The sequence below is a fragment of the Gastrolobium bilobum genome, unplaced genomic scaffold (genome assembly GCF_033153095.1).
Source record: "Gastrolobium bilobum isolate Gb01-03AN ecotype WA unplaced genomic scaffold, APGP_CSIRO_Gbil_v1 utg3209, whole genome shotgun sequence".
In the NCBI taxonomy this organism is placed as follows: domain Eukaryota; kingdom Viridiplantae; phylum Streptophyta; class Magnoliopsida; order Fabales; family Fabaceae; genus Gastrolobium; species Gastrolobium bilobum.
In genome coordinates, this window is record NW_026899772.1 from 85,171 (window position 1) to 157,259 (window position 72,089).

The window sequence follows — 72,089 nt, forward strand, 5'->3', positions numbered from 1 at the left end:
ATATATCTTAACACTTTTTGTCTCTACAACATAAGATTTCAATTCTCATGTAACTTTTGTCTTTCATGTTTTTTTGTCTCTACAACATAAGATTTCAATTGTTGTAACTTGAGAATTATAAAATCATATATATATATATATATATATATATATATATATATATATATATAGGGTCAGGATCATTTTACACCGGTGTAAGAATATCCTGCCCTATATATATATATATACCCACGGCAACGAGCGAGTAAATGTTATTTGAATTCTTGGAAGTCAACTAATTTGAAAATAAATGTGATGTGAACAAAAATAAAAATAAAAAATTATAAAATCATAAAAAAAAACCGCAAAGCCTTGCCCAAGTAGCAATGCATATGGCAGTAATGGCTGATATTAAAATTGTCTCAGTGGAGCAAACAAAGTATTTTGAATAAGAAAAAAAGACTGCCGCATGCGCAAATGCGTTCTGACAGTAAAGTCAGACGAAATATTATAATAAACTTTACCCTACAGAAATATTTTGTAACTAAAGGGCTTTTTTGTAATTAATGTTTTTCATGCACAAGAAGATAATTTTATTTCCTATACATCCATAACAATATGTGAAATTCATTTTAATCTGTGTTCATATGGAATGTTTAAATTAATTAATTTTTTATTGTCAGTACGCATTTGCGCATGCGGCAGTCTTTTTTTCTTATTCAAAATACTTTGTTTGCTCCACTGAGACAATTTCAATATCAGCCATTACTGCCATATGCATTGCTACTTGGGCAAGGCTTTGCGGTTTTTTTTATTTGATTTCCGCCGATCAATGGTTATTATTTTAGTAAATTAAACTCATTAATTAATTATTAATTCACAATAAATGATAACCGTTGATTGACGGAAATCAACGGTGATAAGATATGGTTGTAAGAGGTTGTAAAAAAAAAGTTGTAACTATAACCTTCCTCTAATTTAATACCTTTTAAATAGTTTTGGTTAACCACTAACCTAAATTAACGGAATGCTAAAGGATTTTATTGCAGTTTCTTGGAGGTGATTCTTGCATTCGCTGTCTACTCCTGATTGAAGTTATTAATTTTTATTATCATTCGTGTTTATTTCTTTGGATTTTTCATTTCTTTCTGAATCCACTCTCTTGGTTAATCATAAACTGTGCTTTCCAATTGATTTTACTACAAATTAGTTCAGTTTTGGAAAAGTTGCAGTTTTTGCCCTACAGTAAAACTAGCAGTATACTGACTACTGACAGTGTTAATTTAGAAATATTTTTTATATTTTTAAAAAAAAAATTAAACAATAAAAAATAAAGACTGACTTCAATATATGTAGTTTGCATCTAATCAATCCACTTGTCCATTTCACATAATATAATAAAGTCAGACGAAATATTATAATAAACTTTACCCTACAGAAATATTTTGTAATTAAAGGGCTTTTTTGTAATTAATATTTTTCATGCACAAGAGGATAATTTTATTTCCTATACATCTATAACAATATGTGAAATTTATATTTTTTTTTCTTTTCCTTCTCTTCACATGGATCCTATATACTTTTATGTGTATATAAGAAATAAAATTATCTCTATTATTCTTTTTCCTTTTTCTTTTTTTCATTTTTGCCAAATGTCTCGGCCATAATGACGTTGAGTAAAATAGAGGAAGTGGAAGTCGAAAGCGAGGTTGGACTAATTTTAAGTCCAATAAAGTGACCAATGTTGAGATGAGTAAGGACCGTTTTTAAATATGAGTTATATTTATCTTATATTTTTGAAAAATTGTTATATCGTGTTATAAAAATAAAATTATAAATGGGACTCACATATAAAAAAAGGAAAAAAAAATAGATGTGAGATCTACCTCTAATTTATATGTGTATGAAATTGTTTGTCTTATGCAACATTAGATATATCTTTTAATATTTACATGCAGCATGAATCATGTTGGAGATTACGCACATTGCATTTGTTCTTTTTATTGTAGCTGCTATTATTTGATATGTTTATGTGAAATATCAAGAAGCAGTGGATAGAACCCAGACTTGAGATATTCTTTTTCATTTTTCAGATTGCAACTGAGTGTAGAGATAAAATTCAAAATATGATTTGATAATTATATAATAATTGTTGTTAAATTTTCCTTTATTAAATTGTTAGTAGGTTGTATTTTGATGAATATTAATTATTGCATATAAATTTATATATATTTATTTGGTTCAATCGGTAACTCTTTGATTGAATCAGTAATCTATTGATTTGATATTCCGACAGAGTTGACGATGGATCCAAATCTAATAATATTGGGATAGCTTATGCCTTTTGATGGAAAATGGAAAATTCGTGAAGAGAAATGGAGTAATATTAATTATTAGATGATAATTTAATATTTATTTTGAAATTTAATGAATATTTACAAGAAACGTATATACAAAATTGATGAATATAAATTATAAATTCAGAATATAATATTATCATATCTCGGTTAATACTCTAATATAAATGACTTGCTTTTTTTTTACAGAAGTTGAAGATGTCATTCAAAAATTATAGTTTATATTAATTTTTTAATATCATACCAGAAGTGGTGAACGACATCCATTAATAAGAATAGCAGATTATGTGGTGACCAACGGCTTTAGTAAATGATGAGATTATTTTTGTTTTAAATTTTTTAAATATGTTTAATTATTATAAAATTATAATATAAAGGGAGTATCGATGTCCCAAATTGTTGTTCCCACAGGGAAAGTGTATAAAAGAGACAACAGAAGTTAGTGCATAGGAAGATTTGGAATGGTGTTCATGGATAGATCATGAGCAAATTTCTGTCAGAAATCTGAAGCAAAGATTAAAAATAAAGTGCAACAAATTAAATTGCAGAATATTAAATGTTTCTAAGTTTCTTTTGTTAACAAACACTTGAACAACTGAGATCAAGACCAACACAATTTAATTCAAATAGAATATAATAAAGAAAACTGGCTCGCACGTATGTTCCCCAAATCCAGAGTCTATGAGCTAACCAAGCACCTTAAAGCAATAATATATTGTTACTCAAGTTTGCTTATGACTTAGCACAGATTCCCCTTGTACTGATTTAATTTGCTCCCATGAATTCCATCTCATAGATTCCTCTCATAAGGTTGAATTGCAAGAGCGAATTGAAGATCAACAATCATTTAATGAGTATGTGTTATCTTCTATTTCTAGAGTGACTTGAGAGTAAAGTTAAAGTGGTAGTACTACAACACGTAACCTAAGATTGGGTTTCAAAAATTGCTCTTTTTTTAGAGCCAACTCTTAAAATGGCTGAGTGAGTTCAATCATTTCAACAAAACAAAATTAGAATCACATCCATAATCTATTACTAAAAGATGCTTGAATTAAAATATTAAAACTTTAAAACGTAGTTGAACATTCCAACTAGCCCATGTTATATAGCACCTCTAAGTTTAAAATAGAGAAACAATAGGAACATAACAAAAACATTAATAAACTTTTCCTATTACAATTCCTGAGTTGATGAAATGAAACGAAAACACAAACAAAAAATGTTCCATAAAAGTGTAGAAATGGAGCTTGTCAATAGTAGAATTATGGTGAAGGAAAAAGATGAAGAATGTGTATTCCTTTTCTGCTTACCCTTTCTCTCATTTATATCCTCTCCTATATATCTATTTAGCTATTCACGTTTTCCTTGATCAATGCTCCCCATGTCACCATATTTTCTTCTCTTTTTCTTATTTTTCCTTCTGCTCATTTTCTGTTTGTATATCCCCACTTGTAACCATTTTCCCTTTCCTCCAGGCTGGCAAAAATGCCACGAAAGTTTCCTTTTGTCTTTTCCTTATCACCTTTTTGTATGGTCCTTTTTTGTAGGTTTTTCCCTTATTTTTTTTAGTAGACTGATTTCCTTAGGCTTCTTCCTTGATTTTTAATTCATTCTTTTTGTATTTTTCTGTAAAATGTAAAAGTGAACAAATCATAAGCCCGAGTTAGCCTTTTGAGATTTAGCAATATTTTTCACCAACACAGCTCAATTCCTATAATGTTATTTGTTCCAACCTAGAATTGTTCAAAAGTGACATTTCAGCTTACATCAATACAAATTCAATTGAATAAAGATGTTAAACAAGGGAATTAATCAAAAATTAAACTAAGATAGATCTCCAAATTGAGATCTATCAAGTATTTTCATTCCAATAAACAAGAGGAACGAGTCCACATATGATGGAGCTGCACATTCTGGAGATTCAATTTCATATATTGAGCATGCAGGGCAGTTGATAAGAGTACTTATAACTGCATATGCTTGTTTGTAATTAAAATGATAAGCCTTTTTTATACTTAGAGTAATATATACTTATTGTTTTATGTTTCATATAACGCAATAAGCAGATGGGGTCATAGACCCATTCGCTCCGGCTTGGGTGGTGTACAAGCATACATACACATGTGAAGATGACCGTGAGAGATGGATAAATGAAAGGTCCAAGGCAATAGCTGTGAGTATTATTGAACATTTACAATTAATATTTATATACTTCGAAAGATGATTAGTTTTAATTCGATTGACTTTAACATCACATACTTTCTATGTAAATTGTAGGATGATTTTATCAGAAAGAGGGAAGAGAGAGATAGTCAGGTCACTCCAAGAAAGAATGCTAGTAGTGCAATGTTAGATAAATCGCAAAGGACAGATATACAGTTTAGGTACGCATGTAGGAGCGTACAAGCAATCTCAATTCTCCAACAGGCCACCACATGTATTGTCCTATCATGAGCATGATAGGATGTGCGACTTGGTTACGCAGTTGCAGGATACGATTACATAGCAAGAAAGTGAGATGTCATTGAAGCGAGGTACGTTGCACAACAAATAGTTTCATTTCAATGATGCAGAGGCGAATGGAACAGAAGGAGAAGATTATGCGAAGGATTCCTGGGGCATTATTAGATGTCGAGGATGATAATAAGACTCAATCCTCGTATCAAAACCTAGGTGATGACCATGATCATGAAGATCATCCAGCTGCATGAATTTTGTTAATACTGTTTAGATGTATTTAATTAGTATATGATATGAACTTTTGTAAAATTAATTGTATTAATTAAGAAAATTTGGTTTTAATATGTTGTTTACTTTGATTATATTTGTTTATCAGGTGCTATACAAAAATTGATATTAATTTTATAGAGAGAAAAATAAAAATAAAAAATCCTAAATTTTTTTACGGAATCCATTTTTCGTCGAAATTTTTTGAAGGAGTTTCATTGATTTTTCGTCAAAAAAGATTTTATGGAACTTTTCAACGGAAATATATTTCGTCGAAATTCATTAAATAAATCATATTTTATGGCTGTCATTTTTTGATGGAATAATCATAATTTTGACAAAAATTATTTTGTCGAAAAAATTGCTACTGACGAAGAAAAATACGACGGCCTGAATCCCGTCGATAAGCCAGTCAAAAACTTAATTTTCAGCAGAATTTTCACCATTTTTTATAGAATTTTTCCATAAAAAAAATTGACTTTTCTATTAGTGAACAATCATTCAATGAGTATGTGTTGTCCTCTACTCCTGGAGCGACTGGAGAGTAAAAGCTAAAGAGCTAGTGCTACAACACAAAACCCAAGATTGGCTTTCAAAAATTGCTCTTTTCTAGTAGCCAACTCTTAAAAGACTTAGCTCATGCTATAAAGCATATCTAAGTTCAAAATAGAGAAACGAGAAGAACATAACAAAAGCATTAATAAACTTTTCCTATTACTATTCTTGAACTGATGAAATGAAAATGAAAACACAAACAGAAATGTTCCATAAAAGTGTAGAAATAGAGCTTATCAATGGCAAGATTATGGTGAAGAAAAAAGATGAAGAATGTGTATTCCTTTTCGTCCTTCCTTTTCTCCCATTTATATCCTCTCCTCTTTATTTAGCTCCTCACGCCTTCCTTGATCAATGGTCCCTATGTCACCATTTTTTCTCTCTTTTTCTTACTTTTCCCCCACCTCACCTTACGTGTGTATATCCCACTTGTAACCATTTTCTCTTTCCTCCAAGCTAGCAAAAATGCCTCGAAAGATCCCTTTTGTCTTTTCCTTTTAACCCTTTTGCAGGGTATTTTTTTGTAGACTTTTTTTCTATTTTTTTAAGTAGCTGATTCACTTAGGGGGTGTTTGGTATGGGGAGAAATTTTTTTTTTATCCGAAAATCATGATTCCCGAGAATATGATGGAAATTTTTTTTCCCAAAAATATTACTAAAAAGTTGTTTGGTAAGGCAAAAAACTTCTTCGGAATATTAGGTTACTTTTTTGATATTGTGTTTGTTGATTGTAAAATATTGCTGGGAATTGGACCGAAATTACAAAATTACCCTTCATTATGAATATTGAATCTCTTTCAACCTTCATTTGACCTCAGCCATCTCTCTCTATTGGCTCCCGTTTTTCTTTGCCTTCATTTCCCCCCTTTCTGTCAAATCGATATCAGGGGTGCCGGAGAGCTATTCCACACCGCCATACCCTTTCTTTTTTTAATCCAAAGAAATGTTGTCGAAAAGAATGAGAATCAACTATTTGTAAACCATTCAACTCATGATTTTCTCCTTCAGATAACAGAAATGAAAATGTTCTCTATCTTGTAGATACAAGGTATGTTTTGATGATAACAAAGTGACAACAACAAAAAAGCAAGATCATTTGATCAAGAGCAAAAAACATCAACCATATGTGGATATTGAAGATGTATGATGTAGCCACATAAAAAGAGTGATGTCATATCAAAGTGGCAAGATCATTGGATCAAGAGCAACAAGGAATAATTAGAATAGCAATAAAAAGATCAAAGACAACTAACCATGGACAACATCTAAGAGAAGCTCAATATCATAACCATTGTGAAAAATGATCAAAACTAACAAAGTGTCAAGCATTGTCATATTCAACAAATCAAAGCATCAAGTTCAAGAAAAGATCCAAGACACAAGACATGAAGCTAAGTCTAAAATAATATTTAGAATATATCTTTAGGACTTAGAATATATGTGAGGGTATATGATAGATTGCATTGCATGAGCTCAAAGTTTTCTCAAAGTAAATGTGTTTTTCAAATTACATAATCATAACCTTTATATACTTGAAAGAAATTTGAAAAATTCATGGAAAAGATCCTTGACATATTTTATAACTTCAAAACATATTTATCAAGTCAAGATCTTTCACAAAAAGTAGTTGGAATCCAGTTAGAACACATTTGAACTTAAAATTTGTTGCTTAATCGCTTCTGTCTTCCACACAGTTTTTCGTATCTAATATGATGGATTTGGATCTTGTGTTCTGCATAAAAGTTGTAGATATCTCTTTTATCTTTCCAAAGAGACCAAGATCACATCAATCCGACAAGTATAACTCAAATTATAGCCAAAATACAAAACAGTGTTCTTGTTGTCAAGTTGGGAATCGATTACCACTGCAACATATCCCAACGGCTAGTTTTTCCAAAGTGGTCCCAACGGCTATAAACAGCTATAAAATGGCTATTTTTTCAAATGAGATCCCAACGGCTAGTTTTTCAACGGCTAGTTTTCAAATGAGATCCCAACGGCTATAAACGGCTAGTTTTCAATGAAAACACTATATATGCATTCCCAATGACTCAAAAACATTGGGCATCATTTCTACACATATTAAACATGCTTTGAAAGCTTCTACACTATCATTTGCATATTCTTTCATATCTTTCAAATATCAAACATATTTGAGCTCATATCTTGAATATTCATATACTCATAGTGCTTCGAGTTGTATATCCATACTTTGAGAGTGTATATTCATTTCTAAATATTTTCCTCCTTGTATTCTTGAGTTGAAAGAGTTGTGAGACCCATTGTTTGAGAGGTGGCCAAATACCTAAGTAAATTTGGAGTGAATTGTAAGATTACCAAGTATCCGTAAACTTGGAGATTGTAAGGTATCCAAGAACCTTGAAAGATTGTAAAGGCTTGTCAAGCACCCGTGAAGCTTGACCATTAGTGAAAGAGTTGATCGAGCGGCTTCAGTCTGGACATAGGTCACAAGTGGTGGTGATCGAACCAGGATATATTGTGTTTGCAATTCTCTAAACTCTTTATTTTTAGCACTTTAATTGCTTCTCTGATATCTTGTATGTGCTAGTATAAGTTCTATAATTGTGATATATTATATATTATGGATTGTCTGAATATATTGATTAGCTTTCTACATATCAAAACTTGCTTGAAATGATTATTTAGAAACTAGAAGGGGACTTTTGCGAAAATCTTGTAATACTCAATTCACCCCCCCCCCCCCCCCCTTGAGTATGGAAGCCACATTTCTAACATATCTGGCATTTGCAACTACATATATCATCACCCATCCCAATTTAATGTCTTACAGAAAATGAGACCCCAAGAAAAAAAAATATGAATCTGAAGTCTGAGTTTGAAGATGCAATACCCAACTGAAAATCCCACCAGGGAATTAAGAATTCCAGCTCATTGTTCTTCCTCTTGCAAGCTTGCCATTGTTTTAATCCTCAGATTGCTCACAACAGTCAATCGTGCCCTTCATGTTTAAGCAACGAAGTGCAAAACGACCCCAATGTCACAGAGTATTTTCGTTTGACAGGTTGTAAATCCTTTTCCATCGCGTGGGGAAAAAATATTACCATGGGTTGGATGTTATTCATAATTGGGAATGCGCCGTATTAATCAAAATGATGGGAAAATTGTTTTTCCCAGGATTATTTTTACTTTTTCCTCCTACCAAACATTGGGGGGCCTTCTATCAAACAGCACCTTAGGCTTCTTCCTTGATTTTTAATTAATTATGTTTGTATTTTCCTATAAAATGTAAAAGTGAACAAATCATAAGCCCAATTTAATTTTTTGAGATTTAGCAATATTTTTCATAAACATAACTCAATTCCTGTAGTGTTATTCGCTCCTACCCAAAATTGTTCAAAAGTAATATTTCAGCTTATATCAATACAAATTCAATTAAATAGAGATGTTAAATAAGGGAATTAATCAAAAATTAAACCAAGTTAGATCTCCAAATTGATATCTATCAAGTATTATCATACAAATCGTAAATGTAATAGTAAAATATTATTTTCAAAATAATTATATTATGAGACAAGTGATTCGAGAGCATATAAGAAAATATGAATCTCACTCATTCAATAACCACAAGTGAGACAAAAGTGTACGCACTTGAAGCAGAATATTCTTACTTGGTTCATATTAAATGACCTGATCATTTAACTTTATAAATTATACAGACAAGTCATGTAATGCCGACAACATTAAGTATCATGAAAATATGACATTTATATCGTCAAAACGTAATTTATTCTTCATTTTAGTATATTAAGTGCTTATTTGGATTTTTTTTTTTAAGCTGAAAATTACTTATAAGCATAAGTTAAGCCAAACAGGTTTTGGGAAAAATTCTGAAAGCTAAAAGCTATATAAGAAATTCTTTATTTTTATAATGAAAAAAAAAAAAGATGAAAGCTAAAAGCTCCTCTTTTTTTAAGCTCTTATCTATTTTTTCTTGAATTGTGTGCTTTTTTTTAAATGAAGAGTTATAAAGATAGAGAAAAATAATTTTGATGTGTTTTTAAGCTAAAAATTTTATGTAATTACCAAACAATTTTTAGTTTTTTTTTTCAGCTCTTTTTTTTTAACTTTACCTAATAAATAGCTTCTAACTTAGAAAAAGATGAGGATCCAAAAAGACTCTAAAACATATTATTACAACCTCAGTCTTTATTTCTGGTACATTGTTTGAACCTATATGCTTATGCAAATCATCCAAAACTAAATATATATATATATATATATATTTTTTTTTTTTTTTTTGTAACACAAACCTAAATCTTTATTTAAGCTAAACTTCGTTCACCACGTCATAAGTATTTAATACACGATAGTTACCTTGTAGAACTTATTAAGAGATGGATGCATAATTACTATTTGCAACCGTGGTAACCAAATCCAATTTTTCCACCTGCAACATCATACACTATCTCTAACGTTTTCTGTTGCACGTTTCCAAAAAGCACACCATCTACACCTCCCGGATATGGTGCAAATGGCAAACAAACAATGGTGGAGTTGATTGGGAATGCTATACCAATGTGCGGTAGATGTAAAACAATACCATCTTCAAACAAGAAGCTCATTTTCGGAATTTTAAGTTTACGGCGACTATCAACATGGTAACATGTGTCGAAAATTGAAAACGGTTTCGCCAACTGATAATGTGACATGGCTTTTCTGTATGCTTCTCGCAAAGTAATATAATCCTTGGTAGGTAACCTTGTAATAACTGTACCAGAATCAATGTTTGCAGTACCCTTCTTGAACGCAATTGGAAGTTTGGTGTTGCCAAGTTTTATTCCAACAAGATTAATGGCATAACTTGCTCCTAGATGCGTGAATTTCAAGGATTTCGAAACTCGTTTAGCCTTACCGAATTTGAGAAAACCAATCTTACTTGCTTTTGATGGGAGACAGTATGAGAAAACTCTCTGATATGTGTTGGCTGTTTGTTCCACAAATGATAAAAAACCCTGGTCGAGCCCAAGTATGCCATCAATGCCGACGACGCTGACATCAGCGAATTCAGCACACCCAAATATTGTGTCATCGAAAGTATCGGATCCTACACTTAACCTTTCTTTAGCAAGATATCCAGCGAGTGATGATCCATCTACATAAGCTGCCGCGTACTCGCATGTTGAGGTAGAAGAGCAAGTTGTAAATCCTGCATTGTTTTATGATAAGAATCAAATAACAGAGATGTTAGGTTGCAATGCAAGTCATATATAAAAGAAGCTTATATATATTTTAAAGTTACCCAGTAGGTTAACAGAATGTATTACAACATTGAAAAATTGGATTTGCAAAGAATATCTTGGATGGGCTTGTCAAGAGATCACAGCCTTATATTGCATGCATGACAGAGGGAGAAAAAAAATCTGCATAATCTATTATTGAATACATAGTTTACCTAAAGTGGTATTGGTCAGACTGCATGTGTGTGAGGGACATGTAATGTTGATGTAAGTTGAAGATTTTGATGGATCAAAGATTGGATCTGCTTGCTTGTAACAACCATGGGAACTTCCAAGCTTACACGGTTGGCATTGAGTCCATATGAGACTACTTCCTGTATCCATCAAAAGCGTCAAATCCTTTTTGGGTGTTCCCAGACCCACATTCACAACGTATTGAAGAGTATTGTTACTATCCCATTTTACTGTAACATTGTTCTTGCCATAGAGCTTGGACTGCAGCTTGAAGCTCAATCTTGTTTGGTCTCCTTCAAGGATTTGACGTACAGAAGGAGCATTTGCTTTGCCATGCTTGCTTGGAGAGCAGGGTCCATATTTGTGGAACAATTTCAGACCCTCCTCTTTGGATGAGACTACAGTTCAAACCAATCACAGCTTAATTAGTTAAAAAATTACTCTTGGAAAATAATTATGTAATAGAGCCTGAACTTAATTAGTTTCATGATGAAATAGGGATGTCGGGGATGAAAAATTGCATGCGGTTTAGTATTGTTGATTTTGATTTGGCAGAACATTGAATTGAAACTTGTTTTTGTAGTACGAGACAATAAAGCGAACCTGTGTTCAAAATGTTCAAAAAACCAAATCGATCCGTAATCAAATTTGCTCCGCATTTTAAAAATCGGTTTTATATGAAATTGCATTTTATTTTATAAACTAGTTATTTACCAAACTATAAAAATAATTGGTTATCCATGGTTATCCATAACCAAACTGCTATACATTTAAAGAACAAATAAGTATTATCTTTTATCATACCTATTATATATCAATTGACTCAAACTTTCAAACAATAAACTAGTAAAAAAAGTTAAGCATCTCATGTAGAAAATATTTATTTAAAAAAAATTACACATGAATCGAAAAGTTTCATCCTAAGAAAGCACTTCTTATGTAACGTAATAACTTTTTTTCCCAAAAACAAAATAACCACGTATAGGCCTCCGGGCAAACTCATAACTTGACAAGGCGAAGGCTTTGAAATAACAAAGAAGAAGTTAAAAAATAATCACGAAAAGGGCAATGAAATTAATCAATTGGCTTAACGTCTCTGAGAACGCCATTAAAAGGACAACTCACAATGAATTTACTTATTTGTTTTTTAATTATAGAGCAGTTTGGTTAAGGATAACCAATTATTTTTTTGGGTTGGTAAATAACTAATTTATAAAAATAAATTACAGTTACATATGAAATCGATTTTTAAAAATAACCAATTTTTAAAATATAGAGCAGTTTGGTTATGGATTGGTTTAGTTCTTTTGAACATTTTGAATACCCCTACCTATACCTTCCTCCATCAGTTTAAATGAAACTCTTAGTAACATAAATCTTGAGAGAACGAAGAGCAATTTTTTTTTTTATAATTTTAAAATAATTCAACTGTTCTTCTACCAATCACTCTCAAAACAACGTGAAGTAATTTCTATAAAAATCATTTCATTCGGAGAGTTCCAAAATAATGCAGATTCTTGCAAGAAATAGTTGGCCAACTATCTATTAACGGAAGAAACAAACGACTACTTATAAAAATAGCACAATCCATCAAAATCCGATTTTAAATTTGTTAAAAAACCGGTTTTGAACTTGATAACTGGTTTATGGTTCATAACCGGTTTTGATTTAAAACCAGTCTTGAATTAAAATCGGTTTTAAATCAAAAACCGGTTTTGGAACCGATTTCAAACTGGTTTAGAAAATTAAAAATCGGTTTTGAAAGAAAAAACCGGTTCAGTTTAAAAACCAAACTGTTTAAAACCGGTTCGGTTCAATTTTTGTTAAAACCAATTATGAACCGCTTGCACACCTGCGGCAGAATGGCTGCAATTTGAGGCTGTCAGTAAAGAGCTGATTTCAACAATGTGGAAATGATTGCTTTCTGTTGGTACCTCACTCTGAAAGGCACAACTTTGGTGTATAGAATTGAGAAGAAAATGCAGAGCAAGAAAGCGAATCAGAGAGAAAGAGAAGTTTTCCATTTTTCTTGTAATAGTCTTCTTCTAAAGTTCTGGTGCTAATAAGTACTATATATTCTTCTGAAGTTCTTGGAAGTCAGCTAATTAGAAAATTAACGTGTGTGAAAAAAAATTAAAATTAAAATAAAATAAAATCTCAAAGCCTTACCAAAGTAGCAATGCATATAGCAATGTCCGATATTAAAATAGTCTCAATGGAGTAAACAAAGTATTTTTTTAATAAGATAAAAGACTGCCGCCGGCGCAAATGCGTATTGACAATAAAAAAATAATTAATTTAAACACTCCACGTGAATACCGATTAATTTCAGACCTTCTGAGTAGTTTTGGATAACCACTAACGTAAATTAACGGAATACTAAAAGATTTTATTGAAAGGTTGTTGAATCCCAAATACATTTCGTGCATCGGTTGGTCGGTTTTTTATATCGTATATCAAGAATCGTATCGAATAGTAACATACAGAAATATAATATAAAAAATCAAAAATTATATAATATAATTAATATCATATAAATCTAAAGATCAAAAAAATCCAATCCGTAAAATACATAAGTTATTAAAGTGAAAACTAGTTATTCTCCTACTCATTAATTACCAGAACTAATATTATCACTACTATATAGTGTTTTAAAACTCTGCCCCACCCTGGGATCGACCCCGTCGAGTCACTGACCCTCTCTCTCTCTCTAAGGGTTGGGGTCAGCAGTTAGACCCTGCATGCATGTTGACCCCTGAAACCTCTCTGATTGAACCTGTGACTTCCGGGTCAGAGGGGCCACTGCATTTAAAAAAAAGAAATTTACACACGAAAAGACGTCGTTTGATTTGTAAAAAAATAAAAATAAAACAAAAACAAAACATAACAAAAATTCGCTGATGCCTAGAACTAGAACTAGATCCGAAATCTGAATCGTTCTTTTTCTTTTCTTCCGATCTTCTCTCTCAGACCCAGACCCAGTCTCCCTGATCCGGTGATATCCTTCGTCGTCGTCGTGGTTCCTCCTATCATCTTTGGTCTTCTCTCTCCCTCTCCTCTGCCTTGCTGGTTCTTCTCTCTCGCGTTGATTCATTATGTCGTAGGTGAGTGAGAAGGGCAATAAGGGCCTGAGTTTGATGATATAACTTTTCATTAACTTCATTAGAATGTCTTTTATACTTTGATAGTTTGATACTTTCATTAGCTTGTGTAATATTGACTTGTGGATTTAATTAGTTGAATTATATTAAGTATATTTTGAATCTTTGATGATTGATGGTTTGGTTTTTTTGAATTTTCGTATGGGATATATATTTGTATTTTTTAATGTATAAAATCGAGTTAGCGAAGTGACCCCATAACCCCTCGGTTGAACCCATGACCGTGTGACCTCTGACCTCGGCCGAGTCGATAGTCAGGCCGAGTTTTTAAACACTGCTACTATATCACTATCAGCATTTATTAGTGACATAACTAATCTATCATTCTCTTCATTAGTGTAGTTGTCTGACTCATCTCTCATTTCTTATTCAACAATCTGAGGTCCTTTGTCCTTATCATTCTTATTGGTATTATTGGTGTGGAAGTAACACCCTTGATAAAGGAAAGTGCATGTTGTCAACAAATAATACAAGATTGTGAGTCCAGATATCGTTCCCACTAAAATGATTTATAAAGCGTGATTACTCAAGTAAAGAAATTAGAAAATGAACAATCGTTATAGATGGTTTTGTAAAATAAGAGACAATTAAAGTAACTACTGACTAAATTGAAGAAAACAGCAAACTAAATTAATTGATTAAAGTGATGGATGTGAAATAGGTTAGGGTCAATTTCTCTGATACGGCAATACTGTAAAGATGCTACTACATGGACTCTATCAACTTCCAATTAATAACCGAACACTAATGTATGTAGGGACTCTCGCAAGCCTTATATATATATACCTAATAAATAAATCTCACATCTCTATGGCCAAATTAATTACTGAATTCATTAAATTCAAGTTCTAAGGCTATGTGGTGTGAATGATCTCCTTACTCACAATTTAATTAAATTAATTGTTTTTAACCTAATTAATCCACACCACTCAACAAGGGTTTGGATTCGGAAACCTCTTGACCCCAGCCTCCTCGTATCATATATATATATATATATATATATATATATATATATATATATATATATATATATATATATCGACTTGCACATATGAATGAAATAAGCATATTCATTGAATAACTAATTAAAAATTAACAAAAGTCTGCACTTAGACATCCGTTACAGCATTACAACATAGGTACTCTATCATCCAATCTAAAATCTATTTAGCTCATGATGGAAACAAAGAAAGAAAAGGAAAAGAAAACATTGAGACAGATTCTAAAACTAAATAATGATGCATCAAAACTCTGTTGCTACTAAGTTCCTCCTCAGCGATGCTATAGCAAGACACTACTCTGACTTCAACTTCTAAGGACTTCTCCCTCTCCCTAAACGTATATGTGGAACTACCTTCAGTCTTCTGAGGCATGCTTGAGTTCGTGGTGAAGTCCTCCTTAAAAAGGAAAAATGGGTGGTTATTTAGGTTTCAAGTTGAGTGAAATTCCTTAAGTTTTGCTGCTGCAACTTTATCTTATCCCTACTTTTTCTTCTTTTGGCTTAGGTTGTTATCTTATTTATTTAATCTGAAATGTAGTTTAATCTTCAAAAACGTATTTATCCCTTGCTTGATGGTGAGTTGTCCTTTGTTGGAAACTTTAACTAACTTTTAAAATTTGAATTTGAGATGTTCCTTCATCCTTGTTGTTGTGCCGTCCCTATTGCTATATCTTTATTTTTCTCTTCAACTTTTTTGCTACAGCACTCGAGCATCAACTTTTCATGTAAAGTAAAATCACTCAGTGAGTTATTTTTCTTACACAAAACCAAGGATATTTATCTTATTTTTCATACTTAGTCATCTCAAAGAACTTAATCATTAATATGCAATATTTTGCTCAAATATCATGCAAATAAGACAACAGACATGGGATTTATACAGCTAATTCATCGTTAAAATACCAAATTAACTCTATTTTAGGAGAGTTAACAGCAATATTATTTCATTTATTAGTAGAGATTTTTCAGATTGATTTTTGAATTTAAGTCACAAATCAAATCTTTATTTTTTTTCTTATTAGTAATATTTTTTTATTTTTCTGAATTTAAATTACAAATCAATTTTTTTTTTTTATTAAAAAATATAAATTTACGATACACTATCATATTATTCTATATAACTCCCTTTCCAATATGTGTAATTGCGCTTGTGAATCGTATCATGTCGTACGATACTCGTAACTATATTGTATTGAAGTTTCTTGGAGGTGATTCTTGCATTAGCTGCGTACTCCTGATTGAAGTTGTTAATTTTAATTATCACTCGTGTTTTTTTGTTAGGATTTTTCATTTGTTTCCGAATCCACTCTCTTGGTTAATCATAAATTTTGCTTTCCAATTGATTTTACTACAAATTAGTTTTGTTAAGTTTTGGAAGAGTTGATTTTTTTCCCTGCAGGAAAACTAGCAGTATACTGACTACCCGATCAATATACGTAGTTTGCATCTAATCAAGCCACTTTTCCATTTCATATATATAATAAAAGAAATAATAATCTCATGTTGTATGAGACTTGAAAGAAAAGGGTATTTGAAATATTATTGAATTGTAAATAATCTGTACAAAGGGTTCTCTATTTATAGAGAATACTTGACCTAATTTTGACCTAATGGGCTTGGCCCAATACAACAAATAAATGACTAAATAATTATTATTTACAACACTCCCCCTCAAGCTGAGAAATAGAAATTTATCATTCCCAGCTTGCTAGTAAGTTCTTGAAATCTGTCTGAAGGAAGCTCATTTGTTAATAGATCAGCTAATTGACGCCCAGTGGGAATGTATGGAGTGGTAATCAACCCGCTATCAAGTTTCTCTTTGATTAAATGGCGGTCGACCTCAATATGTTTAGTCCGATCATGTTGAACTGGATTATGAGCTATACAAATAGCGGACGTATTATCACATAGCAGCTTCATAGGTCCCTCACATTTTATTTTGAGATCATCAAGTACAATTTTCAGCCACAATAACTCACAAATGCCTTGAGCCATAGCTCGAAATTCAGCTTCTGCACTTGATCTGGCAACCACATCTTGTTTCTTACTTCTCCATGTCACCAAGTTACCGCAAAGAAACATGCAATAACCAGTGGTAGAACGACGGTCAGTCACGGATCCAGCATAATCAGCATCTGTGTAGACTTCTAAAGATAGATTGCCATCACGTCGGAATAACAATCCTTTACCAGGAGTACCTTTTTAAGATACTGAAGAATTCTCTCTACTGCCTGCATGTGTTTTTCCTTTGGATCGTGCATAAACTGACTGACAACACTAACAGCATAAGCTAGGTCTGGTCTAGTATGGGCCAGATATATCAATTTCCCAACTAGCCGTTGATATTGTCCTTTATCAACTGGAGGACTCTCTTCTTCATAGCCCATCTTGTGATTCTGCTCAATAGGAGTATTAGAGGGTTTACACCCGAGCTTTCCTGCTTCTTTGAGAAGATCCAAAACATATTTCCTCTAGCTGATAAAAATTCCTTTGCTTGAATGAGCTACTTCTATCCCTAGGAAATATCTCAGTTTCCCAAGGTCTTTGATTTCAAACTCAGAGGCAAGCCGCTTTTGCAGAATCTGTCTCTCCACAAAATCATCACCTGTGATAATAATATCATCAACATATACAAGGAGCACAGTAAGCTTCCCATTTTGGGAGTGCTTGAAGAAAAGAGTGTGATCTCCTTGACTCTGTCTGTATCCTAAGGTCATCATAACCTTAGTAAACCTTCCAAACCAAGAACGAGGTGACTGCTTCAATCCATACAAGGCCTTTTTTAATCTACAAACTTTATTTTCCCCCTTCACAGAATCAAAACCAGGCGGGATTTCCATGTAGACTTCTTCTTCTAACTCACCATTGAAGAAAGCATTTTTCACATCAAATTGATTTATATCCCAATTGTAATGGGCAGCAAGGGATAACAAGATTCTCACTGTATTCATCTTTGCAACTGGAGCAAAGGTTTCTTCATAATCAATGCCATAGGTTTGAGTGTAACCTTTGGCCACTAATCGAGCCTTGTATCTCTCAAGAGTGCCATCAGAATTATATTTCAGGGCATAAACCCATCTGCACCCTACTGCTTTCTTTCCGTTGGGTCTATCAATAACCTCCCATGTTTTATTTTTCTCCAAAGCATTCATCTCCTCTTGCATGGCTTGAGCCCAATCCCTATCTTTCAAGGCTTCATGTACTGATTTTGGGATTGCAATAGAGTCTAGTGCTGAAACAAAGCTTTTGTACTGCACAGAAAGATTAGCAGAGGAAACAAAATGGGAGATAGGGTATTGAGTACAAGAGGGACAGGAGGGACAAGATTTCTTGGGACAAGCTCTTTTTCCTTTTCTAAGAGCAATGGGTAAATCATCAGAATCAGTATTAATGGGTAAGTCATCAGAAGTATTAACATCTTGATCAGAAATATGAGATTCAGGACTTACCAGTGGTTCAGACGATTGAGGTTGCTGCTGAGACAATGTGGATTGTTTCCTTCTTTCAGGTGTCATAATCTTCTGTATCTCTGGTGTACTTGATGTATCAATCACAGGAGAATCAGTCACAGGAGGATTACTCACAGGAGGAACAGACACAGGAGGAACAGGACCAAGAGGAGGATACACTGACATAGGTAAAAGAGTAGACACTGAAGATTCAAACTCAAAGAAGGAAGGTGATGAGATTTCTGGTGAAGGATTCTCCCCCTGAAGATGAGGACCTTGGAAAAAGGACTCAGATTCCTGAAATGTAACATCCATAGAAACAAAAAATTTCCTACTACTAGAGTGATAGCACTTGTAGCCCTTCTTATCAGGAACATAACCAAGAAAAACACATTTAATAGCCCTAGGGTCCAACTTACTGCGATGATGTTTATGAACATGAACAAAAGCAACACACCCAAACACTCGTGGAGGAAGACTCATCATTGTTGGAATAGAAGGGAAAAAAGAAGTCATAGAGTGAATAGGACTTACATGGTCAAGTACCCGAGTGGGTAAACGGTTGATCAAGAATGCTGCAGTAAGAATAGCATCTCCCCAATAGTATTTGGGTACATGTGTCTGAAACATTAATGCACGAGCCACTTCAAGAAGGTGACGATTTTTTCTTTCAGCAACCTCATTCTGTTGGGGGGTGTCAACACAAGTAAGTTCATGAATCATACCGTTATTTCTTATAAATTGGGAAAAACTGTGATTAACATATTCAGTACCATTATATGTTCTTAGTCTCTTGATTTTTTTACCAAACCGGGTCTCAATCATTTTATAATATTGAAAGAACAGTTGTGGTACCTCAGACTTTTCACGCATTAAGTACACTCAAGTTACACGAGTGTAATCATCAATAAAAAAAACAAACCATCTATTTCCAGAAGCATGAGGGACTTTAGAGGGACCCCAAACATCAGAATGAATAAGATCAAAAGGTTCAACACTCTTAGTAATACTAGAAGGAAAAAACACACAATGATGCTTAGCAAATTCACAAACATCACAATGAAAAGACTTAACAGACTTAGACAAAAACAATGACGGAAATAAAGATTTGAGTAAACTAAATGGAGGATGACCTAAGTGCTTATGATGAAGCCAAATCAAAGAATCAGCAGTTGATTGCCCATGAGACATCAAGATGTGATCTGTTACTTTATTTGCAGGAGATTGTGACACCAGATAGTACAGCCCACCTTGCTCTTTAGCACTACCAATCGTCTTCCTCGTAGCGAGATCCTGAAAAACACAATGGGTAGGATAGAAGGTTACAGTACAATTCAAATCTTTTGTAATTTTATGAATAGAAAGAAGATTCGTGGAGAGTTTAGGAACATGAAGAACATCCTTAAGATGTAAGGACTGCTGTAAGTTTATGTCACCAAAACCCGCAACTGATGTATGAGAGCCATCAGCTACGGCTATTGTATGAGTTCCAATGGTAGGATGATAAGAAGTAAAGGAGTCAGCACAACAAGCCATATGATCAGTAGCACCAGAATCAACAACCCAAGAATGTTTAAAATCATTACATGAAGAAAGGAAAGAAGCAGTTTTGGAGCTCATACCAGTCATAGTCAAAGCACTAGTATCAGATGGCTTACTCATAGAATCAAGAATGGTTCGGAGTCGTTCCAACTCATCTGGACGAAATGCAGGTTGGGTCTTATTAGGTGCAGGAGTTATTTCAGAGGAAGTAAAATGCGCTTGACCATGCAACCTTGCCATCTTTTCTAAGACAGTTTGCTTTCCATGGAGGCGAAAGCATAGATCTTTGATATGACATGTTCTTTTACAATAAGAACACCATCGTTCATCTCTTCTAGAAGATGCACCATCAGAAAACTTGGTAAAGGAACTCCTTTGAGAAGAGGCCATACTGCACAAAACTTGTCAAAGAATAGCACCAAGTATCCAAAAAATACGGAAAAATACCAAACGACGTCCGATCTGAGAAAAAAACACAGATCCAGAAAGAGGATGAAGAGACGATCAGAACGCTGTTGACCGGAGCTGGAAAGAAGCAGTCACGCGCCTCCACGCGCCAGTGGAGGTGTCTGCGAGTGGGCCTCACTCGCCGGGAGTGTGGCAGCGCGTGCGGCGGCCGCCGGAGCTGGGATTTTCACTGTGAGGTCGTCCGGAAGTGGCGGTCCCTTCTGTGGCTGAGCGGAGTCCAAACGGTCACCAGAAAGTACTGTTCTAGTGATGAACAGTAGTGGGTTTGAGTCGTTCTTAAGAGATCCGGCCGTCAATTGATTGTAAAAGGTCCACAGACTGATAGATCAGAGAAAAAAAGGTTTGAAAACAAGTCTTCTCGGTCCAAAAAAGGTCCCCGAAAAAATTTTCCGATGGCGGCTGATTGGCGGCGAGAGAAGGAAAGGAGAAGCGGTAATTGCGGAAGCAGAGCCCTCAGGATCGAGAGCTCTGATACCAACTTGAAAGAAAAGGGTATTTGAAATATTATTGAATTGTAAATAATCTGTACAAAGGGTTCTCTATTTATAGAGAATACTTGACCTAATTTTGACCTAATGAGCTTGGCCCAATACAACAAATAAATGGCTAAATAATAACTAAATAATTATTATTTACAACAATGAGATTATTATTTCATGCATTAGATACAATTTGAATATGAGACTTACTTTAAAAAAAAATTCTCTCCCTTATTCTCTCTTCCATGTGTATATAAGAGATTGTTTTTCTCTTATGCAACTTGAGAAAAATAATTCCCATAGAATAAAGTAAGACAAAATATTCTAATAAAGTTTACCCGACTAAATATAGGGTCCGTCGCTTCTCATGTGACTGCTGATGAGAAAAGTTGCAGCAAATTTTTAACACTAGGATACACGTGCGGATCCTAGGATACACGTGCGGATTCTATCCAAAAAAAAAAAAAAAACAGGATTCAGACACGTATCCTGATAAAAGTAAGTGTTGTTGCACTTTTTCTCTTCTGCAGTCACATAAGAAGTACTTTCCCCCTAAATATATTGTAATTAAAGGGTTTTCTTTCCCCCATTATGCCAAATGTCTCAACCATAATGATGTTGAGTAAAATAGAGGAAGTGGACGTTGAAAGTCAAGGTTGGACTAATTTCAAGTCCGACAAAGTGACTAAGTGCGCCATGAAAGAATGCAAGGGGGCACACGGCAATATTGAGATCAGTAAGGACCGTTTTTAATATTTACATGCACCATTATTCCATGAATCAAGTTAGAGATCATGCGCATTTCATTTGTTATTTTTATTGCAGCTGCTATTATTTGATTTGTTACCTGAAATATCTTATGAATTATGCAATTAACCATTTATCAATCTAAATGAGTAAATGAATTATACTTTACTATAACAAAGAAAGGAAGAATGTCTTCAAAAGTTCCAACCCACTCAATATCTGATAAAGATAATATCAGAAGCCATCCTAATTTTCCACACTTCATCTTTCGATCTTTTCCGTTGTATCATATAATCATGGGGAAACTGCATAATTTACTGAAGTCTGCTCTGTGCCCGATCATACAAGGGACTCTAATGATTTTTCTCTTGCTAATCCAAATATGATAAATTGAATGAAAGTCATAAATACATACAAACATACATACATCATTGCAAAATGCTCTTACCGATGCACGAGTAGGATATATTATTAGACAAGGTAGTACTCAGACAGGAGAGCAGCTCCTATGACAGCTGACAAGCACAACAAACATATAATATCTGCCATCCCAAAAGATGATTCTGATAAGAAGTAAATTTTATGAGCATCACCGTCCCCTCTGAAACCTCTGACTATCATAGCCTGCAACATTTTATGTTAAACTATCAGAAGACAACCTATGAATTTCTAGGTTGACTGCGATGCCAACAGCAGATTGGCGCCAATTGGTCAGCATGTAATAGAGACCTATGTCCCAGGAAATTGAGTTTTGTAACATGTAGGGCCAATTTAATCAAAGTACATTTTTTTTAGAAACCATGCATTGTTAATGAAATCAACATATAGTTCAAACTAATTTCCAAAAAAAAAAAAAATTTCCAAAAAAAAAAACATATAGTTCAAACTATGCAATTAACACAAGGACAAATTTCTAACTATTTTTACTTTACATATATCAGAAATGAAAGTAAGGTGGTGTTTGGTTTGGTTTTTTTTTTTATTATTCAGTTAATGTTTTGGTTTATAATCAAAAAAAATGCCACGTTATTTTCACATTATTTACTTCTTTTTTTCAAGATGTTGTGAAGGAAATAGTGAAAACAAAATTTTATAATTTTCACCATTTCCTTTACAAATTCATAAAAACAGGAAACAAAGTGAATACAAGGTAGGACTTTTGTATTTATTGGAGAAATATATTAATTGAAAATGAAAAAAGATAATCCAAAACCACCTTAACATTTTGTCTAAGCAAGAATCTATAAAACCTTCAAAATATTAATGAATTTGAAACAAAATTATCGGGTTATTCAACAGTTCTAGAAGAAGTTGACAATAGGATAAAGGTGAAGAAACACCTTTGACAAAAGCAGATGGGAAATACATAGTAAAAATGTACATTTAAGACAAACCTCAGATATTTGCTCTGCATGGCTGAAAATATTTTTGAAGATGCGCCGGAAGTAGTTAAAGAAAACTGCAGACGCATATAAGGAAAAAAGAGAAGAATCATGAGGATGAAGAAATATCTTTATGTCTATCATAAATTCATTAAATATTAACCTAATTAAACATAGTTTTTCAATTCCCAAACTGAGTTTTTAATACAAACTACCTACCAAGAAATATCCTGATAAATCTACATGCTAAAGCTTAGTTATTCTGGAATTCTTGGTCATTTATACAGAAATACATGTATTATGTGTTAGTAGCAGTACAGGTGTAGTATTAAAAGTTCAGCAAGATAGCAACAAAAGACCACTCGATTTCTAAAAAGTGCTTTGAAAGAATTTACCACAATTCAAAAGAAACAGATAAACTTCCTCGGCTTCATTTATTTTGTTCAGGATCTAGACTGGCATAGATCATTATATTGACATGCCATAGAGGGTAACAATAGGCATATTATACGGTGTTAATATTCAGTTCTTGGTGCACTGATCATGTTAATGTAACAAAATATTGGGACAAATGTATTAGATAACTACATAGTATAAGGTTACACAACAAAAAAAAAATTATAATCATATGAGTGAATATGTAAGTGCTATAGTATCAAAACTAAGTGCTGCATCATCAATAGGCATATTATACGGTGTTAATTACCAGTTTCACTGACCTTATCATGGAAATCCTAGACAATTTGTGCAAATCAAATGTGAAGACGAGAGAATTTAAATGAGATTTTTGCACAATCTTTATCCAGATGATAACTAGATACTATTTTGTTAGAAAGTCAATACGTGGTTAGAAAACATAACAAATTTTTTGTCAATACGTGGAAAAAAACAGGAAGAGCTAGCAATATTTACTTACTATCAATTGTCTCCATAACAGTCAGCTGTTTCCAATTTACCCTACGAGACACAATCCCTAAAGCAATGTTCCGAACCTGCAACAAAACAGCATGGATATTCAACGTGTAAGGTTGATGGAGACAGTAAAGGAAAATGAAAAACTCAAGATTAATAGTGTAGGATAAACTGCAGAGTAACTATTGTTAGGGAAGTTTTATTGATTGTCATATTTATCACTATCAGAGTATCATCTAGTCATGTATTCCATTTAGATGCCAGGCATCACTTTGTGCATTTTAAAAACATTAGATCAGTACATAAATTAAGTTTAAGATTATAAGGAGGCAGTGCGACTTGGATGCATTTAAAGAATCTTAGCAGCCCTCGAGCTTCATGTCAGTCTAGTCATGCAAATTCATACATGATGCAGTCCCGTACAACCCACAGGATGATATCTAGGCTAACCTGCACATCATATTATGTTACTTAACACCCAGTCTTTTCTGAAAAATTACTTCATTTGTTGCCTTTGCTAAATCTAATCTGATAATCAATAACAACTAAAAACTTCATTAATGAAGATATTATCTTATTCTTGTTTGAATGTAACTCAAATTATTAAAAACAGCAAGCTATCATTTACAGCACTGTTTACAGCCCCATAATATCCATAAATTTGATCTCTTTGTCATCCTTAAGTTCTTAAATGAGCACCATCCTATTAACAAATATTATAATATATGCAAAACATTGAAAACCCTAAGTGCTTGCAACATGACACAGTTAGCGTTGGTTATTTAGATACCTTTAGAACACTGTTGACATCATAATATTAAGCATATGCCACTCATGCTAGTAAATAATCATCAATTAGAAGTAAAAGCTTCAAATTATCATTTGATTACAAACGAAAAAGACTTCTTTGGTGCTCAACCAAACGGATCGGAATCCCCACCCCTTAAAAAAGGAGGGAGAGGTTCATCTTATTTTCAACATGTGCCAGGCCCAAAAACCTCCTGCAATGCTTACTATAATTTTTTCCTTGTAATTTCGCATTTTTGTTCCCCAATTAATTTGGGATAAAGGTGTTGTTGATGTTGATGTTGAATTTCGCATTTTTGTTGTGGTAGTTTTAGTAGTCATAAAAGGTATATTTTTGGAACAATTAAACCAAGCTATCAATAGAAAAATAAACTGAGATGAAAACTATGGTTATAATATTCGCACATTTGTATGTATGTTAAACCCTTCACTCTTCTTACCTCATCAAAAACTAGACTGATAAACCTCAATGACAGTAAAAGGGTAAGCACAATTTCTGACACAGAGACACCTATGTATCTCAGAGGGAGCATAAACCATCGCAATGCAAATGCTAATTGTTCAGGGGTTGTAGTTGTGAGGCAGAGACTTGCACTTTGAAATACCTTCCAAAGAAATGCAGACCAAATTCGCAGGAGTCAGAATCATTGAAAAAATATGTCGTTTCAGAAAGCTTTCAAGACATGGCTTCTGCCAAATATCCAAAAACAACAGTAAATGAAAAGAAAAGGCAGAAATGCAGAGAGCAACTTACTGTAAAAGTCAAACATGCAGCAGTACTTGCTACAGATAAGCCTTTCCTTGTAAAGGTTAATGGACCCAACTTCGTGATTACATAGGAATAACCTGTTAAAGATACAGGAATACTAGGAAGCCCCATCATCGCAGGAGGTGGAGTTCTCAACTGAACAAGTGCGGGCACACCATCTGAACCCAGCCCTAATGTTATGAATAACAATCCTGATAGCAAATAAACTCTTCCCAATTGATCCTACGAGTAGAAATCAGCAAGAAATTCACCAAATTAATATGAAAACAACTCTAAATAAATAGCCAACCACCAAGTATCTTTGACTTGATATAAAGGAAACTCCAACTTATTTCTGAGAAGGTACAAGCAACTTCTAATCATCAATAAACATTAAGAATGAGAGATATCATCTTCTGAATTATGATAACAAAGGATTATTAAAAACCATAAAATAAAAAAAGTGAACATCAGATGAAACACAATGCAAACCTTAAATGACAGATATGACAACACCAGTGGACTAATAATAAAGCCCAACTTAAATTGATGATCAACTTATCAAATATAACTAAGCAAAGTGAACAATCCACATATATGAATATGATTCCACTCCCCAAGCTAGATAAGACAAGGATTAGCAATTACTCACCGTCCAAACATTTCTTGGTAGAACCCAAATTGAAAGCAAAGTTAAGTATATTACTAATCCAAATCGCATAATCATATGTGACCTTGCCGGTAGAACAACCAGAGCTAAAAGCCATACCTGTAAAATCAGACTGATAGATTACTGAAAATCACATACACACATAATCCAAGCAGCCAAAACAAATAATTCAAATATAACAGCTACACAAATGAATCTATAATTCCTGAGATTTCCATCATGATTTATGGTAAGAAATCTGATAGACTGATACCGATAGCCTTGATCGAAAGTAATCGAACGTGTATCAAAAACAACTTCACTACCAGTCAAATGGTTAGTTGTTGCATCACTGATCATTCTTTATCAAGGACTACTACAAAATATGACAGATATCACAAACTAAAATCAGAAGTGGCAACCAAAGTTTTGGGTCCATGAACATACTTAAATGTTCCCTTTGGTTTGCTAAAAATAAGGGACAGCATACCACAAAAAATGTGTACTTTATTTGAATTTTAAAATAATATAAGTATTGGACAAAAAATAGTTCAAGGGACAGCAAAATACTACAAATCCATAATACAGAGAGAGAGAGAGAGAGAGAGAGAGAGAGAGAGAGGAAAAGACCAATAACTCCTACCCCTTGTTTTTCCCAGCTCTATTGCGCGGGAAACTATATACAACCAAAAAGATATTATAATAAATTTTGCGTGATTCTATCCTATACTTATGCATATTAAACAAGGATTTAACAAAAATTTAAACTGCTGTACATTAATCATCAAACAACTAACAACACACAAAAAATATCCAGTGACTCTACAACTTGTTTTGTCGTATTCTGATTGTGTTGTACCTCAAAGTACATGAAATGCATTAAATAAACACTCTCACTTGTCTGTCTACTACACATCTCTGCGAAATCGTTGACAAGGAAGACATACAAGTTTATAAAAAAAAAAAAAAAAAAAAAAAAATTGTGATTGCTTAGTATAGTGAGATATAAAGTGACAAATTTTCACATTGTTACAATCATACAAAAATATAGCAAACTCGAAACTAAAGTCTAAAACACTCAACAACGGAATTATACTATAACACCTAATAATCAATTTGAGTTACCAATTTGACTCGAGGGTCAATAGAATGAAGAAAGGTGATGGGAGACGACACAAACTGGCCAATGGGACTAGCCGTGGCACCAGCAATCAATCTGAAAATTTTATCAGCAGCAACAGAGCTGGCAGGTATCCACCGTGACCAATTTGTTGATTGACCACTATCATCACCCTTTGAAGCTCTTACTCTAACTCTAAGGCTGCTAGCCTTCTTCCTCACCTTCACAGCCAAAAGGGTTTTCTTTGGCCGAAGGAATTCTCTTGAAAAAACCACACAATTTGTGGGCACAGACGATGATGGCAAAGCGACGGAGACGAATGTGGCATAGTTACAGATCATGGGTGAAATGTGACCCAAATTGATTCCAAAAGAGAAGGAGAAAAGATGGAGTAACCAAGGCGCGTCGCGTGGCTATACTCCAATTTCTGTGTGGCTTTAGTTTAGAGGGAATAGTATGATATTGATATCAAAGGCTTCAGAATCAGCGGCGTTTTCGTTTAACTACCAGCAAGATTAAGCGGCTCAACGGGTAGTGTTTCTACACGGGTTAAATATATTCATATTCTGTTATCAAAAAAAAAAATATATATATTCATATTCAAATCATACGAAACATTTATTTCAAGGGAAATCATACTGTTGCTCCAAAGAAAATTTTATCTTATCTCACTCGTTATAACAATATACTTTTTTTTGTTGGAGTTACCTAACCCTAATTATCTCTGTGAGATGAGTTGGCTCTTTTTTTTGGACAATGAGATATGAAGCTCTACATAGATAAAATTTTGTTAATGAGATGTGACTAGATTTTTTTCTTGGGTTTAGTTGATGGGTTAATGAGTCTTGGGTTTAGAAATTTTTGGACTATGATTGAGGAAAGACCCAAGTAGGTAGAGAAAAATTAATATATTAGATCGGTTTGGATTGGATCGGTTTTCATCTAAATCCCAAAACCGATCCAATCCAATTAAAATTTGCGCGTTTTTTTTTGTTTTCGATTTTTCGGTTTTCGGTTTATTCAGTTATCGGTTTTTCGGTTCGGTTACCGCGGTTTGAATCGGTTTGGATCGGTTGATGAACACCCCTATCCAAAATAACATCATTTTGGTAAATATTAAAAAAAATCTAGATAACATTAGAAAAAATGAACCAATAGTTTAAAAATATTATTTCCCCTCTCTTCAAGAGTTGTCGGTTGAAATGAAAAGAGAGAAAAAATAATTTTAATATTATAATTATATATTCGTCAGAGTACATAGTTATAATATGTGACATAAAATAATTTTTTTTCAATAATATAAGAAAAAATGGACCTTATTTTAACATGCAAGGAGTATAAAGACAAATACAAACGTTATATAATTTATAATAGAGATAGGTTATTATACCTATCTTTTTTCTATGTATGTCTTGTCTATCAATCTTCAACACTATTAGATTAAAATCTCAAAAGGAAAGAGAAATTATAAAGGTTAGTTGAGATTTCGATCAAATGGTATTGAAAAGTGATAGGCAAGATAAGTATAAAAAATATAGATAGAATAATCTATCCTTTTATAATATTTATTTTACACGTTGGGAAAAGCATACTAGAATGTGAAAAATTAATAAGTATATATTAAAAGGGATAGTTATATTTATAAATTTTTTGTTTACATAATATAATTTGAAGAAATTTGTAAAAAAAGTTTATAAACGAATTATTTTCCTATATTAAAATACAATTGTTTATTTTTTTTGGTATCCTACAATTGTTTATCTTAAAATAATAAACATTTAAATTTGAAGTTACTTATTGAATTGATCAATATGTGCAAATATCAGCTTTATCATATCCGGGCATTTGGTCTAGTGGTATGATTCTCGCTTTGGGTGCGAGAGGTCCCGAGTTCGATTCTCGGAATGCCCCTGCTCCCTCTTTTTGTCCACTAAATAGGCAATGAGGCTCACCCCATCGCTAGTAAAGTGAGTGTGTACTCATGTTAGTGAAGACATGGCTACTGTATGTGTGTGTAAGTTGGCGGCATTCCACCTTTCAAGCTCAAACACAAATGTAACATTAAACGACTTATCTAAGCCAAGATTTATTCTCCCCATTATTTTACCAGAAAATATCCACTAAAGGTAGTTCAGCAACATGGTTCTTTTTTGCCAACATTTGACGCGCGCACACACAAATGTTGCTTGTATTCTTTTCCAACATGATCCGATTTGCCTGTGAAGGGAGCAAGAATCTTTTCATTCATGGTTTGAACTAATATGCCATTGTTCTTTGTATGGTTTGAAGGTTCTCAATTTTATTAAATTGAGCTTAGTCCCAGCCCAAACAAAGAACTTGTAAGTGATTTTTTTTTCTTTTTTCTTTTTTTTTTTTTGGAAACTGATTCTAATTATCTCTCTGAGACGAATCAGAACCTCTGGTATCCCCACGGGTTCGACTCTTTGAACCACCTATGGGACTAATCCAGAGTTCGGGTGCGAGTCCAAAAATTACGGTACTTATACTCCTCTTCAGATGGTGTTGGTGGGATTCGAACCGAGGTTCTCTCCCACCACTCAGTCCATGCTATGGGTTGTAAGTGAAAATTTTAAGGAGGGGGGGGGGGGGGGGGGGGGGGGGGGGGTATACAAAGAAACATTGAATATAACCAAGCATCAATGTAATTTGTCCAGATGCAAATATAACCAACGAAATTTCTGATATACAATGTGCATTTCATCTGACAACCAATAAATGGGCATGCCAACCTCTTTCATCCAAACAAGATCTTTAGAATACAAATAATCTAAAAGGAAAGTGAAAGAGCTTTCCAGCTCCACACAAACTAATGACTCCATCCGGAATGACATCAATCAATAGATTTAGACCTTTAATGCTATCTTCTGAGCTGCAAGAGCTTCAGCCTCTAGAGTTGGTTCCCACAATAGTGTAGTCTCTGCCAGTAATGCTGTCACCACATATGGATCCATGTTTGAAGCCGGACGCCTATCTTCCAAGTAACCTATGATCAAGAGGTAAACAAAAAATAATATATGGTAACACTTGTAGATTTCAGAAATTAAATGGTCATGATATTAATTTGCTGGTATTAAAAATATGTTTGGAACAACAAAGAAATGAATGAAAAAATTGGAATGAGATCAGTGATAACAGAATACAATGACAATTTCCTCAAAACAACAAAATTAGGAAAGAAAGGCATGTGATTTTGCAACACATGAAGGAGAACACTGAAACAAAAAACACCAGTGTGCCATGGCAAGAGAGTGCGAATCCGTAAGCCTAATGATAAGCTGAATTTGTTATATTGGCAATTAGCAATCATCCAAGATAGATTGTTGGCGACTTACCTTTGCCATTCTTCTCTGTGTCTCTTCCCACACGGATTGAGCAACCACGGTTAGCCACTCCCTGCAAGTTCAATTTTATTAGGATGTTTCACACAAGAAGATTACCTTCATGCTTGATTACCCTGTCTTAAACAATAATAGGTATTGGCAATTTTGAAATAGTACCCAAGAAAATGTGTTAATGCTTGCTGTCTCGTGCTTTCCTGTCAACCTTCTCTCATTTCCTTCTCCATATGCACTAATGTGAACCTGGTGGCGAAGAGATAGATTCAAAATTGCCTTCTTTATCACCTCAAAGCCTCCTTCTTCCCTCATGCTCTTCGTACTAAAAAGTAAATGATATTTATCAACTAGTAATTTAGCAAGTCAATAAGACACATGCAATTATGATCAATAAGACACATGCAATTATGATTCATGACAAAGGCATGTACAAAAACCTGTAATTGGTGTGGCATCCTGCACCATTCCAGTCACCCTGTCAGGGTTAAAACCAAAACAATTAGTAAAATTATCATAGGATAAGAAATACTGTGAACTAAAGCATTATAGTACCTCAATTGGTTTTGGATCAAGGGAAAGAACAACACCAGCTTGTTCAGTAATTCTCTGTCAACAGACAAAAATGTAATATGTTTAATTAGAAGATACAAAACTGGACAGGGGAGAAAGAATAAGCACAAAATTATGTTTACACGAGAAAAACTATTTTCAGTATAAGCAATGGCATGAGCCTTTCACCTGTCTTCAAATTTGTTCTTATGAATGCTGAATTACCTTTCATGATCTTAAAACTCTAGACATACTTAAGAATTGAATAAAATAGACGAAAGAAAAAAAAATCTAATTTAGGGACATATCCGCCTGTGGAAAAAGAGGAAAGAGTTAAAAAGAAGATATACAGACAAAAATTTTCTGTTGATAATTATTAATGATGCATAACTAAAGGCAAATGGTGCAATTCTCAGGTAAACATACACAAATAACAATATATCTAGTTTAGCAAATAGCCAGTTCTTAAAATGTACCTGCACAAGAACAAGAAGTTCTTAACATAATATATTGAACCAGAAACCTCTACAGAATTAAGATACTGTGACATTTTTTCATAACTAATTCTATCGAAGGCTCAACATTTCTATCAAATGGTAGAACGGTATATATATATATATATATATATATATATATATATATATAAACCAGAAGTAGGTAAAAAAATGAATTACCTCAAGGAGGTACCTTGAAGCCCAGATATGATCACCAGCTTCAATACCTACACTAGGACCAACTTGATACTCCCACTGCAATATTCATAGAAGAAATTATGATAAAAATTGAGTTCATATGTTCGTAAGTCTTAAAACAAAGGGAACAGCGAGAGGTGTACCTGCCCAGGCATAACTTCCCCATTGGTACCGCTGATGTTTATTCCGGCATATAAGCAAGCCTTGTAATGAGCATCAGATATATCACGTCCGAATGACTTATCTGCCCCGGCACTACAGTAATAAGGGCCCTGGCATATGAAGGAATACCTAATTAAATCTGCAATATGAAATTCACAATTTCCTGTGAAATGTGAATAAAACACAAAAGAAACTACAAGTGACATTACCTGCGGACCAGGATAACCTCCAACCGGCCAACCCAAAGGCCATTTCACATTTGTTTGAAGTAAGGTGTACTCTTGTTCTATTCCATACCTTTGAACAGTCAACATACAACATCATAATTCAACACCAAAAGTTTAGTTATCTAATATTTCAGTGAGTGATAAAATGACAACGGAAAAATCTCATGTCTAATAGGTTAGGCATCACTAGATAAGAAAAACTGTTCATGCCAGAATATTAATTGGCATTATTAAGTCATCATATATCATTTTTTTGGCCACTAATCATCATATATCGAATAGGTTTGTGCATCATAGAGTGAAATACCGAGTTACAATTTCCCACCATCCAACAACAGTTGATAACATTAAACCATAAATAAATAAATAAATTCCAAAATCATGCAATTAATCATCACAAAATTGTATTTATCTTTGTAAAGATAACTGAGTATAATATATACCATGGAATTTCAGCCTGGACCTTTGGGTTACTGAAGATTTCAGCAGCTCTGTGCCGCTTGTTTGTAGGGATAGGCTCACCTGCTGGTGTGTAATTATCGCAAATGACCTTTGCAAAACAAAATAAATCAATTAACTTCATAATATCTGTATTTTAATTTCAATCAACATGCCGTGGGACCTCTTTCAAGTATAACAGCTCTTACCAAAATATTGTTGCCACCGCGGAAAGGATCTTTGAAAATTGCTTGAGGACTGGGGGGAAAAAATACTAGAATTAAAACTGCTATGGTGTGGAGTAAGTTAGTAACACTAATAGAAGTATTAGAACCAAAATTCTTACTATAGAATTACTTCACTATCTTCACCCGGTGCCTGTCCAGTGCTAGATCCGTCGTAGTTCCATTTAGGGAGCTCAGAGGGATGCTCAACTGGCCTTGCTATTGTCTGAAAATTGAAAATATATATACATAGGATTATCATAAATAGCATGAGATAAATCAAATGACTAAAATGGTAGGAATTATTTCTCTCAGCCTATTTACAACATTATAAATAACATACTCTTGATTTACTGCGAACATCAATTCCTGTCCCTCCAATCCTGTTTTCATAAAAAAAAAGTCAGAGTTTAAAACACCTTGCATCCTCATACAGAAGCAGGAAAAAGGAAATACTTATTCGTAATTTGATTGGCTACAATATGGGATACAAACAGAGACAGAGTAGAATGGAATACCAAATGTACTCAGCAATTATCTTGTCAGTATATGGAGTGACATCCAAATTAAGTAGACTCTCTAGCCTGTTGATGGTGCCATTTTCAGACTTGATTGCCAGAACTCTAAATTTAGCAGAACTGCTAGGAGCAACTTTCCTATTTTGTTTCAACAATAAAGAACTCCACATGTTCGATGTAATGGGACTTGCATTGGGAGAGGTTTTTGTGATTCTCATCTGCCATTGAGTAGAGGGTGCCAAAATCTGTGCCATGTTCTGCTTCTTACTACATAAAGTAGTCATGAGAACCCCCACCCAAAGAACAAAATCTAATTAGATCACATAATACAATTTCATGTTTAATATTAAGCAAGAAAAAACTAAACAGCATTAATAATTCAATGCATAATGCTTATCAGCTGTCATGCAACCACTCTTAAATGATGACTAATGAAGCCACACATAAAATCATTCTAAAGCAATCATCAAATCCTTCTTAAACCTAACTTAGCGTGTGAAAAGTGCAAAATCTGTGTTATTTTCTGATCCTTACACAACAAAATGTAGCTATGAAAACATACCCCTTCCCCTCCAAGAGAAAAGAATCAGTATTGACTAGATATCATCATTAAGTTAAAGCAAAAAGCATCATGATTTAGAAAATGACGTTTATCTTACATCAACCATGCTCAAATGACGACTACTTATGATCATACTAGTCGGGTCATCGCCACACTCTATAAGATGCACATTGCATAACATCATATTAGATGCAAAAAATCAACAGAGAAATAATCATTCAAGAAAATGTGCAAGAATGCTTTGATAGTCAAATCAAATATGTTTATCTAACCAATGAAGTGGAGAGTATAATTTACTAAAAATTTGATTGGAGTTCAGACTTAAGACAATATCTATGATCTATCCATAGTTACACACAATCAAACTTTGTCTTTAATCAGATCCACCCCCTCTGAACCATTACAGTGAGGCATTATTAACTGCTACTTTAGCTTTTCCTTGTAGTATATTTCAGTTTTTGTTCTCCTTCTTCACAGTAATATCTATCTGTGTAAATTTATATTAGGCATACAAAGAAACCATGATGATCCAGCACTATTAGCTTGCTAACCAGTAACCACAACATGGGATTTAAAACTTGTCTGGTCTGATTGTATATAAAATGAAATTTTAATTTGCTAGACTAGAAAGTGGGAACTTTTTTTAATCATTAGAAGCATATAATGATGAAAAAGTGAGTTATGTTTTACAATATGCAGATAAATAAAGTGACAAGTGTAAGGCTCAAAAGAGTTTACTTTTTGTTCATGATCATAAAACTACGACCTATTCCCTACCCCGTTTCATTAACATAATTGAAACAAGCTTCTTGTAAACCAGGTCTCTGAAAGCATCTCCAAATAACAAAATAAACCGCACCCCTTTTTTTTTTTTTTCCATTTACAACATCAGAAGCATTATTTGACCAAAAACAAATTTTGATATTTAATGGTAGAAGTGAAGATCATAATCTGCAGTTTAGCACTCAACAAGCCTGGCTTTTGAACCATCGAGCATTTTCATTAGCATCAGTCTTGAAATTTTTCCTTTAATGACATGGCCATGGGGATGAGTTACACTAGAAAGATACACTTACATACAAAGGGACTGTTTTTCAAAGCCAAAAACTTCTTACCAGTGTGTCAAAAAAAAAACAAATAGTAAGAATAAGCAGAGAATTCATACCAAGAGGAGAACAATGCAGTTACATGTCAAGTTTCCCCAATCACAGAAGAGTATGAATGAAATGGCACAAAGAAACTCACCAGAACACAGTGGAAAAACGGCTAAAGCTGCAAACTTGAAGTGGGTTCAACTGAAAATGCACCCAGTGTGTGTCTCTGTGTCACAGACCCTGAGACAGTATGGGAAGCGTAGTATGAGAGACTCGTGTAAAATAGGGGTTGATGGCCTATGACTCTCTTTCTTGGCTTTTCTAAATCAGATAGGGGTGTGTTACGAGTGGATGAAAATTGTTTTTGGTCCCTTAAAGAGCACCAAAGGAAAAAGCCTCCCTTTACTAATATTTTAGATAAGGTTCCTAAGGTTGTTCTTATTTTTTTCCTATCAAGTACCTTTTTCTTTTTTTTTGTTATATATATATATATCATAACATGTTGCCAAGGGCTATGAATTATTAGCTTAATTTATAATAACCATGCTGTTTAAGAACATATTTTTGTCGACAATCATTGTATTTGATAGCTTGTTTAGATCTTAGGTCTACTTTATGGTATGCCAATTTGAGTGTTGAAACTTGAAACAAGCATTTCAAGCATATTTCCTTGGACTTTCGAATTTTTATTATTAAGTATACTCTGAATTGTCCCATTACCGGCTATTATACTAATCAAAGTCAATTGTCATAATAAAGGAACATTTTTAGAGATTAGAACTAAAATAAAATAAAAGGAGCTTTTTTTTTTAATATGGGAGATAATTCTATTTGAAGCAGAAACATAACATCCACATCATAGCAAAGCTAACTCTTCGAAAAAGAATTTTTTATATTCACAAATAGTTGAACGCAAAAATTTACTTAAACGAAATCAAGTATGTATCACTTAAGTCAACTTTCTTTGGTATAAAAAAAATAAAATAATAGGAGCTTTTGTTTGGTAAGAGTTGTCTTGCTCTTGCAAACGCATGGCAGAGATCGACACATCTTCTTGAAACTTATATTAAGCTGTTAGCCTGTTACTTTCCTCTGTCTTGAGTGGAATAAAAGTTTTTATAAGATGGCGCAGCGTTTACTTATTCAAATTTGAGTTTAAAATTTAACTTAGTAGACTTTGTAATCAAATTTTGAAAGTTGAATTGAATCGCGAAAGCTCATTGAACCAGTCCATTGTCGTTCCTAAATACATGATATCGGTCTTACCATTACATGTGTACGTAATAATTTCAGAAGAAAAAAAAAATAACGGCACTCATATTTTATTTTTAAGTCTTTTTTTTTTCGTGTTGCTATAAAAACAAAAATTCTTATGATACCCATTATAACTATGTATTTTTGAAAGTATATATCTATAATAAAAAAAAATTCTTTCTCTCCACATGAACACATAACTCCTGAAGAGAAAGAATGTTAGTTGTGGTAATGTAAAAACCTGTGTTGTTAGTTATAGTGATATCAATAAAACACAAAATTACATGCAATCAAATAAAATCAAGCTGCAATATGCAAGGCATGAAAATCATATCCGAGCTCAGTATTAAATACTGTGTGTTTAAAGCAATTTTGTTCTCTCAATGGTGCCTAAGGTTCATGGACAAATGTCTCTCAAAATAAAACAGGTTACCTTTGTTTTGACGGTGGCACAACCAAAAAAAACAATACCGACGGACACAACAAACACAGATCAATCGCATATAAAGGCTATATGTGGGGATTGAAAGGATTCACGAAATTAATATTTGAATTCATTGAACACAGGTATTTATAGGAAATGAACGGTCACGAGCCGAAGAAATACGACTATTCGAAAACGAAAAGACATGATTGTTTGATCACGAAAAAGCATGACTGTTCGTTTTCGAAGAGGCGCCACTGTTCATTTTCGAATAGGCGCGACTGTTCACAAATGAAAAGATACCACTCGAAGAGACATGACTCTTCCAACTTCTTATTCATAACTTATTTATACAATAAAGAAAAAAAATTTAATATTATAACTATACATTCTTTAAAATACATAATTATAACGTCTGTTAAAAAGAAAAAAAAATTTGCAGCAACATGAATAATAAATTTCCCTTTATTTTTATACCTATCTTTATTTTATTACAGTAAGACAAGAGAATAGGAATCTATCGTTAAAAAAGAAAAGGAAAAAGTCACGTATACCTACTTTTATTTTATTGGTTTTTTCTACAATGATTCCTTGTGGAACTTTTACCGAGCACTTATTACATTTTTTATTAAAAGAAAAAATAATAATATAATTATATTACTCTTGTCTTTATATTTATTTTCTCTCGTACTTTAATAAGGGAATAGATACTCCTGTAGCATTGAGAAAGTGCTCCATAAAAGGAACCGTGTTATAAAACTTTTCTCTTATTAATTGGCTGCAGCATTGAAAGCAATTTCATCATTACAATTCATTAGTTTGACATTTAGAAAAATTTTGTACTACAAAATATGATGTTACAAAGAATAAATCATTTTGTTTCAAAAAATTAACAGATAATGAATTTCATGGCTTATTGAGCATAACATATTCAAAATAACAACTACATGAAAAAAAAGGCAATATATTGATCAAGATTATTAACAAAAATTCTTTAGAATAACTCTATGATGAATGCAAATAAAATTCTGCAAACATTAATTTACCATAAAAAAAATTCATACAAATATATATTATAATCTCCTGTGTCTATAACTACAATTTTGATACAAATGACAATTTTTGTGTACATGGGCAAGCTGTGAAAGTGGCAACTACCAATAGCACTTGTAGTCATAATTCATGTGCAAAATTTGAATGCATATAATTTCTTTGTAAATATGTACGTTGCATATAACAAATAAATACTTGTTTTTGCAAGGGTGCAGGACCAGTTTAATTTTACATGTTGGTAAAACTTCTAATTTCGTGTTATAACGTGGATATGCTCCGTTAGCATTATCTAATTTCGTCTTGTAGTGTGGATGTGCTCAGATATACCATTATGAACCAAATGTCATGAACGATCACAATAACCATATCGCATACGCTTAACCTGAAGTGAATCTCAGCACATGATGAAGAGCAAATTAATTGCGTTTATTCATATATTTGGTGCATGAGCCATGATGCATGACAGTTGTTGAGAAATGGTTGCTTGTGGTGATAAAGACTCTTTTGTCTATGGGGACCAGCATTGGATAAGGAGCTCTCTAGAGACGCTTACGTGCCTGAAATACCCTTTTCAAGCATGCATCCTTAACCTTGTGGTTCAGAATTCATCTCACCTATTCCACACTTCCACTTTGTCCTGCCATTATGGTTTCAGAGGGGTGTGTACCAGTCAAATTGAATTGTATTTTTTTAAAAACTAAATCGAATTAATTTAAACGATTCGGTTCGAAAATAATTCAGTTTAATTTAAAAATAATTCAATTCGAAAATAATTCAATTTTGTTAGAAACAGTTTGGAATTGGTTCAAGTTGATCTTATTCTAAAAAGAAAAAAAAATTAAAGAAATAAAGAAATAAAATAATAAAAATGATTCGGTTCGGTTCGAAAATGATTCGGTTCTTGAACTAGTTTTAAAAATCAATTTGATTCATGAACTGATTCTTTAAAAACTAGTTCGGTTCATAAATTGATTTTTAAAAGCTGATTATTTTAAGGGGAAAAAGTTTCTGATGTTACTTTAGACAGCTTTGTCTGTTGTTCATCAAAACGACGTCGTTTTGGGTTGAAAAATTAAAAAATTAGAATGATAAAGACTATTATAACCCTGAAATAAATTAAAATTACAAAAACACCATGATTTGCGTCCCAAAACGACGTCGTTTCGATGAACATTAGATAAAGTTATCTAAAGTAACTTTAGAAAAAACAAACCCTTATTTTGAATGCAGTTCGGTTTGATTTATGATTCAGTTTAATTTTTTGGTTATTTTGTACATTCTAATGATTTGTTTGATTTTGATACCTAAACCCAACAATAGTTTTTTTTTTCATCTTTCTTTTTTAAGGTGAAGCCAAGTTTGTAATGGAAGAATTCCCTTTTTTTTATGGCTTGAAAGTTAAAACATTTGTAGCAATAAAATATATAAGAACAACCAATGAGGTGAGCTCATTTTCATATGTGCTAAATAAGTAGTTCTGATAAAGATTGGATTGCCTCTTGATAATTTACTGTTGAGACTTATCAATATTCTGTTTTGTCTTGTGCTTTCAGTAATCACTCCTTCTAAAGATTCTTCTTGATTGTCTGTTGGAATTTGACCAAGTATAGAGTTTAACTGTTCATTAGGGATCGAGAAGTTACAAAAAGAAAAATCCACATAAGCTTTCTAACTCAATCTTTCATTTTAAGGTAGAAATCTAGCTAGGAATAGCAAAAGCAAATAAAGTTGCATAGGTTTAGTTCCATTTAAAAGTAAGAAATCTTAACATGTTTTGGTGAGTATATACAAACTTAATTTCAAATGATTTTGATTTTATGTAAAGTGAGTTTAAAGTTGAGCAGCTTATAATTACGAATTTTTATGGAAAAAATAAATTTATAACCATACTTAATCAGAAATTTCCAACCCAACGCAAAAATTATATTTTTCACTTTTTATCTAACGTGCTTTTACGATAAAACAGTTCTATCTAAATAACAATAGATGTTATTTGGGCATTGGCCCAATACTCAATAATGAGGCCGTAGGCCACTTTTTGTTGCGGCGGGCTCTTTTACTAATTCCAAGTTCTGTGTGTGCCTCTTTTTATTTTATTAGTGTAGTTTTTTTTTTTGGTGGAATTTAGTGTAGTGTTTTTTATATGAGTTTGATATTTGATAAGAGATAAAATTATTTCCTACATACATGTAAAAATGACATGGGATCAAGTGTAGAGAAAAGAGATAAAAAGAAAATATGAGCACTACATATTTTTATGTGTACAGAAAATAAAATATCTCCTATAAAAATATTATTTTATGATTTGTTAAAACAATATGCAATACCTTCACCGCTATATTTAATGATTTTTAGTTAATATTTAGTTATTTTCTAATTTAATTAAAACTTAAACATAATAAGTTATTTTACTAAAATATGTATATTTTATAATATTTCATTCTCTTCAATATTTTCAAATAGAAATTTTAAAATTAATTATCATGAAGTTTTTAGTGAAAAAATTAATACATAAACGTGTGTGTGTGTGTATACTAAGAGATATATATGAGATTTATCTTTTGATTATTTTTTACTGATATATAATTTTTGTAAAATAGTGAACGATATTTTTTAAGTTACAGTTAAAGATTAAGTAATCATATAAAACATGAAAATTCAAGAGCATACTAACTTGTTATAATTATATTTCAACTCAGAAATGTCACATAGCCACCTATTGATCACCAAGTGTTAAAGGATACAAGTATTTTCGCAAAAGATAGGTTTTTTTTTTTTTTTTTGAGATATTTCAATCGGTCTATCACTTTGCGACTAGTCCAATTTGGAGTAGGTCCTGGAATTAAGGTTTTAAACCCCTCTCAACGACAGTAATAGGAAAGATCGAACACATGCCCTCACACTCATCTGCTCAGTTTCCTGACACCAACTGAGCTACCATCTTAGTAAAAAAAAAAAGATATTAACCTCCTATAATATAACAATTTTGAAATTATATAATATATCAATTTGTTTTATATTGATATTTTTCTTCAAAAATGATATCTTTTACTACTTTTTTGAAGAATAAATCATGCATGATGAATGTTTTGCATGGTTGGTTACATAACTTACTAATCTACCAAACTGCTTTTATATATTAATTTAAGTACACTTCTTGATTATAAGTTAATCTCTTAATCTAACTTTTCTAATACATATCAATATAAATTTAAAAAAATAATTTTTAAAATTAATTATACGTTAGATATTAGATTTGGGTCATCTATTTAAAATTCAAAGTAAATCTTATTATTTAAAAATTTTAAGCATGAATATAAAATTTAAAAATTTTATATCTTATGTTTATATGTATTTTAGAGAATTTCGTAATATTTAGGTCTATAAAACATTATTTTTTTTTCCTTAATCAACTTCAATGTTTTTACTATAAATAATTTTAATAAGAATGTCCATGAACCCAAAGCAATAATACCAAAACATTTAACTTTTAAGGATTTATGAAAATAAATCGTGTAATCTCTAGGGGTTAATTTTGTGTAATTAAGAATATTAAATTTTATCATTTATTTTAGAGGAACGTTATTCTTACAACCTAAAAGTTTTACAATTTGTTACAACTTATTTTTTGACTGTTGATTTTCGTCGATCCAACGGTTATAATTTCTTAAAAATTAATAATTAATAATAAATGTGACCCGAAAAAATTATAACCGTTGAATTGACAGAAGTCAACAGTAAAAAAAATAGGTTGCAAAAGGTTGTAAAACTTTTATGTGATAAGTATAACGCTCCTCTTTATTTTATTTTTATTTTTTTGGTGTGGAACGCTCCTCTTTATTTTATTGTAACTTTTCATGATTGAAAATCTATAAATAAAGTTAATATACAAAACTGGTAAGATACAACACAATACAATCCCTTTTTAACGATATTATCCCATTATTTATACGCTTATAGATCAATAAAATTATCTTCTTGGAAACATTGCTATTCTCTTCACTCTTCCCTCTCTCTTTAATTTTTGGTTATAATTATGATATCATACAAATTAACCACTCATCAAGTGATTCACCCAATCACCACTAACACGTCTCTAATGACGTGTACATGTTCATATTACCTATTCTAAATCGTTTGATGTTAATGAATGTCAAGTTAATTTGTATTGCTAAATTAGGTATGCGCAACATTCATTTCATTATGTAATGTATAAGCCCACAGGCCCTTATGAATTAACACAGACCATACGTTTGCCATGCTCTCGCAATATCTAAGGCTGATAAAGGTCGAATTCTAATAATACGTTAGTTCCAAACTGTACATAGCTCATTTCTTCTTTCTATCGTATTGAATAGTGGCCGTAGAGTCTTTGGCCTGGTTCGAAGCTCCATATAAAAAACTAGATGAGTATTGAAATTTTGGATCATTTTAAAGTGTAACTACTACTAATAATTTTCTGATATGTCGAGAAAATTATTTGTAGGTGACAATAACTAGCATGTTAGGTCACTTTTAATCTTAATTCATATAGTCTTCGATTGCATTCGAGTCTCTTAAGTCTCAAGTCTTATAGAATATGGTAGCATTGGTAGGTGATGTTGCCATGAAGTAATATACAATCCTAACATGAAGTTTGCAGTAATAATCTTTTAAAAAAATTTAGAATAATAAATAGTTTAAAATAAGGGTTTTATATTTGTTATGTTACATAACATAACTCTATTTTTCTACACACACATCAAAGAGGTGGGATCCACATATTTCTCTCTCTTTTATCATTCTATTTTCTCTCTCCTCCTTTGTTGTGTGTGTAGGAAAGTAAAATTATGATATGTAATATAACAAACATAAAACCTTGAAATAAACGACAACTTCTAAAATGATAATTATTTTAAAACAGACAAAATACTATTATTATTTGGGAAATTATACTCTATGTATAAGATTCATTTCTTATGTTACACTCACATAAAAAGAGGTGTATCTCTTTTTAAAAAATAAATAAATTGATGAATCTCATTTTATTTATCTCACAATATAAAAAAAAAAAACCTTATTATTTTTAGATTCCCTTACACCAATTCCATGTACTTTCCCTTTTTCCTCAAGTTACATAATGTCTCGTAGCACACAGAAAGCATATTATTTTCCATATTTAAGAGGGAAATACTAAAATAAAAAGATAATGATTGTTGATTGAAACCAAACCTTAATCATGGTGAGCAGAGCTCTTTTATGATTGTTCCCAGAACATGTTTGTTATACTTCTATCGTGTTAAAGAATATTTGGACATCAATAATTAATTTCCATGATTTGACAAGTGGCAATATTCTGAAATCAGTGGAAGATAGTTAACCTTTGATCCACATCAATTATATGTTTAGGTGACACATCACTCAAGTGGTGGAACCACACGTTGTTTATTAGGTAAAAACCATACCTATAGATTTCGAGTTTACCAACAAATATCCGTGGATTTGGCTCCTCCTGGTACCCAAAGAATTGTGACATCATGGCCAAACACTTGTGCATATCATTAAGCGATGAGAAGGAATCCAATCACCATCAATTATATATATATATATATATATATATATATATATATATATATATATATATATATATATATATATATATATATATATATGAGAAAAATATTTCTCAAGCAGCTTGAGATAAGTTTATCTCCGGCTACCCCAAAACTACGTCGTTTTATTATTTTATTTTCTTATATTAATCCAATCACCTTTGAATGGTTATGATTTCATTTTTCTCTCTCTTTCTTTATCACTATTGATCCATCTTTGTATGGTTATGATTTAGTAGCCGGAGATAAGATTATCTCAAGCAGCTTGAGAAACGATAAGCCCTATATATATATATATATATATATATATATATATATATATATATATATATATATGGCTTTACATTTCTACGGTTGTTGTACGTGTAGCAATCAAATACTTACCATATATATATGTGAAAGTATTAAATGCGGGAAATTATAACTAGGGGTGAAAGTGGGCTAGGTTGGGCGTTTGCCCTGAAAAGCCCAAGCCTATGCGAAAAAATTTTAATTTGGTCTGGCCCAAGCCTAGTACGAGTCTAACTGTTAGCTTGGTTTGACCCCTTTATAAAAAAACAAATGGTCTGGCCTAGCTCGTTAGCCTGTTAATTTTTAACTTCCAAGCATAATCATGAATCAACTTTACAAAATAATCAAATTCTGTTGCTAAACCAAAAATCATAATTTCAACGTCCAAACAGAATCATGAATCACAACAAAACTCATACAATCTGCATTCAAGTCACTTTCAAAAGCAAAATGCTTAAACTAAATAACATATATTTTATCAGATCCAACAAACAAATTCATATTATGTAAATTAAAATAACTACATGAATCCAACAAACAGATCATGATGCTTGTAGTAAGTATAACCTCTCCCAAAAACTTTTTAATATATTCATATACACAATCTAACATGCTGAGATGTTGGTTCCTCCTACATAAGAAATAAAGATAGATTTCTATTAAAATATAATCAAATATAATTAAGTTATAAATAATTGCAATTGATTAAATTTATATCTTTTGTTTTTTCTTCAAGGCATACTTATTCTATTTTATTTTATTTAAAATAAATAGTACAATATACGCCGGCCTGTAGGCTTAGAGGCCAGACCTTGTGAAAGTGGACCTACGACCTTTTTATTAAACAAGTTTTTTCAAGGCTCAAGCCCGACCTATTTTACAAAATTTACAAGAATAGGTCTCGCCTGACGTAGGCCGAGCCGTAGGCCCCTGTAAGCCAGCCCGGCCCAATTTCACCCCTAATCATAACTATACAAAAGATTAAAGCATTAAATGTGTGAAATCATAACCATACATCTGTCATTGCTATACGTAAAGCGTGGTAGAAATGATTTAACCATATATAGAGAGAGAGAAATAAGTATCATTTTTTATAGCCAAAATAAGTATCATTTTAAACTATACAAGTTATGTCATTTCATAAATACAAAGAGATAAAATTCGTAACTTTATTTATTTTTTATTTTTACTTTTTGTTTTAGTGGAACTTATACTGTCACACATCTTTGTGTCTATGAACTGATACAACTTATGCCATTTAAAATGACATATTATATATATATATATATATAGAGAGAGAGAGAGAGAGAGAGAGAGATTTAAGATCATTTTATATCAATTAGTTTAAGTTATACTTTTAATTTTGATTATTATGTATATAAAAATAAGAAAAAATGTGTGTCATTTTAAAGGATGTAAAATTGTGTCATTTTAAAGGATGTAAAATTGTGTCATTTTAAATGAGAGAAAGAGATTTATCAAAAAAAAAAATGAGAGAAAGAGATAAATCATGGAAAGAGTGGATAAAAATAAAATAAAAGTATAAGTCCTATATCTTTATGAAAATAAAATGACACAAATTATACAATTTAAAAGAATAAATGTTTTTCTCATAAAAATAACTGGCATGTATATATATTCTCAATGTTATAAAAATCGGACCGACCCGGAGGGGTCGACCCGAAAACCGGTGAACCGGTCATGTAACCAGTCCGGTTTTCATATTGGACCGGCCATGTTACAGAACCGGTGTGACCCGGCGCGACCCGGTCGGTTCAACCAGTGACCCGGCCCGGTTTGCAAAAAAAAAAAAAAAAACTAATTTATTCCCATCAATTGATTTCTTCTTTCTTTTAACTCTCAAACACAAATGATTTGTTTTCTTTTGAAATATTTGAGCGATTTGTAGCTTATTAATTTACATAGATTATGTACTTAAAACACTAATATTATCTTGGTTATGCAATATGTAGAGAATTTTGATTTGATTTATAATTAAAAATGTCGTTACTGAACCTGAAACATTAGTATAACAAATATTATATGTTTGATTACTTTTTTGTTGGACAATGATATGTAATTTATTATTTTTCGGGAGATGTTATAGTTACTACCTCTTTTTCTTACTACCTCTTACTATCAAATCTTAACTATTGATTTCCGTTAATCGACCGGTTATAATTTATTAAGTCATACTTGTTAATTAATTATTAATTTTTAATAAATTATAACCGTTGGATTGGCAGAAATCAACGGTTAAGATTTGGTAGTAAGAGGTAGTAAGAAAAAGAGGTAGTAAGTATAACATTTCCCTTATTTTTCATATTAAAATATTTAAAATTGGTGTATTTTTTTACAGGTATTTAAGTATATTTATAATTTTTTTAATATAAATTATAAATTTATATATATTTATCGGGTCATATGATTAAACTAGTGACCAAGTACCTCGACCGATTCAATAACCGGACCGAGTTTAATAAGATTGTATTCTACACTCCACCTCTATGTATTTTGCTATTTGCCCATTTGATAGCCCATTGGGTTTGAAATTATGAGGCTTCGATTGGGGCAGCAGCACCTGATCCCCAACCAACTGTATCCACTTGGAAGTTTGGCAGCCATCGATGCAGCCGAAACTTGGACTTGGTTGACAACGACAACAATTCCATTATATATTTTTATGGTTATTTTATTTGGAGAATATTTATTTCTTTTTACATAAGAGAAGAATTCATTCGTGTAGAGACAATAAGATGGGGTCAGCAATTTAAAAGAATGGCACGAAAATGATCTATATGCAAGAATGAATTCAATTTAAAATGTAAAAGGAGAAAAATATTTTCTTATGTTATTTTATTTTATTTGTTTTTCCCAACAAAAGAAGCACAGTTGGAAGCAAACAAAAGACCAACAATAACAAAAGCATGGTCTGGTCCTTTTCTTTCTGTTTCATCTTCTTTGTCTCACAATTGTCACCCCATCAAGGACTTTCTCTCTCTCTTCCCTTGCCTACTTTTTTCTTCTTTCCTCTTCTTCTTCTCTTTCCCTTGCAACTACAAATATTTATGATAAAACATTGATACATTTTGTTTGAGGAGCTGACATATATCATCTCTGATCGTTTAAAAATATGGAGCAGCTTGTCAACTTCATCATTCGACCACCAAGGTATCAACTTTTCTCCTTCTTGCTCTCTCTTGGGATAACTTTTTCTATCAAAGTATTATCCTTTTTTTTTCCCCTCTTCATATTCCCAGATGGGTATCTGCTTATGCTTCTTGTTGTTAAGTTGGAATGAGAAGGAATACGAATTTTTTATTTTTATTCTTTGCAAGCCTCAACTCAACTTGGCTAATTTGAATTTTAGTATAAATGTGGATCACTGTAGTTCTCTTTCCTAAAGAGAAGGGCTAGAGCAAGATATAAGTATATTCAATGTTTTCATTTTATTTTATTTTTTTGCTTCTCCATGAGAGTCATTGATGGGGTGTGCTATTACATCATGTTATCTTGGTTTGTTGTTTGTTTGGTTGGAAACTTGAGATCTATTTTTAAGCTACCGTAAAAGTCTTACTTTCTGTAATGTAACTTGCTTTACATGGTACCAAGACTATAAACACTGATAGGTACAACAAGCTTGCACTGCAAAGTTCTTCCTCTTCTACACAAGCATGTGAAAATAGTATTCTGAAAATGAGGCATGGTTATGCAAATTATGTAGTTCTATACCGTGAGCCCATCACAGAATAGCTACATACTTCATGTCATCTTTCTGCAATTAAGGCCTAAGATGAACTGACATCGACTTCTGTTATCTACATGCCTCACTGATTTCGTTACACTATTTTCATTTCAAATTTTAAAATTAGTGATATTATGATTGTATCTGTTACTGGCATGCAGAGCTGAATATGATCCAAAACGTGATTTATTGGACCATGAGTTCGTGCTAAAAGGGAAATGGTTTCAAAGGAAGGACGTGGAGGTAAGGTTAACAAGTAAATTCAGCATGTTATTAAAAGCATTGGATCTGTGGAAATGCATTAAAAGATTGATTTTATCTTATTTCATAGTTCATAATTGAGGGCAAGTCTTGAAGTAATGGCAAGGTTTTATTTTGTGACCGAAAGGTTTGTCTGTGTAGCAGTATTTGCCCTTTTCAATAGTTCATAACTTACAGGTTTAGGAATCTAAACCTTTTTTTTTTTTTAATAATTTTTTTCTTAAATTCCTCTGACAGATGACTATCAAATGTCAATAGACAAAATTAGTGGCAAAAGGGAGATCTTTTTTTGACAGAACATTGTTGACATCAACGAGGATTTGGGCATGTAATTTGGTGTAGAATTAAATTTGAGAGTGGAGTTGATATTAACACATACCTAGAAGGACAAATCAATTATCAACAATATACTTGAAAAAGATTCTATTTATGAGGCCATAACTTTTACCCTGAAAGAAATTCTGTTTCATAATCTGTTCGAACCCACAATTATCTGATTGCTCTTTTGGAGAACTTTCACAAGAAGTACTTCTTTTCTAGAATGTCAGCATGGAAGGATGGGTTGGTCACATTTAAAAAGAGTTAAACTATGGTTGGACGAGAAAAATATCAGAACTAGTATTTTACTCAACTTGCATCTTTGTGGTGATTCCTTTTGTGCACAATACATCTATTTAATTTTTCACATAAAAAGTTCATGCATGCAATGATCTAATTTTATGTACCAATTCAATTGGGAAGTTCTTGTTAATGTCATAGTTTGTTTCCAACATGAGCAATCTTTTATTATTTAAGTCATGTTCTATGTAGTTGAGTTGATGGCCTGAATTATAAGCCTGTCATGTAAAATATGATATTCTGCAGATAAAGAACAGCCGTGGTGATGTTCTTCAATGCAGTCATTACTTGCCTATTGTCAGTCCTGATGGAAAGCCTCTGCCCTGCGTAATATATTGCCATGGAAACAGGTGACTCTGGGACAATATTCATTTCTTTGTTTGTTAACATGCAGGTTGATGCTTCAAAGAGTTCTATTCAAACTGTAAAGTTTTATTCTGGACACTTCAGACTTTGCTTTGGAGATTTGTGTGTTTTCTTTTTCTTTTCTTTTTGCAAGTTGGGGAGCCTTATGTATCGGGGTTTGTCTTTTTTTATTCTTTTTAATTTAGAGAAGAACAATATGAAATCACTGTGCATATTAATAGTTTAACGCAGATAATATATGTGTGTTTTGTTTGATACATGATTAGAAAATGTGTTGGTTGATTGTTACTTGCTCTTTGATCAATTTCAGAAGATAATATTTTTGCACCTTTTCCTACGAGGGTACTTCAATCAAACATATAACTAGAAGTTAACTCACGGTCACAATTTTTTAAATTGTTTCTTATCCAGTTTTTTATGTAGCTGTATAAATGTATATACATGCGATTGGTTTGATGTGGCGACCATGTGGGAATTGCTGCATTTTCAACATAACAATGCTAGTTTGAAATTTTTTCTTTTTTAAATATTTGTTATTGACTAAAAGTATATCCTCTCTCATTGTTTGTGCTTAAAAACAGATATAATGGATAATTCAGCATAAAAAGAGAACTGGAGAAGTGATAAACATGACATTTAAGTGTACTTATCTAGGGTTGCTTACTCTCTGAAATGTTTATGGCAGTGGATGCAGGGCTGATGCCAGTGAAGCTGCTATAATTTTACTTCCTTCAAATATTACAGTTTTTACCCTGGATTTCTCGGGATCTGGAATTTCTGGAGGGGAGCATGTCACATTAGGATGGAATGAAGTAAGTGCTTGCTCAATAACTGTTTGAAAGATATCATGTCTAGTTTTATCATTATCATTCATATAATGTGATCTTATTGCTCTCTCTGATCCGTTCTTTGTGCGGGAGTTAATTTTTTTCATCTCTATCTTGTCATAAATAACATCCTAACTGGGCACATCCAAGAGCTAGTGCCTCAATGTTTTGGAGGTGAAAATTGGGGATTATGTCATGCCACCATTTGCATGATTTAGGTATCTCAAATCCATCTTCCAAAGTAATAGTGGGGATGTAACACATGGGATTTAAGATAGGTGGATAAAATGGAGAGGCACTTAGGTGTAATTTGTGGTTGTAAAGTGCCATCAAACTCAAAGGAAATTTTTACCGGATAGCTATAAGACCACCAGTGCTTTATGGTAGTGAATATTCTCTATTGGGCATTGAAGTGCCAAGAAGAGCAAAAAATAAATGTAGTATAGATGAGAAATTGAGAATGCTGAAGTGGATGAGTGGACATACAAGAAAAGATAATATTAGGAACCAATGTTTTCCAAATTCTGAGGAGCAACTGTTGAGAAGACGCTGACAGATACTCAACTAAGGTGTTTGATCATTTAAGGAGAAGACCATTTAGAGGCTCTAGTTAAAAAAAAGTGGATAAAATGGAAGGTAATTCAATTAAAAAGGGTAGAGGAAGACCAAATGAACTTGCATATTCACAAATTCAATCTAAAAGTATTATCAACTGGTCCAAATTAATTTTGGTAACATGAATATATTGGCAGAAAATATGAAACTTGTCATCTGCCTGAGGCAGGATACTTATCCTCATTTTTTTAATAAATTGCTTCACAGTAGAAAAGAAATGCTTGAGTTTCATTTCCACTTGAAGTTTGCATATGCTTTACTTGCATTTGCTTTGTTTCCATTTTTTATTATGAAGATTATTTAATACTCTTGGCTGTTTTCAGAAGGATGATCTGAGAGCTGTGGTCAACTATCTGCGGACAGATGGAAATGTCTCTCTGATTGGCTTATGGGGACGCTCAATGGGTGCTGTGACTAGGTGGGATTTCATCATTCACTTCTTCATTTGACCTTATATTTTGAGTAAGGTTAAAGAAAGGTTTTCTAGTTATCGTCATGCATAGCGTTGTAGCAAGAACATGTAATGTGTTCCATTATTACTCAAATCTTGTAGTTAATTGCTGCTAAGAAGTTGGTTAGTTTGTTAAAGAATAGAAACCACATAGTTTAGTGTATATGTCTTTTCTTCTTGCCATTAATGATGTCATTCCTTGCAGCCTTATGTATGGAGCCGAGGATCCTTCAATTGCAGGGATGGTTTTAGACAGTCCCTTCTCTGATTTGGTTGATTTGATGATGGAACTTGTAGATACATACAGAATCCGTCTGCCAAAATTCACAGTGAGTATACTCTATTTTTGGATGAAAATGAGAATACCTTTTATAGAAGTCATCTATCTATAATATCATTTCATTTTTTAATGCTCCTTTATATTGAGGTTATTAAAACTACCTTCAGGCTTAGTCTATGGTATGTGACCACATATTATGACCAGAAGTTTGATTGGAGGAGGTTTCATTTCAATACCAATGAACATCCCTATCCATCCAGGCTGGAATTTAATAGCTTGTTCTTCATGTCTGTCCTAGACATTTGCTTTTTCTTTGAATTTTTTTTTTTGAAAATGTAGTCTTTGGTGCCCGTATGCATGTTTTGTGATGAGTGACATGGCAGTTGTAGAGATGCTTTTTTAGAGGCTATTTCTTGAAAAGGAGTTGACCGGGACTACAATTTACTATGGAGCTATGTTGCAGCTGCGACAAAACTATTACTATTTTTGCTAGGGGCTTGAGAATATCTGTAGTGTGCAACATATGATTATGTTTAGACCTTACAATGAACATTTGAAATACGTTATACTCATGGCCCTTGTTTCTCTCTTATTAGAATAGATTGTCATTGCCCTATGACCTCCCCATATATTAATAAATCATTTATGTGCAGAAATAATGAAGAACAATTGGAGACCATGGATTCATGGCATTACTGTTATGCTCATTTTTTTTTTTTCTTGTAACAGGTGAAGTTTGCAATTCAATACATGCGAAGAACAATCCAGAAGAAGGCAAAATTCGACATCGTGGACTTGAACACCATTAAGGTTATTTTTCCTTTTGATTTTTTCCCCTATAGAAGTTTGTTTGATGAAAGAATTTACTTTTATTTGCCTGGTTGTGTGTAATGATTGATTAGTATTACAGAAAAATAATTTGTGAGCTTTTCTTTCAAAAGCGTAGAAATCTTCTCTCTTTTATTTTCCCCTTCTTATTTATTAATATTTCTTTTTCTGTCTAAAGTAAGAGAGATCTTCAGGTAAAAAATCTGAACTAAATGCAAAACTTTATTGGAAATATTTCTTTGGGGAAAATTTTATAAAATTGAATTTCTTTTGTTTTTTCACAGTTTTATATTCTGCATTGTATTCATTTATTATTTGTTTGCATTGCAGGTAGCAAAATCTTGTTTTGTTCCTGCATTACTAGGGCATGCCATTGATGATGATTTTATACATCCTCATCACTCGGATCGTATACTCGAGGCTTACATGGTAAGTATGTCCGTAAGATCCTTTTTATTTTTAAAAAATTAAACTGATTTACAAAACTAAACTTCTTCCAGTTCTGGGTTAGACTAAATCTTCATGTCATTTTGTAAACGTGAGTTACTTTAGAGCATGCTTGCTGCTTTCAAAATTATTAAATATGTTTTCTAGATAGATAGTTTCTCAGATAGGATATGTTTTGGGTCTTCTATCTTCTAATTATCATTTTTATATACCACTTCATATGCTCTTTGTTTTATCTTCTCAGTTCTCACTGATTCTCTTATGCCTGGCCTTTGGGATCTTTAATATGGCTCTGCCTATGGTTTGTAGGGAGACAAAAACATAATTAAATTTGAGGGAGATCACAACTCTCCACGCCCTCAGTTTTATTTTGATTCCATAAACATCTTTTTCCACAATGTTTTGCAACCTCCAGAGGATGAGCTTGGGGAATCATTTTTTGACATTACGAATGATTGCTTTGGTAAGGTAAATTCACCATGCATCTCTTTTGTTCCATTTTGGTCAAAATGCAAAGTTCCATTCTTGAACATTTTTCTTAAAGTTAAAATGCTTTTACTCAGGGTGTTTGGAGATCTGTGCATGAATTAGGCTGTGGCAATAAACCATCATCTGAAAACAAAGGCATGACTCAAGTACCTAGTGTCTTTTAACTATTCCTTCTGCATTGGTATCTATGAGGATCTGCATTTGGTAACATAGATTATGCAAATATCTTAGTTGTTTCTTTTTTAGTTGCAGAACCATCAACAAGCAGTACTGTGGATGCCATTAAGCAAGTTCGTTCAAAAAGACCAATGAGTCGGATGGAGGTTTGTATTTACTTGCTCTTAGTTTACTGTCAGAATAGCATGCAAACAGGTTGCCAGGAAAATATTCACGCGATGAATATTACTCCATCTGCATCAGAATAATTGTCACGTCATGCTCAAGGATGAAAAAACTCCTTGAATAATCTCAATTTTAGGGAAAAGAACAAGTTCATTTGAATGTATTACCCTCTCATTTCATTAATATTCTCTTATTCCACTTAGTAGAGATACCAAAAGACAAGGATAAAGTTGGAAAAAAGTAATTAATGCCTTCTTGGTTTTCTAAAGTGACAAATAATTTGAAACCAACTAAAACTTTGATATGGTGCTTTGTGCAATACCAGTTTGTCTGGAAATAGGGCAAAATTAATATCCCTAAAGATCTTCTTTCCTTCCTTTAATTTCCATTTCTTTTTTGTCGGTTTGGGTTTCCTTTGGTTCACTTGCCATCTCACTTGATATCTGAAAGATACACCTCTGTAAAATCCATTCGGATTAAGAAGACAATTTTATCCCATTAAAGTGGCTGCAGCAGAATGTTTTCCTTGAAAATGCTGGCATTTATCTCCAATCATTATCACCACCAAATAACTGCAAAATCCTCACATTGCCATAGAACATCGCCTTCCTTACATCTGAAAAACCTTGAATTTACCTAGAAGAAAATGCTCCAAGCTCGCAGAACAGACCCATGATTCACCTAACTTTCCATAATCTCTACAGCAAAGATATCTAGCAGCTCAACATTTTTAGAACTTTGATGCTTAAGTTGAACCCATGACCAGCTCTTCTGAAAGCTTAAGTTGCTAGGTAAAGCTCATGAATGATTTTTATATCTAACACGTTCTCTAATGCAAGAGTTATTTGTTTTGAAATGTGGACAATGTAATAAGCCTACCATGAACTGAAATTTAAGTTGTATTTAGAAGAATGAAGGTGGCAAGAATCAAACTACTTATCAACTCTCCCAAAAGCTTAAGTTGTTAGGTGAAACACATAAATGATTTTTATATCTAACACAATCATTCGGAGAGAGTTCTTTGTATCGTTTGCTAGTATCCTTTCTATTAATACTGTAAAAATCTTATCACATGGCCATGGAAGATGTGGCCATTTTATCTGTCATGACTTGAATTTTGTTTAAATTCTTTCAATGGCATAGTTTTTGTTTTTCTAAGTTTTTGATTTCTTAATATATGTTGTTTGACTTTGTCAGGTTCCATCAGATATTTCTTCAAAAGATGAACATCGTGACCATGAGGTAATTTGCTTTTTCTTTTTCTTTTCTTTGTACTGAATTATATTTTTTTTTCTTTTTTCATACGAATAGTAAATTTATGCTGTACATTTGCCTGGTGGTTAACTATTACGGGTGCTCCTAGAAGGCTCGAATGTAATTTATTCAAATGTATAGCTTCAGATAAAGACGGGAAAAAATAATTATTAATGAATAATAAATAAACAAGAAGTTTAATCAGAGGCATGAGTTGAAGGGAGTAGGTTAGGTGATCAAACTTAAAGCAACTAGATTCACTAATTTTGCATTATATTCTTGCACAGCAGGAAGAGAAATGTGATGATCTTTCCTCCTCATCATCAACAATGATTAGCTTTGAACTATCAAATAATGATCTCCATGGTCCCCATGTTCCAACCACATCGGATGATGATCAGTATGTAGAATATCAACTTGATGACCTTGAAGGCTTTCCATCTAGTGCTGAGGAAGAAGAAAGAGTGAGTCAACTTATTGGCAATCACATAATTTGAAATCTTGAATGCATGATGGTATACACAACGAAAGATGAATCATTGGTTTTCTATGTATTTGTCCATATTATTCAGATGTTCATGGAAGCAGTGATCAAGTCACTGAAAGAACTGGAAACAAGAAATCCAGAGGTTGAGCAACCACCCGTCAGCAGTTTTAGTACTACCATGTGTGTAGAGCCATCAGATCAAGATGGTTCAGATGCTTCTTCACATGAAATTTCCAAACCTATGGAGACAGAATCATCTTTTGTCAAGCACAGCATGCATTCAACAGAAGAAACAACTTCCACTGCATCTGATGTATGTGGGCCCTTGAAAGCTGAGTCAAATTCTATTTTAGTGATTCATTCCCATAATTTGGCATCTGAACCAAGTTCAGTACCATGTCTTTCATCAAGTGCAGCATCACCAACACCACCATTAGACACTTCATCAGTCACTGAGTCTGGTGATAATTCTGCTAGCGTACAAAGTTCATTAGACACTGACATATCACATAATACAAAAGCAACCTTAACTGTTGTTAGGAATCCACCAGGCCATGTCATGAACGGCTTAATGCGTCGTTGGGATTTCAAATTTTTCAGAAACAGCCGTAACCGATAAGATGAGAGTGTCTCATTTATCTAGAGTTGATTATAGTTATACATTTTTTTTTAAACTAAAAAAATTTACAGTTTGTAAAATGCTTGACAAAAAAAAAAGTTGTTAGTATGTAAACTTAGTATGTTTAGATTATCATCTAACGAATCTTCTAATATTCTTCGAGTGTAAGAGAGAATTGTTGTGTTTTTACCCGCTCAAACAAAGATTTGTGGATGTCACCATTATTGGCTCATGGTTATGCATGATGTTCTTAACCTTCCTTGGATGCATTTTCTTAACGAAGAATGGTGTTGCATGTTCTTTTTGTTAGGCCTTGAATTTGTAGATTTCTTGGAGTCGAATAAATCTTCCTGGAGATGGTTATTTATTAATTCTAATTCTAAAAGACTCACCGTACATTGTTTGAATAAATGTCTTTGTTTGAATAAATGTTTTTCATATCACTTCTATTTACCTTGTATCATGCTACAAATTGATACGTTCCTCTACATATTAAAATGTTTAATCACACTAGCCAATTCAAGTACTCGGATGAATCCACTACTTCTAAGGTTGTAAATATTATTTTCACCTAATAACGTGTTGGCAAAGAAATTTGGCATTTGTCTTCCCTTTTTTATTTTTGGAAATATTAGTGGAGTTTAACAACATCTTATAAACACTTTATTTCTAATATTTTTTTAGTTTTCTTAAATAATAATTAGAGTAAACACCCTTTTTAGTCCCTGTCAATATCTACGAAGTCCTTTTTAGTCTCTGACAATAAAAAAGGATCAAATTGGTCCCTGAAATTACAAAAAAAGGATCATGTTAGTCCTTATGTCAACTCCCAAATATGTAGAGTGACCCTTTTCTTGTACTTTCAGGGATCAATTTAGTCCTTTTTTATTGCCAGGGACTGAAAATGACTTCGTAGATATTGCCAGGACTAAAAATGATGTTTACTCTGATAATTACATTAAAGTTGAAGTTACTGATACAAAATTACAAATGATGTTAGCATTATTAGTGCATTTGTTTTTGGTACAGAGGGCCCAAGCCCAAAATCAAAAACTAACTAGCTAAAGCTAGATGGGGTAAGGTGACTCCATCAGTAATTAACTCATAAATCTTATGAGGGGAGGATCATATCCTTTCGCTCCCAACACGATGATGAAAGTAAGAACTCTAAATGGAGCTGTGTTCACCCATGATATAAATATGTGACTATCTTTTTAAAAAATAAAAAATAAAAAATAAAAAAATTTATCAATTGGTTAGTGTGACAATTTCCTTCCATGTTAATATGCATAATTTTGCCAAACACTCTCGTTATCTAATTTCATTTAAGTAGTCAAAATACAAAAACATCAATAAACAATAATAAAGTATTTTTTTTTTTAGCAATGAGATATGAAGTTCTACATAGATAAAATTTTGTTGATGAAATGTGACTAGATTTTTTTTTGAATTTTGTTGAAGAGTTAATGGTCTTGAGTTTAGAAATTTTTAGGCTATGAATGAGGAAAGACCTTAGTAGGTAGAGGCGAATCAATATATTAGATCGGTTTGGATTAGATCGGTTTTCATCAACCAATCCGAAAATCGATCCAATCCAATTAAAATTTACAGATTTTTGTTTTTGGTTTTCGATTTTTCGATTTTTGATTTATTCAGTTTTTCGGTTCGATCACCGCGATTTGAATCGATTGTTGAATACCCTATCTTCAACTGTTGAATCATAAGTATCTCTCAATTGATATTTCTGAAGTTGTAGGTGATAAAATTATATTTTATTTCTTATATATACATTGGGCTAATGATTTTTGCATCTAATGCAGGAAAAAAAAAATTTGTATCCGACACAAAATTCTCTTTCTCTCTCTCATTTTTCTCTCTTTCAATTTTGTGTCTGACGTAGAAATTTTATTTCTGCATCCGATATAAAAATCATTAACTCATATACATAAAAATATATGTGGCCTCACATAGGTTATATAAAGAAAAGAAAAAAAAACATAAATCTCGTATACTTTTATATATATAAGAAATGAGGTAGGATATTTTGACATCGGTGTCAAAATTTTGACACCTCATCTCAGAACCGTTAGATCAAAAAAAATCAATGGTGTCACATGTTTACAAATCAGAGTCATTGATTTTTTTTTATCTAACGGTTCTGAGATGAGATGTCAAAATTAAAATTTGACACGATATCAAAATTAAAATTTGACACCGATTTCAAAGCATCCTACCTCCTAACAAATAAGATTATATCGTATAACGTGAAATTAAACCCTTTATATTAAGGGATGGATTTTATTATCTTAAGTGAAATTATTCAAGGCATATATAAGGATAGTGTGAGCGTGTAGACTTATTATCAATCAGGTAATGGGTGAAACTTCTTCTGCAAAAAGTTTCAACTGCATTCTCTTAACTTAAAAATTTTATTGTAGATTTTTTTGGCGGCGCCAGAAATCAAAATGAACCAATAGGCATGAATGCTGCAAGTGTGAGCGAATTTCGATTTATCGGGCTTTATTAGCGTATGTTTTTGCGGATTCTGTTGATGACGTGTCAGCTAAACACAGCGCCAAGTAGGTCATGAACCAACAACCTGCGACTGTTCACACTGAACACTCTCAGTTCAGTTCTACAGTGATCATTCTCTCTCTCTCTCTCTCCTTTGTTCTCTGTGGATTGTGTGTGATCCAATCTCATGGCTTCCATTGCTTTCAGAAACCCAAATTCTAAGCACCTTCTTCTCTCTTTCCATTTCATATCTGCTTATCGTTCGGTCTCTCGCGGAATTTGCACCATTTCCCAAAGCTTCCCCCTCTACAGTAATGCACTTCCATGGGGTCTTGTTTCTCTGCGGAGATCAATGGCTACTTTCACTCGAACGTAAGACCCTCGTTTTCCGAGGACAATAATTCTCTCTCTTTCTCTTCTCTTTAATTGAGATGTTATTAATTGAAGGTTTTCTTTTCAGCTTCTTGTGGGGCCAATGTGTTTTATGTTATTTTGTCTTGCTTACTTGAATATAACATCTATCATTGCATGTGGTGATTAACTTGCGTACATGCAGTCATGCAGATGAAGAAAGGTGCAACCTTTAATCACTTAAATTGGAAGTGGTTATTATGTATAAGTAATATATTAGCTTGATTACCAAAAAAATATATATATATATATATTAGCTTAAATTGACCTAAGTAACTAGTTCCAATTGTTCCTTGTTTTGTCAAGTGTTCCTTTTTTGAAATTTTCCCTCAAATCAATCCTTTTGGAGGCATTGGGTATGTTTATGGATATTGAAATACAGATAGCAGTTAGAGAAGGATCTTTGCATGCTATTGTTATGAGGGTTGTTTAAATTATGTTTTCTTTTCATGTTGTTCTCTTTTGCAGAAAGCCTCACCTTAATGTGGGCACCATTGGGCATGTCGATCATGGGAAAACCACACTAACTGCTGCAATTACAAAGGTTTGGGTTGATTTCCATGTGCTGATACTTAAATAGTGGAGAGGAATTCAACTTTTTCAATTTCTTTTTGGCATTAACTTTGTGTGATTCAGGTCTTGTGCTGGGCAATACTTATACGAGAGGATTGATTTTGTGGAACAGGTGCTATCTGAAGAAGGTAAAGCCAAGGCCATTGCCTTTGAAGAAATAGACAAGGCTCCTGAAGAGAAGAAGAGAGGAATTACTATTGCTACAGTGAGAGAAAGTTCCTTTGATTTTGTTTATGTCCATACTCAAATTATGCATCTTGTGAATGATACAGAGCTAAATGTTTTACAATCAAAATTTTGTTAGCATCTCTTGAGCTTATCATAGGTTTTCTCTCGATTTTGCAGGCTCATGTAGAGTATGAAACAGCAAAGAGGCATTATGCTCATGTTGACTGCCCGGGACATGCGGACTATGTTAAGGTAAGCTTGATGATCAGGCATAGTTGGAGACAGATTATGTTAACGCATCACCATGAACAGAAAGATTATTTTTATGTCTTGGGTCCAATTTCTAAGTGTAAATTATGACTATAGTGCTTTTCCTTGTATATTGAATAAATATACATTGCATTAATTTGAAGAATGCATGATCTTATTTGAACATAATTAATGATCTTATTTTTATCTTATCTTGATTCATTTGGTGAAATTACAGAACATGATAACTGGAGCAGCGCAAATGGATGGTGGAATTCTTGTGGTTTCTGCTCCAGATGGGCCAATGCCTCAAACAAAGGAACATATACTGCTTGCTCGTCAGGTTGGTGGTTCATTTTGTTAACATATAAAAGTAAAACCAAGTTTCTATAAAATCTAAGTACATACCAAAAGCATAAAACCATAACTTATAATGTGTTTTGTTTGTTAATTGTTATCCTGTGTCAGGTTGGTGTGCCATCATTGGTCTGCTTTCTAAATAAGGTTGATGCTGTTGATGACCCAGAGCTACTTGAACTTGTGGAAATGGAACTTCGTGGTATGAAGAGTTTCTTTATAATTTTATTTGAATGGGAAGAAATAGAATCTAACACTTATCAGAATGCTTTTTCTAATAAATGGATGTGCATCCTGTGACACATTTTTTTTGCAGAGCTGCTTAATTTCTACAAATTTCCAGGGGATGAGATACCTATTGTACGAGGTTCAGCCCTATCTGCCTTGCAAGGGACTAATGAAGAACTTGGAAAGAAGGCTATCTTAAAACTAATGGAAGCTGTGGATGAATACATTTCTGATCCTGTGAGGCAGCTTGACAAGCCTTTCTTAATGCCAATAGAAGATGTTTTCTCAATTCAGGTAAGCAGAAATGTCAAATGTGTATCGGAATTATTCTTATTGAAGTATCATTTTCATAATGGAATGCAATTCCTGGGCAAAAATATAACCCTACCAAAAAGTCATTATCAATATCTATCACTATCTTCTTTTACAAGTGTTTCTTGTAAGAGGTTTCTGCTTTTTGACATAGTGCAAAATTGATAGACAGGATTAGTAGTCCTTGTATACTATATTTTTTTCTGGGAATTACATTTACTCAGTCTAATTATTGTCCTAATTATAATAATCTTATAAAATGGCCTTGCTTTAATCTTTACTGTATGCTGTTCTGTACTCTTCCTGATATGTTCCTTCTACCATCTTTGGTTTATGTGAAGGGGCGTGGAACTGTTGTGACTGGTCGTGTTGAACAAGGCACCATCAAAGTTGGAGAGGAAGTTGAAGTATTGGGACTAACACAGGTATACATGGAAGTTAACTATGTATTATCATGTCCATAAGTGTTTTGCTCTATGGTAAATGCTTTTGTATTTATCAGTCTTCATGTACAGGATGGACCTTTGAAAACTACTGTAACTGGTGTGGAAATGTTCAAGAAAATTTTGGATCATGGCCAAGTGAGTAAAATCGTATAACCCTCCTCACCCCCTCCTTCCTTTTTCCCTGAGATTTGGATTCATGAATAATTGGATATCCTAATTTGTGTTCATTTCTAGGCTGGTGATAATGTTGGACTTCTTCTACGTGGTCTGAAGCGTGATGATGTACAGCGGGGAATGGTGAGTGAAGCTGATTTAAAGTGTAAAGTAATATTAATATATGAAAAAAGAAAAAACTGCAATTCACCGTTTCATTTAGGTTCATTCATTTTATGAAAACTAACCAATTTTTTCTTTTCTTTTCCTTTTTTAAAACCTACTTTTGGTGAAAATCACAGGTTGTCACCAAGCCTGGTGCATTGAAAACGTATAAGAAGTTTGAAGCAGAGATTTATGTGCTCTCGAAAGATGAAGGTGGTCGTCATACTGCTTTCTTTTCTAATTACAGGCCTCAGTTTTACATGAGGACTGCAGATATTACCGGAAAGGTGGAATTACCTGAAAATGTTAAGATGGTTATGCCTGGTGATAACGTGACGGCAACTTTTGAGCTGATATCACCAGTTCCTCTTGAACCAGGTAGGTAGAATCTAGATGTCACACATAGAACATAAAGATGCTGCATTATCTATGATAATTGATAGGTCACAATATTTTTTTTCTATTAATTACTTAACAGAAATCAGGAGCTGTAACTGTACATGCATTGTCTTTGTTTCTTAGTTATTATTTACTTTAATTTCATATGTGCAACTTTTCTTATGACAGGACAAAGATTTGCTTTGAGAGAGGGAGGCAGAACAGTTGGTGCAGGAGTGGTCTCCAAAGTAATTGCCTAGGATGTTAGTCTGGAGTCTACAAATTTTTTTTGTTCAGTGATTTGTAAATAAGTCGTGAGTAGGGACTGAGAGCAGCATTCTAGGAGGATTCTAAGATATGACTATTGTTTACACTTGATGCGTTGGTTCCATTTGAATGTTTTTTGTGTTTTGTTTATTTGTCAAAGAACTATAATAGTTGATTTAGATATTTTTCATAGACACAGGGAAAGTGGTTGAATTTTTTTTTGGATCGGTCAATAATGCAAATTTCTTCAATATGTCTCTCATTTTACTTGTTTAGTTTATTGTTAGAATAACTATATTGGCTGCCTCCACTGTAGCACCAAAACATCCAGCACCTATATACTATGAACCTTTGTTTTGACAATATATAGATGTTATAATATAACAATCACAAGTAAAATTCCCAGTTCATAGAAATATGGATAATTTTAATCAAATATATAACATTGAATCTTTAAAATAAAAAAAATTTAAAAAAATTAATGAATAAGTTATTGAGTCTGGCTAGCTTTCCAGCCCAAGCAAACATATATGTACAAGTATACTATTACAATGGTTGCTGTGAGTCAACATGGTTTACAAATTTTGCAATATGGTTCTGTGTTTGATTGTTATTTTACCTATCTTCCAGCAACTCCAATGCTGTCTCAACCAGTGAGTGAACTGTTAGATGGTGCCGGCTCAGTCCCACACTACCGGAGAAAACATTAAAACTTTCAAGCTCTGATGTGGTCTCTAAGACACCCTCTAGCACCTCCTCCATTTGAAGATCCTTAAAAGTATGTATGTTTTCTGCTTTGTCTTTCATCATCCAAATCGCCAGCTCTATCACGAACCTCCTTATCCTTGGGACCTTAGTTGGTGGATATTGATGGTTTTTGAGAATCTGGATTAATTTATATGCCAGTTCAGCTTCAGTGATTCCACATTCTTCAAATACAGTTCTTGATTCAGTGGAAGTCATGAATGCGAAAACATTTGCTGCTAGTCCAATCATCACTTCTTGTAGCTTGTTTTCTTCTGACATGATTGCCTGAAGTATCTGCAAGGTTGAGGAATGGTTAAAAATTGATCAATTTAATCATCTATGCAATTTTTTTCTGGATAGAATAGAAACATACTATAAAGCTCACATGTTAGTAGCTCAAAATTATAATGGTCAGAGTAACACTTACTTCGGGTGCTGCAACTGTAACCCCCTTTAGCTGGTTGTAGTATTCTGTTCCACTATAGGTGCATAAATTTCTTAGAATTCTAGCAGCATTGATGCGAAGCTGTGGAACTCTCAATGTTTCTACCAGCTCTTCCAGTACTCTCAACTTCAAAATCCGATGACAATTGTTCTTGCTTTGTAATGCCAGCATTGCTAGGGCCTCAGCAGCAACACTAGTTAGATCTTTCTTTTCAGGCATGAAATGTTTGAAAAATATGTTGAACAATTCTTTAAGTACTCCACCTGTACCCCCAATCCTTTCCGTTGCCTCCTCTTCCAATGCCAAACTGGTCAAAATTTCTATGCTCAGTTTCTGTAGCAAGGGATGTTTCTCTCCATGCCTTAAAATATCTCTGATATTGCTGATTGTGAAAACTATCTCTGAAATCTCTCTTCGAAGATGTTTCCCATGAGAGCCTGCTGTGCTAGCAAGCATCTTCACCAGCTGCAGAGATCTCTTCACTGTCAGTATTTGGGATGGAGTAACATTTTCATTCTTGAGCAACCTTTCCTCAGCATGTGTGAAATCTATGATCTTAGGGAGTAGGCCTCTTGTGTTTCCAATCTTTCCACAGTTGTCATGATCATGGGCAAGTTTTTTCAGAATGAGGAGTCCCAAATGGTTAAACGTCCAGAAACCATAATTGGGATGATCAAGCACATGTTTCTTTTCTCCAATTTCATCAGCTGCAGGTATAGAATTCCTGTTAGTTTGGAGAAGAGATGATATTGATTCCATAGCTCCTGGTATCCCAGCTATGCGAAGCGAGTTCTGCTTCTTGCCAGCTAGTTTTGATAAAGTCTCCGCAGCTGATTGCCTAATTTCTTCCTCCTTGTCATCTGTCCAATTCAACATCTCAACTAGTCTCTCTACCACAGATATGGAAATTCCAATCTTTTGAAGTGTATCATCTGAAAATCTCTCACTCACCGCGAATTGGCGAAGAATTCTTGCTCCAATCAGCTGCTCATCAGGTGAGTTTGAAGCCAAGAGATCCATACCAAAACTAACGATGTCCATTTTCAAGCCATCAAATATGCTTCCATTGATACACCTAGAATAAGCATCATAAAAGAACCTCCTAATTGACACCGTCCCTGTTGGCCCCAACTCACACTCATTGTTAACCTCATCCAACAATTTGCAATAGGTGATTTTCCATTCCCAGTAAGCCTTTTCCATCAAGAACAACAAAGCTTCTGCCAGAGCCAATGCATAAAAGATATCCAAAGCAGATTCCCGGTTCCTCTTGTCAGTGTCTCCCTTGGCAACTTCTCCATAATTACGCTTGATGAGCTTTATTGATGAGAGAACCACACAAGCTGTTGCAGAAAGAAGCTGAAGCCAATACAAAAGCCTACTGATATGCCTTGAAAGGAAGAGCGATTCAACATATGGTAGAAGTGGAACATCTGAGCTAATCCATGTTCGAGTTTGTGTCCTTAACCTCATGGTATCATTATACCTTCGGGTTACCATAGTAGACTCCAACGAGTCTCTCCTACTTTGACTTTGCTTTTTAACTTCAGCAATTGGCCTCCAAAGGCTCTTAATGCTTTGAAAGAGGAAGTTAGAACTGGACCTCAACATCCTGAAGCTATTGATTCCAGCATCAGTAAGAGACCATGTGGCTTGGTGTTGCCACTCAAGTTCACGGCTTCTGCTGAAAATCCTTGTACCCTCACTCAAGAGAATGACGGTGATGAACCAAAAATCGCTTTTGTCTAAGGTAATAGCAAAACCACCAAGAAGAACAACGGTTGCCCATATAAAACCAAGAGTTCCAAGGCCAGTTGCTGTTTTTTCAAGCACTGCAAGCCTCAGAGCAAAGAGGGTAAGCTTCTTTTCTGGTGCTCTAACTTCTGTTGGAGAAACACAAGCACCAGCACCAGAACCAGAACCACTGTCTTTCTTATCAATACTGTTAAGGCCACGAGGCTCAAACATTGTGGTGGGGCTTGTGCTTGTTATCTCGCTTAGCCTCTGCAGTTCACCAACTTCTAGATGAATACTTTCTCCTTCCTCAGAAAGCCTATTATGATTCATGATGATGATAAGTCTTGATATGTATCAAATCCAATGTTTGTGTGTATAAACTTCAAAGACAAATGTTGAGGAAAGATGGGTTTTATAGAAGAATGAGTGAACAAGAATAGAGAGCTTAGGGGGCACGCTTAATATGTGGCATGTTGGGGAAAGAGTGACGCTAAACTTGTCTTTCCAAGAAGTTGGTCATGCTTTGCTAGCAATCCTAGTAACTTGGGGAAGGGTTAACTTGCTTTTATCTCTATCTATCTCTCTTGTAAAGGTAGATTTCTCTTCCTATAAAGTTTATTGTTAGCTTCAAGCTAAAACGAGCAAGTACTATGGTAGAGGGTCTTTTACCTGCAAAGTCAATAATTTTGTTTGTTAAACACCTTTGCCTTTTTTTTTATATCATCTTTGACACAGACAAATTAAGGTTCTGAGAGCCCAATGTTATCGATACGTTTGAAGAAATTTTGACATTTTTTATCAAGGAAAGTTTTGAAAAGGAAACAATATTTTTCTCAAAATTAATCAAAACTAAACACACACATTGGTGTCCTACTTTTTACACTTTCGTACGTCTTTTCATTCTGACCCTAAAAAATACTTGTATATTTGGAACTGTAATTTGTATTGGTCCTCCTCATTTTTATATATCAAATCCTAATGTGAATGAAGTTTTCAATTCAAAAGCATTGACACGAAAAAAAATAAAAAAAAAGTAAGTTGTTTGCCACCTAATAATTTTAGGAGAATCTTACTCTCATTTTACATTAAAGCATTCTCTCATGTTATAGAAAGAAGCAACGTGAGGCTGGCTCACCATTAAAAGATAAAAAAAAAAAAAAGAATGGATAAAATTTTCGAAGCAAGATAAAATGAAATAATTACCTCATATAAAATAAAAGTAGTATTTTTCATAATTTTATCACTAAACATTTTGGAGGTGTACTTGTTTCTTCTTCGAAAAAATAAAAAAATAAAAAGGACCCATTCAACATTTCGTTGAAGCAGGCATGAGATGATGAGAGCCTATGCCATTTATTATTAGAGATGAAAAGTCTACCGTCCTTAACTTAAGGACCGTTGAAAACAATTATTAAGGACCGTGATCCTTTACTATTAGTATATCTTCAATTTATGATTAAGATTTAACATTTAACAAACCAACATTTCGGTATCTAGTAGAATTGAACTAATTTCATTCCACTTGCATAACTTTTTCATCAATATACACAAACTATTAGTATGGTTCAATTTCAAACACAAATTGAAGTGGTTCGCTAAAACTTAGATATAATTATATATAGAGTAATGATATTTATACAAACAATATCATACATTATTTTTATACCATTTTTTTAGATAAAAAAATAAAAAAAAAATATTTCAATACATTTTCTCTCTACCTTTCTTTATCCAAAAAATCAAAACAAAGTGTAATAATGATATAAAGATTTTGACATGTAAATATCATTATACAATAAGAGATTATGTCGAGAGGAAATTATTAACTATCCAAGAATTGGTCCGTGTATAAAATCAATGCAAACGTGAGTCTTTTCCATTAGAGAGCATATGAAAGTGAAATAAAGAGAAAATTAGACGCAAATGTAAGTTTTCTTATCATTAGTTTTTCCGCATATTGTCCTATGGGTAAACAGGATACTATCAAAAAAAAAAATATTCGTATGATTGAAAAAGAGAGAGAGAGGATACTATCGTTTGTCTTTGGAGTGCACGGATAGGTTATCACACTCTGATATGATTGAAAAGTCTTTATCAAAATTAAAAAACGAGTTGCTCTGAAAGTCGTAGCTTATACTTAATTACTGCTGATGCGTGCTTCCGATATTTTACAATAAAAAATGGGAATATTCGTTGTGATCATTCATAATATTGAGCCTCAACTCAAAACCATTCAATTCAAATAAAACTATAAAAGCATATACTCACTCCGTTATTTATCTGCCACGTTCCATGTTCCAAGCAATTACTTGGAACTGGGTCAGATGACCATTCGCTCCGTTCACATAACAACTTGGACGGTCTGTGGTCCAAAAAAAATTTATATTTATATTTTATATTTTATATTTTTTATGAAAAAATATTTTGTTTATAAATTTTTACAAACTACATTATATATTTCGAAAGTACGTTAAGTTACATTATATATTTTTGAGAATTAATAGTATAATTTACAAAAAATTTATAAAAAATAATTATAAACATATCATTTCCCTTGTTTTAATCCTCGGGCAAAAAGGAGAGGTGCGTGTTTTCCCTGCATCGGGAATAGGTTTATCAAAAAGGAATATATAAGAATATAATCATAAAAGTAAGAATAATATAAATAAATTATTTTTAGTCATATTTTATAAAAAAAAAATATCAAGTATTATATTTTCGAGAGATAAAAGTAGCTCAATATTAATTCGATGAGTCCTTATGAGCAATAACCTACGGTTTACAAATTGGGGTCTCCGCTAAGCCTCAGGCGTGTTTGGTATGAAATGACGGGGAAGTGAGGTGAAAAATATTTAATTATCATATCTGGTTTGCATATTATAAACAAAATCTCAGAGTATTATAAACAAAATCTCAGAAAATATAATTTCCAAGTATTTTCTTTTTCAACTACATATAGGCAAATGATTATGCCACTAATCCTTTGGTATTTTTTTTTGTCAAATCTTAGATTCTGAATATAATATGTTGAGTCAAATAATTATCTTTTTTAAACGGTATTTTGGTATTTTTGATTCACATTCTCATCAATATTTTATCATTAACCAAACATAACATCAATAAAATGAACCTAACTTTTTCGACAAAATTTTGGTCAGCCAAACGCTTTTTCGTAACTTATCCAGGATAAAAAATTTCATACCATATCCTCAACCATCTTTTTTTTTTCGGCAAAAAAAAATATCTCTTGTACCAAACGCCCCTTTATTTCTTTTTTATTTTTTGGTTACATAAAGCGTTGGCAAAAAGAGAAAAATGAAAGAAAGTCAAAAAAAAAAAAGGAGGCCACAGAAGAAAGCAAAAAGAGAAAATGAATACGGACCATACAATAATGACATCTAGATTCTTTGGGTACCTTAAATAAGGGAACGCATGCCATACGTTTTTAGTTGTGGAATATCTTGTTTTTATTTTACTCGTACACGTAAAACTGAACAACACCCTTGAGTTACACTTACAAGCCTAAGCTAATGATCTCTAGCGTTCAAACTCTATATAAATATTATTACCAACAAATGAAACAAAATCAGATTATATAATTATTAAATATAATATTTCTATTATTTTTTTACTAGAAGGATATTTTATCCTTCCAACTACATATTACTTTAGAAATATTTCGATTATAATGTTTTTTTTAAATAATAAATTAATTTAAATAGATATTAGAGATTTATTTATTACAAAATTGATATCGTAAATATTTGATTTAATCAACCGGCCTATGCACGGATATAATATATAATTTAATACTAAAACATTGCTTCCACGGAAAACGCTTCTTCATATAACCACCGCCAAGTTAAATTATGACGACTATAAAAATAAAAGTAGCGATATTCTTTTAGGACCACGGTTGTAAAATCCGACCCCCATCCGGCTGGGTTGACTCGGAATTCGATGAACCGGTCATCAGACTGGTGCAGCTCAAGTATTCGACTGTCCATACATCGATCCGGTCAAATTCGATCAAAATCCGAACAAAATCGGTGATCTATCGACCCGGTCGGGTCATGCACTTAAAAAAAAATCAAAAAATCAAAAAATCAAACTCTTTTATCTTATCAGAAAAAAATGTAGAACTCATTTTAAATTTTTTTGTAATTTTATTTTCTAGTAAACTCTTCTACAATGACCTCAAATTATAATTTCCAATACTGAAGCAATTTGCGGAATAATAAATTAGAGAATGTGACATATGTTATTTTAATATAGTTGAATTTGAAAAATATGAATTCAATGTCTTTGAGAGGTATGTTTATGGAGATTATGAGTTGCAATTTAAATTGACATAGTAATAGCGTGAATTTTTATTTATTTATGCTTCATGTTTTTGAACTTATTTAGTGAACCTTGTTTAATTCATTTTAGATGTGGAGAATATAATTACATTTATATGTTCATATTTATATATATATATTTATATACTTATATATTTCCGGGTCAACCGGTCCGACCAATGATTCACCGATCTGATCAGTGACTCAATATCTAGACCGGGTCGGATTTAACAACATTGTTTACGACAATAGTGATATAGAGATTTAAGGCAACAAATTTTATGCAAAATACTCGATTTTTTAACCACCAACTCATTTTTAGTAACTTGACCCAAAAAAGAATAAAAATTAGAGACATTACATTAAATCCACGTCAGTTAAAGAAAAAATAAGGCTTGGATCTTAGACCTAGACATGTATAATTCAGGTTGATTGGGGGTTTATAAAAATATAAAATGAGAACCTGATTAAATTAAGGGAAAACATTTTCTTCTTTTAAAGGAGAAAATTTTTCTTCTACTAATAACTCATAACATAATGGGGTCCACAAAATAGTGGAGAGAAAAAAATTCAAAATAGGATCCACTTATGCTATGAGTCACTAGTAGGAGAAAAAATTTCTCCTTTAAAAGGAGAAAATGGTTTCCCTTAAATCAAAGTCACGCTTGATGGGAACCAAAAAATATAGCCATTAAACTCACAAAGTTGTGACAGTGTCTTGGATCTGGGCTTTTTGACTATTGTAGTCTTTCACTAATAAAAAATTACCATCTTGCCTTCATTTATAAATTATTTCAACAATTTAACCTTCTCAACAAACATAACATCAATCTACCCTTGTTTGACCGTTGACTACCCAGTTACCGGATAGAAAATTATTTATCCGCGTATACACCCGGTTACCCTGGTACATATCCTTATTTACCTTGGTACATACCCGGCTACCGTGGTACACACCCGGTTATCCTGGTACATGTCTTTATTTACCCTGGTACACACCCAATTACTGTGATACATATCCTTATTTTCAAAGCCCAACACGTGAATCCAACTCAAATACATCAATGAAGAAAACATGGTTAAATGAGTTTGTAATTTGTATGGAAAATTAGTCAAGAAAACATCCTCTTTAGCTAGAGCGAGTGTTAGTGAGGTATGCACATTGAGTCCCTCGTCTATAAGGCATACATACATCATTGCATATCCATAATTTTTTGTGAATAAGAGTGAAATTAAGTATATATTTTAAAATTAATGTGAAGTAAGACGAAATTTTTATAAAAATTAATGTGCATACCTCACTAACACTTGCTCTAGCTAAAGAGGATGTTTTCTTGACAAATTTTCCATACAAATTACAAACACATTTACCCACGTTTTCTTCATTGATGGATTTGAGTTGGATTCACGGTTGGGCTTTGAAAATAAAGATATGTATCAGAGTAACTGTGTGTATACCAGGGTAAATAAGGACATGTACCAGAATAACCAGGTGTGTACCAGGTAAATAACGATATGTACCAGGGTAACCAGGTGCGTACCAGGATAAATAAGAATATGTATCAGGGTAATCAGGTGTCTACTGGGGTAAATAATTTTCTACCGAGGTAATCGGGTGGTCTACCGGGAAACTGGGTGATCAACGGTCAAACAGGGGTAGATTAGTGTTATGTTTGTTGAGAAGGTTAAATTTTTGAAATAGTTTATAAATGAGGGCAAAATGGTAATTTTTTATTAGTAAAAGGCTACAATGGTCAAAAAGCCCTTGGATTTGTATTTGTCATTCACAAACCCTAGTTGAAAAAACACAAATGAAGAATGGAAATTATTTGTAACCATCTAATTTTCCACCTTCTTTAGCATGCATGAATTAGAACATCTGTTCTCCATATCCTTATTAAGCATATATTTAAATCACTAGAGGATCTAGGTTGGTGCAAGTGACTGCACTTGCAGTCATAAGCTTTTGGGAAAAAAAATGATCTTTGGAATCATCGAACTACAATTATAGCTTCTCGTTGTGGTCCTTTTATTTAGGATTATACACCGTGAATCTCCATTTGTAGTTCATACAATTTGTGATCAATTAAACTTGAGCGGACCTCCCTTAGACTCACTATGTGGTGAGAATAAACTTGAAGTTCTGGATTCTATAATATGTAAAACATGTCAGTCCAAAAGAACATATTATATATTTATTTTTTGGTTTTTCTTTCTTTGACTAATGTGGAATATGATAACAAGAGACAGTGGTGTAGCCACACTTATGCCAGCAAGTGCCAAGGCACCTGCTTGGTTTTAAATTTTTTTACTTATTATATATAAGTATATAATTAATTATAATTAACAAAGATTAAATTTATAATTTGGCATCATCTAAATAAATATAATTATGTTTATGTTTTTCAATCAGAAAAATAAAACCACATACCCAAATCCTTTTACCTGACCTATAAATTAAAATCACTTTCAATTTTGTAACTTACAATTGCAATCAGATTTCTCTCAACCTTGTGCCTTGCTCCTTTTTTTCATTTGACTTGTTGCACAACTTGCTTGCTTCTGTGAGGCTTCGACTGAAATAGCAATGGTTTACGAAATGAAAAGATGGAAGAATCAAACAAAAATATATTTTGTAAATAGAAAAGTATAATGAAGGAGAATCCCTTTAACTCTAAATGATGTCTGTATGCTTTAATTTATAGTTAATATCTCAATTGTAAAGTGAAATTTATAGAAAAGTATTATATTTGTGTGTTTTCATATTCTTATGACAATGTTTGGTTCATTACTTATCATGCTGTGGTAGAAAAGTGAAATTCTTAGGTTTGAAATGCTTACCGAAAAGGTTAGTGCCTTTTTATATGTTTGCTTTGATATATAATCATTAACAATTGTTCATTTGAATTTTCAATGTTATGTGACAGTATTTAATACATAATTTAGATAACTATGCTAGAATTTATAATAATTTTTTTTTGATTAATTTGTGTAATTACG

At 32.8% G+C, this 72,089-nt stretch overlaps 5 protein-coding genes and 1 non-coding gene across 12 annotated transcripts; 3 read left to right on the plus strand and 3 right to left on the minus strand.

The window, feature by feature from the left end:
• Positions 1–19,913: 19,913 nt before the first annotated feature.
• On the minus strand, positions 19,914–28,064 carry LOC133293371 (protein ABCI12, chloroplastic). 2 transcript variants are annotated; one of them, XM_061491942.1, is made up of 8 exons: positions 27,541–28,064; positions 26,419–26,535; positions 25,773–26,009; positions 25,459–25,623; positions 24,216–24,291; positions 23,312–23,376; positions 22,366–22,541; positions 19,914–19,974 (listed from the first exon to the last, which is right to left on the minus strand). In XM_061491942.1, exons 1-7 carry the CDS (start codon positions 27,874–27,876, stop codon positions 22,389–22,391), a joined length of 1,149 nt encoding a protein of 382 aa, XP_061347926.1. In that variant the 5' UTR covers positions 27,877–28,064; the 3' UTR covers positions 19,914–19,974; positions 22,366–22,388. The 2 variants fall into 2 exon arrangements, with proteins under 2 accessions (XP_061347926.1, XP_061347925.1); XM_061491941.1 differs by lacking the exon at positions 19,914–19,974 and having other exon boundaries at positions 22,129–22,541.
• Positions 28,065–29,374: 1,310 nt separating this feature from the next.
• TRNAP-UGG (transfer RNA proline (anticodon UGG)) lies at positions 29,375–29,446 on the plus strand. Its single transcript has one exon. It is a non-coding gene; the product is annotated as a tRNA-Pro (tRNA).
• A 746-nt stretch (positions 29,447–30,192) lies between these two features.
• LOC133293346 (glutamine synthetase leaf isozyme, chloroplastic) lies at positions 30,193–35,665 on the minus strand. Its single transcript, XM_061491898.1, has 14 exons — positions 35,509–35,665; positions 33,702–33,968; positions 33,527–33,566; positions 33,306–33,409; positions 33,169–33,217; positions 32,965–33,071; positions 32,504–32,591; positions 32,276–32,404; positions 32,115–32,189; positions 31,444–31,497; positions 31,329–31,366; positions 31,054–31,213; positions 30,889–30,949; positions 30,193–30,539 (listed from the first exon to the last, which is right to left on the minus strand). The coding sequence occupies exons 2-14, from the start codon at positions 33,953–33,955 to the stop codon at positions 30,400–30,402; spliced, it is 1,299 nt and encodes a 432-aa protein (XP_061347882.1). The 5' UTR covers positions 33,956–33,968; positions 35,509–35,665; the 3' UTR covers positions 30,193–30,399.
• An 11,280-nt stretch (positions 35,666–46,945) lies between these two features.
• Positions 46,946–55,812, plus strand: LOC133293376 (uncharacterized). 4 transcript variants are annotated; one of them, XM_061491949.1, is made up of 14 exons: positions 46,946–47,141; positions 47,877–47,963; positions 48,841–48,944; positions 49,646–49,772; positions 50,726–50,820; positions 51,059–51,182; positions 51,863–51,943; positions 52,292–52,390; positions 52,718–52,876; positions 52,972–53,032; positions 53,150–53,220; positions 54,437–54,481; positions 54,781–54,957; positions 55,066–55,812. In XM_061491949.1, the coding sequence occupies exons 2-14, from the start codon at positions 47,934–47,936 to the stop codon at positions 55,597–55,599; spliced, it is 1,707 nt and encodes a 568-aa protein (XP_061347933.1). In that variant the 5' UTR covers positions 46,946–47,141; positions 47,877–47,933; the 3' UTR covers positions 55,600–55,812. The 4 variants fall into 4 exon arrangements, with proteins under 4 accessions (XP_061347933.1, XP_061347929.1, XP_061347930.1 ...); XM_061491945.1 differs by having other exon boundaries at positions 47,877–47,958; XM_061491946.1 differs by having other exon boundaries at positions 47,877–47,958; positions 54,784–54,957.
• A 2,488-nt stretch (positions 55,813–58,300) lies between these two features.
• On the plus strand, positions 58,301–62,011 carry LOC133293377 (elongation factor Tu, mitochondrial-like). Its single transcript, XM_061491950.1, has 12 exons — positions 58,301–58,485; positions 58,993–59,068; positions 59,210–59,302; positions 59,443–59,517; positions 59,753–59,857; positions 59,983–60,073; positions 60,188–60,393; positions 60,753–60,836; positions 60,927–60,992; positions 61,092–61,154; positions 61,313–61,553; positions 61,743–62,011. The coding sequence occupies exons 1-12, from the start codon at positions 58,301–58,303 to the stop codon at positions 61,811–61,813; spliced, it is 1,356 nt and encodes a 451-aa protein (XP_061347934.1). The 3' UTR covers positions 61,814–62,011.
• Positions 62,012–62,278: 267 nt separating this feature from the next.
• On the minus strand, positions 62,279–65,141 carry LOC133293366 (uncharacterized). 3 transcript variants are annotated; one of them, XM_061491934.1, is made up of 3 exons: positions 64,520–65,141; positions 62,995–64,480; positions 62,279–62,861 (listed from the first exon to the last, which is right to left on the minus strand). In XM_061491934.1, exons 1-3 carry the CDS (start codon positions 65,077–65,079, stop codon positions 62,436–62,438), a joined length of 2,472 nt encoding a protein of 823 aa, XP_061347918.1. In that variant the 5' UTR covers positions 65,080–65,141; the 3' UTR covers positions 62,279–62,435. The 3 variants fall into 3 exon arrangements, with proteins under 3 accessions (XP_061347918.1, XP_061347916.1, XP_061347917.1); XM_061491932.1 differs by having other exon boundaries at positions 62,995–65,141; XM_061491933.1 differs by having other exon boundaries at positions 62,989–65,141.
• Between the last annotated feature and the right edge of the window lie 6,948 nt (positions 65,142–72,089).

Coding starts and splice junctions, on each gene's coding strand:
- LOC133293376 (XM_061491945.1), top strand. CDS start 47,104: ATGGAGCAGCTTGTCAACTTCATCATTCGACCACCAAG. Junction 47,142..47,876: donor TTCATCATTCGACCACCAAG/GTATCAACTTTT, acceptor ACTGGCATGCAG/AGCTGAATATGATCCAAAAC. Junction 52,877..52,971: donor CGAATGATTGCTTTGGTAAG/GTAAATTCACCA, acceptor GCTTTTACTCAG/GGTGTTTGGAGATCTGTGCA.
- LOC133293346 (XM_061491898.1), bottom strand. CDS start 33,955: ATGGCACAGATTTTGGCACCCTCTACTCAATGGCAGATGAGAATCACA. Junction 31,498..32,114: donor CTTCAAGGTACCTCCTTGAG/GTAATTCATTTT, acceptor GTCTGTTGACAG/AGAATTACTGAACAAGCTGG. Junction 31,214..31,328: donor GGATGCCACACCAATTACAG/GTTTTTGTACAT, acceptor TTTACTTTTTAG/TACGAAGAGCATGAGGGAAG.
- LOC133293366 (XM_061491933.1), bottom strand. CDS start 65,079: ATGAATCATAATAGGCTTTCTGAGGAAGGAGAAAGTATTCATCTAGAA. Junction 62,862..62,988: donor TTGCAGCACCCGAAGTAAGT/GTTACTCTGACC, acceptor TCAACCTTGCAG/ATACTTCAGGCAATCATGTC.
- LOC133293371 (XM_061491942.1), bottom strand. CDS start 27,876: ATGATCTGTAACTATGCCACATTCGTCTCCGTCGCTTTGCCATCATCG. Junction 24,292..25,458: donor TCAGTCTAGTTTTTGATGAG/GTAAGAAGAGTG, acceptor GTTTTGTTGCAG/GTTCGGAACATTGCTTTAGG. Junction 23,377..24,215: donor TGTTATGGAGACAATTGATA/GTAAGTAAATAT, acceptor ATGCGTCTGCAG/TTTTCTTTAACTACTTCCGG.
- LOC133293377 (XM_061491950.1), top strand. CDS start 58,301: ATGGCTTCCATTGCTTTCAGAAACCCAAATTCTAAGCACCTTCTTCTC. Junction 59,858..59,982: donor ATATACTGCTTGCTCGTCAG/GTTGGTGGTTCA, acceptor ATCCTGTGTCAG/GTTGGTGTGCCATCATTGGT. Junction 61,155..61,312: donor ATGATGTACAGCGGGGAATG/GTGAGTGAAGCT, acceptor TGAAAATCACAG/GTTGTCACCAAGCCTGGTGC.